The following is a 72,089-nucleotide window of genomic DNA, read 5'->3' on the forward strand; positions in this document are numbered from 1 at the left end:
TGAAATTTAGACAAACGTTACTATATTTTCTATGCACACATATTGCATATCATAATGGTAAACATTATACCCTCACATTTGCAGTTGCAAATCACATTGCAAAGTTTTAACTTTCACTGGTTCTTATATTCCATGTTACTAGATTATTAGTGACATCATTATGTTTCCATTAAGTTATCCCTACTTAATCACACTAGAAACATTAGTCAAAATTTCTTTTGATAAAACCATACCTTCTACAAAATATTGTTATTCACAAAACATCTTTGTTAAAGTCATTCAAGATGCATTTCAATTTCACATGCATCAATGTTCTCAATATTTCAATAATGTAGAAAGGTATTGGTCCTATCCATATTTCGTAAACTATTTCCATGCATTTAGATTAAGCATAAAAAATAAGGCTACATCCAAGAAGCTTTAGAACAAAGTTTCCATGTTGTTTTCCAACAATAGTTGAGGGAATATGACCTCTTTCAAAGATATAGCCATTCACCATAGTTCTAATTCATGCAAAATGACATTTCATTTACACATACACATCTAATAAATAATCATTATGAAACATTGAAGTCAATCACATAGACTTTTATTGGTTAAACAAATTAGTAGTGGAAATGGGTTCAAAATGCCATCCATAATTTTTTTTGTTTAGTGATGACAATGAAGACACCACATTTCCACAACATGAGGATTTTAAATGATGTAATGTCACCACAATATTCACGCACTGGATGAATTTCTAAAAGATGTGATTAACATATTTGTTAGATGTAAGATGTATGCCAGCTAACATCATCATTGAATCATCAATTTGTAAAGTTGTGAAGTTTGAACAAACAAAGCAATCCACAACATATGGTTGCCACTAGTTCTATCATTAAGTTGGTAGAACATACATAATCTATTTCATCTTATGCATTTCATTGCAGTATAATACTATCAAATAATCTTGGCTACCTTCATCCTACCAATTGTTATTTATGTATGTCCATATGCAAAGCCACAATCCCTGACATAAAAATGCATTTCTACTAAATCAATCACTTTAAAGACACTGTTGTATCATGATCTAAGTTCTTTGTAACCTTCAAGAACTCACAATCATGTTTATTCATTATTAGACAAATATCCAGTTTTGTAATCATTGTATTTTCTTGCATATGCATAAAGCTGATTCAAAGCATTACTCGTACAAAAGCACTAATTCACCATCAGTACTTGGGTGTCAATAAATTTATGGTAATAATTTAGAAGCCAATAAAACCCAGTTCAAACAACTTATTTTCACCATTAGAATAATCTACCATGATCACATGTTTACCACTTTAACATAATCTTCAGTTAAGAAATGGATGATGTATATTCCAACATAGTTTATCATCTAATCAATCACAATATATTAACATTGCAATTACCAACAACAATGTCATGCATCACTATGCTAAATAATCAATGCTACCAACCATCACAAACTCAATCAGAATCCATGACAAGACTCCATTGATAATTAGTCATTTTAGTCAAGACCTAGTACTTCACTCATTGTTTATTTTTAACATCCAAAGGGGTTCTTTCAATGTCTTTTAAAACATTTTATTGTCTTCGTCAAGGACAACCCCCACGTTCTACATTCTTTTGTTATCGCACATAGAAATACATGCATTCATTTTTTTCTTATAAGTAGTGCATTGTAACTCTAATAATTTTTATTTAAATGTGCCATTAAGCATTATTAAAAGAATATGTATGCAAATTGGTACTGAATCCACACTATCACTAATCAGAGTGTGAGTATTCAAAATTGTTCATGATTTAGCTACAACAATGTGACATCATTTCTTATTGTCTTTTATTTACATAATGATTTAAATGCCATGAACACAATTATATTTCTTGTTGTCTTTTATTTGCACAATGATTCAAATGCCATGAGCACAATTATTCTTTAAAGCATAGATTAACACTTATCATTATTTAATGTGGATATTAACACCACCATGCATCTCATGTCAAATGCAATCTATTGCATATGTTTCCATGGAATTTTTTGTTAGTATCATATTTTAACTTGTATCCATTAGCATCATACTTATACTCCACGTTCTTACAGAACCCAAAATGGTGCCAATGCTGCGACCTTCACTCAGATACTACTTGTAACATTCCTAGGTAAACCTCATGTAAAAATACATAGGGTTAAAATTTTGTTACAAAATTTACTAGCCTGTAATATTCTCAATCATTTATCCCATTTTCCTTAACTCACAACTAGATAAAATCATTATCATTACATAAAGTAACTTTAATAATGGAATAGTAAGTTACAAATGTAACAACGATTGTTGCATCATATTAATAGAAAGATTCATGTTGTGACCTTGCATCATTATCATTTTTCATTCAATTAGGCTAGTTAATAACATACTTGATGATGTAAGTGTCATCGTCATGCAAGGTAGCAACATCATTAAAATGACATAATAGGCAAACAAATCAATGGACACCGATATACCCTTGAAACATCGAAGGGAAAAATTAAAAAACTTTTATTTTATTAAACGTTTCATGAGGGTGTTCACCCCTCACTCAATGGCTCTAAGGGAGTCCATCTCTTAACCATTGTTAAAAATCTTACAAAGGTATATCATCTTAAATTCAACATAACTAGCTAGAAGCTATTACATTAATCATGATATCATTCACTCCACAATTCCTTGAACACTAGTCTATGTGGCCTGGTTGTTCCCTATAGTAGATCATCATGTAGTTGATATTCCCTCAATCTACATGTACTATTAGTTCATTGTCTACTATAACATTAAATATAATCCACCCTTCTCATAAGTCACAATCCTTTCTTGCAATTGCTACCATCAGTAAACTTTGATATCACGATTATATAAAATATCTATCAAACCAATAATAAATCTTTACTAGTGATGCTTCAAACATATTTTCATGTACATAAATAAAATATATACAAAATATTGGGACATGCCTCTTTTATTGACATAGCACATGAAAAAAGCAAATAAATACCATGACTATCAGATTTTAATTTCAATTACTATTTTTTAATTTATATACAGTAATTAAAATTAAAGTAGTAATTGAAATTAAAATAATTAATGATATCGAAAATTTTAAAATATTTGAAAAATTTTAATGTATGAATTTGGATTTAAAAACCAAAGCAATGATTTTGATAAAATATTTTATATTCTAACATGTAGCTTTTTAGTCTGAGCTATTTTGATGTTATATCTTCTCAAGTTAAATTGAGTAAGAAATTTTTATTTTACACTTAGCATCTACTCTAGTCAAATGTTGGATTTTTATTTCCAAAAAATTCAATATCATAAATGTATTTACTGATCAATTATCTTACTGTCAATGGTTAAATTTGACTCGTATTTACCCCTATTTCACTTTTTTAATTGCCATTTAGTGACATTTTTAAAATATGCATGTCACTAATGACATTTAATTAATTCTTTAAAACGTCAATTTGATGGGTATATTTAAAATTTTACCCATATGTATACTTTATGTTCCAAATATATAGTACTTCCAACTCTTAAGATTAGAAAGCTAATCCACAATATAGTCTAATAAATATTTAAGATAATAAATAATTTTAACATAAAATAAGTGTAATATGCAACTTTGTTGCTTAATACTTGTATCTTATGCAAAAAGTAATTGATAGCAATTATTGAATACTTGAACAAATTTACAAATTTAATAACTAAATACATTTGAATATGAGGAAGGGAAGTAACAAAAGTAATTAATAGACTAGATAACTTTGGACCAAAATAAAGATAGGTGAGTAGATAATTTTAGATGAAACATTAGCCCCAACATCATAGTTTGTTACAAAAGTTAAGAGTTTGTTGAAATGTTCTTGTGCACCTTTTATTCTATCTTTAGGTTATGGGACCAAATAAGGAGGAGAAATTACATTGTCTAATATTTTATATTAAATAATGAATATATGATATAAATAAAATAAATAATTTTTTAAAAAGCTAATTATTGTAAAAAACTATTTCTTTAACTTTAACTCATTCTAATTCAAAATGTCAAAAAAATCAAATTGGTATATGTAAAAATTACAATATCTATTATATTAAAATAAAAAAATTAGTCACACAAAGGATTAAGTGTGATGCAAAAGATTCCTAAATTTTATTTTATTTTTTATATTTTATATTTTTAAGTTATGATTAAAATTGTGAAGACAAAAGACAAAAACTTATTGGTATTATGCATTCAATTTTTCTTTGACTGTTTATTAGTTTGTCTTTGACCAAAAAATTATCTAGATTATCCATAATTTAACATTGGAAATTAATGTTTGTTATTTATTATTATTAATATTTAAATTTATTTATTTGTAAGATGATTGGTTGACGTCTTATTATGGTCTCCTTAGTAACTTATATTTCTCTTAGTTACAATTTTTTGTTTTTAGTTTTATTTCCTTTATTTAACTTTTTTATTTTGTTCTTTTTCAATTTAAAGTGACTTGTTGTATATATATATATATATATATATATATATATATATATATATATATATATCTTAAAGTGTTAATATAAACAATATTAGTCAATCATATTTTTAAATTTTTTGTGATGACATTTAACAATACAACATTTCACTAATTGTTTTATTTTTGTGATGAAATCTGTCTTTACTATTTTTTAGTTAAATTAAGTTATATTTAAGCTAAGTGGCAGGTACTAGCTACTATGTAGCCCTTGTTTATTGTATTATTGACTTAAATATATTTTTTATATTACATCGTGATATATAATTGAATTGTGAAAATATATAATGTAGGTAAGGTTTGTTGATAAAAATGATTGAACGGAGTATATTCAATAATAAAAATCAGCAAGAGAAATTTATGAAGAAAATTAGCAAGCAAAAAATCTGTGTAATATGCAACAATGTTGCTTTTGTTTTTTAAATCTGTCAATTTCCATGTTTAGTAAAAGCTCGAAATGTAATGGCAACAATTTGTTTTGGATAAGGAAATATTAATTGTAGAAAAATCCATAAATTTGGAAAAAAAAATGATAATTTATTTATGAGGACACTTGGCCATTAGAGATTTTTTTTTTAAACCAATTTTTAATTCTCAAAATTTGATTTTAAACCACATAAAATTACTCATCCACCCATCAAAAATTAGAATTTCAAATTTTAAAAATTACTTCAATATGGAAGAGATGTTGTAATGTCTTGTTATGTTATGTAAATATTTTGACTAGGTAAAATAAAAGCAAAAAATAAAAGATAAAATAAAATAATGAAATTGTTATGTTATGTAAATATTTTGACTAGGGAAAATAAAATTAAAATTAAAAAATGAAATTAATAATTTATTATTGGTGGCTTTTGGGCTCCGACAACCTACAATATTTTCCCATGGTATTTGTTATGATGAAGCCTATTTAAAGGCTTGAGGAATTCCATTATAAAATGCAAGAGTAGTGTAATCTATTTCTATATATCAATCTAGTCAAGCACAACACATCCACTTGATGCAAAATATAATCTCTTCAAATGATTTATATTTTTTGTAACATAGTTTTGTTTTTCCAAGGATTCATTTATTTTGATTTGAATTAATATTAATAAATTTATTTGATATATGTAGGTTGTTAGTCACTGTGAAGTTACTAGGTTCTTCAGTGGGAAAGTGTAGTGAAAGGAGAGGAGATGTCACATCTCCATATACTTTTAACATAACCATAGTAAAAAGAAAAAAAATATTACATATTCACCTCAATCCTTATAACAAGGGTGAAGGCATTCAAATATCAACTTGCATGTTTATTCAACCATTAATGTTTATGGCTGGTTTAATGCTATGTGGTACAAAGCATATATTCGTATTTAGATCTAGTACTAAGTCTTTACTGTGCATATTTTGCAATGCAAATGCAAATGTATTTGGAGTATTTTCATTCATTGCGGATTTAATAAAACATTTAATTGATCTGCTACGAGGTGTGGCAAGAGCAGGTCTCGTCGCCATGCACGCTCCAGCTGTCCCTCCTACCTCGTTCCCTTCACTATTTGGATGGTGATCTGGTCATTACTCCAATCCGACGATCGACGATCCATCTAAAATCTTTGTTGGGGTTTTACGGAGGTCTCATCTCATTTCTACTGTCTCAGTCTTTTGCTCTTGGTTTTCTGGGTTCTAAGAAATAGGGTTTCATCCCTGAGCGATTAGGACTATGATATTCCTCCATGGCTTCAACAGGGTTACGATACAGATGGAGCTTCCGCCTATTCGCTGCCCCTACAGGTAGTCATCATTTCATTCATCATAACGCTTAAACTTACTTGTTTGTAGCTGTAATGCTATTTCCTGATGAGTTTCTCCTTTTGGTGGTGTGTGCAGGTCTTCAAGTAAGGTCTCGATGTTTTCAAAGGCTTTCTGAGATGGGTTCCACTGGTTCCTCTGAGTTCTGCACACTCAACTCCTTTATGAGTCCTTGGGTATGTTCACCGTTTTGCTTGCAACATCTATTGTCTGGTTAGAGGCATACATGCTTGTCCTGATGGTCTCCTCGTTTGGGTTTTTCTACTTTGCAACAGAGAATTGCTCTATTACTTTGGTGTGCAGTCAATACCTGCATGAAAGGGCTCTACTCCTGAATACTGGTTGTTGAAATTATATGTTCATACTATATATGTGTAATTTGGGTTTTAAGGATAGACTTGTTATTCCTTCGGGCAATGATTACAGCCTTGGGGTTTATCCAACGTCTTTTTGGGAGTTCATTCGAAAGTCTAAAATTTTATTGAAAACATTCTTAACTTATATGTATTAATAGCTCTGGAATTTTCATCCAGTATTTGTTTTAATGAGCTCATTGACTCTGGAAATCTTTTGTATAACCATGAGTATTTCAAAAAGTCCTTCAGGGTTATCCCGTCTTGATATATATATATATAAGCTATGAGTTAATGATTTTTTGTGGTTATTGTTTATGTTGAATAGGTAACGTCTGTATCTCTCTATTTTTTTTATTTTCACTAAATAAGGCACTATTCGACTCTGTTCATATTTAGCCCCTTTGGAAGTTTTCAACTGTTATATCTGTTTTAGAGATCTTCAATATGAAATCTAGGTTGTTATTTGTGGGCAGAAGGCTTAGAGTTGGGTCCCTTCCTAGCCTACAGTCGTTTCAAGTCCTATGGGTATGGTTATTACGAAACTCCTAAGTTTCGTTGTTATTAAGATGAGATGCAATGTTATACATTCACAGGTTTTCTAACAGTGACTCAACATGCATGCATACATAAATTATGAGATGATAGTGAATTAGGCCTTCGCCAAACTTTCTTTGTAAACAAATATATGGTTTGGTTTATAGCAGTAACAGATTACATTCCTTTGTCAGTAAACTATATATGTATGTACAGATTGTCTTCGTAATCCTTGTTTATTTAGAAAATCCTTTTTCGTTCTAAGTAGTTCATTTCTTTTCTAAGGTTGTTATATAGTTTGCTTTTATACCTAAACTAGCAGCTTTTTCTACTGTAAGTTATGAAAGAAACTACTTCCTGTTTTCAAGGTAAGATTAATCGACATGTTAAATTTCAAGTTTTTCCGTAATCACAGTAATTTTTCCAGAATTTAAACATTTACTCTATTAATTTATAATTAACAGAGGTTCCTCAAAATTGTTTTACTTACCTGAGATTAATAAAGAAAGAAAAAGAGTCCAACTGTAGAAATCACCTTTGTATATAACAAATTTTAATCCTCCCAATCTTGAGACTTGATTTCAGGTATAATTCTCCCTCCCGAGCTTGCCTGCAAGATTAATAACTTCTTGCAAGCTTTCTCAACAATGCATCCACTATCTGGTCACCACCAGACTTAGCTGCTTTTCTGTCTGACCTCTTAGCATGAATCCTCTCTCTTTTCTCCTCTGTTCTCTCAGGTATCCTCCCTACCCTCTTGAGTCCTTTTCCTTGGAGAATTCATAATCAGGGAGGTAGTTAGGGTTAGGAAACTTCCTACCTTAACTTTCTTGATACGAAAAGTTACATGATTTGTTAACACCAAAAAAATAACAGTTTCCTTTATAATTTTCAAATTTAATACTAAATTCAAAATTGTATCCATAAAATTCAGTTTGTTTTTACAACAGTAAATAAAAATAATTACAGTTTTTAGGGGACATCACGTCACCCCCCTAAAATCAAATATTGTCTCGATGTTTTTCTATTGAAAATAGACCCAGAAAAGCTTCTTTCATGAGCTGCTCATCCTCCCAGGTGGCCTCATTCGGTCCATAGTGCTGCCATTGTACTTTAACCTAGGTGATAACTCGTTTCCTCAGCGTTACTTCTCTCTGATCGAGTATAACCGGAGGTTCGACCCAGAATTTCCTTCCTGTTCGACCTGCATAAACAAATAAATTTCGTCAGTTGTTATCTTTATAACTTTCTTATTTGGCTTGTTTAGAGAAAATTCCGTTACCTGAATATCCTACCAACTAATTATATGTTTAGGATCGTAAACATATCTTTTTAGTACGGATACATGGAAAACATTTTGTATTCAAATATGACTGGGCAAGGCTAGTTGGTAAGCCACTGGCCCCACCTGTGCCAAAATTTGGAATGGACCGCAAAAGAGGGGTGCTAATTTAGCACAACCACTCCATTGTAAGGTAATCCTCTTGACGCGTACCCTCACATACACATGATCCCCTACTTGGAATTCTCATAAACTCATTTTTTGATTAGTGAAGTTCTTTTGTCGATCTTGAGCGGCCCTTAAATTTGAACGAACCTTCTTAACCATTTCTTCCATTTCCTGTGACATTTCGGATCCCAGCATTAACTTGTCCTCGGGTCCTCCCCAAATAGATGGTGTGTGGAATTTACGCCCATACAAAACTTCAAACAGGCTCATTTGTAAGGAAGTATGATAGTTGTTGTTGTAAGCAAATTCGAACAGATGCAAGTAATCTTCCCATTTTGAGGGTTGCTTCATCACATAAGTTCGTAGCATGTACTCTACCATTAGATTCACCCGCTCTGTCTGCTCGTCCATCTAATGGGATAGGCGGTGTTGAAGTTTAACTACATTCCTAAACCTTCAAACAAAGCTTTCCAGAAGGCTGATGTAAATTTCACATCCCGATCAGAAATTATAGTCTTTGGTAGCCCATGTAATCTGAAAATATTCTGCATGAATATGTTGGCAATCTGTACTGCCCTGTATGTGGACTGCACTAGTATGAAATGAGCTTATTTTCTTAGTTTGTTCACTACTACCATTATGGAATCATTTTTCTTTTTAGATCTGGGTAACCCTGTGATGAAGTCGAGGGAGATAGTCTCCCATTTCCATTCTGGAATTGGTAATGGATGCAGTAATCCAGCAAGATGTTGGTGTTCTATTTTTACTTGCTGACATTCCAAGCAGCGAGTTAAATATTCTGCTACATTCTTTTTCATACCCGGCCAGTAGTATTCCTTGCGGAGTGCAGTAATTAATTTTTGGTAACCTGGGTGCCCTGCATAGGGGATCTTATGATATTCATCTAAAATCAAATCCTTAATGTTGTTTTGGTTAGGCACATATAATCTCTTTTTATAAATCAACATACCTGCAAGATTTATTTCATATCCTAGCTGATATTCATGGATGTTCGTAATTTGAGCTTGTTGTCCTAAAAACTGGTATTCTGGATCTTGTTTGGCTGCTTCTTTGATTAGTTCATTGAACATGGTTTGCACCTCACTATAAGAAATTTCATAAAGACAATGTACCTTTCGACTTAAGGCATCAGCTACCTGATTCTCCTTTCCTTTCAAGTGTTTGATTTCGAAATCAAAACCACTTAGAAAGTCTACCCACCTGGCTTTCCTGGCATTCAGAGTGGGTTGCTTAAAATAATTAGTGAGGCTGTGATGGTCAGTCATTAGAAGGAATTTCTTACCCATCAAGTAATGCCGCCACATTTTTAGTGCATGAATAACGACTGTTAATTCTAAGTCATAAGTTGAGTATTTCTGTTCATGCTCCTTCAATTTCCTAGATTCATAGGTAATTACCCTACCTTCTTGCATTAAAACACCACCTACCCCTTCCTTACTAGCGTCTGTACACACCACATAGTCCTTTCCTGGATCAACTATGCTTAGAATTGGTGCAGTGGTTAGTAAATGCTTGAGCTATTCAAAGCTCTACTGGCATTCGACTGTCCATTTAAAGATTTTTCCCTTCTTCTGTAGGGAGGTAATAGGATAGGCCACTCTGGAAAATCCTTCAACAAATCATCTGTAATACCCTGCCAATCCCATGAAAGACCTTATATCCGCCACGTCTCTTGGTACTAGCCATTCCATTATGGTCTTTATCTTTTCTGGGTCTACAACAATTCCATCTTTGGTAATGATATGGCCTAAATATTGAATCTTCTCTTTAAAAAAATCACTCTTGCTGAACTTGGTGTACAATTGGTGTTCCCTTAGAGTCTGCAACACTATCCTTAAGTGCTCTTTATGTTCCTCAATATTTCGGGAATAAATCAGTATGTCATCAATAAATATTAATACAAATTTATCCAAGTATTGATGAAATATATTGTTCATTAGACACATAAAAGTTGTGGGGGCATTGGTCAGCCCGAAGGGTAACACCATGAACTCGTAATGTCCATAGCGGGTCCTAAAGGCCATCTTAGCTATGTCTTCCTCCTTGATTCAGATCTGATGGTATCCTGACCATAGATCAATCTTTGAAAACATTGTTGCTCCCTTCACTTGATCAAATAGTTCGTCGATGCGAGGTAAAGGGTACTTGTTCTTAATGGTCATCTTGTTTAGCTGACGATAATCCATACACATCCATAGGGTCCCATCCTTCTTTTTGACAAATAGTATGGGGGCTCCCCAAGGCGAGACACTTGGATGAATATAATTTTTATCCAATAACTCTTGTAATTGCATTTTCAATTTTGTCAGTTCTGGTATACTCATATGATAAGGAGCTCGGGACACCGGGGCTGCTCCTGGTATTAGTTCAATGGTGAAATCTATGTCTCTTTTTGGAGGTAACCCTGGAATTTCTTCAGGAAATACATCTGGAAAATTTTGTATTACAGGGATACTTTCCAAGGACACAGATTTATCCTTTGAGTTCGCATACCCCACCTGAATCGCATAAATCTGGCACCCTTTTCTGATGCATTTTTCTAGTTGAGAGGCGGTTATTGGTTGTAATTTTAATGGTCTCAAAATGCCTTAAATCTCTTATTTGTTTCCCTGCTCATCCATATAACAGATGGCTTTTGTTTTACAGTTTATAAGGGACCAGTGCTTTTCTATCCAGTCCATGCCTATCAGAACATCATATGACCCTAGAGGTAATATGTTTAGATTTGCCACCAAAGGTTGTCCTACTATTTCTAAAGGACAGTTGTTGACTTTAGCCAACACACGTCTGCTTGCCCCTGTTGCTGACTGTACTAACCAAGGATTTTTAAACTTGACAGCATGTAAACCACACTGCTCAACTATTTTAGGACTAACATAACTCAATGTAGCTCCAGGGTAAATTAAAAGAGATATAGCATGATCAAAGATTTTACCTTCGAATTCCACCATACTTGGCTGGTATTTTTCCTGATGATTGTCAAGGGCAGCATTGATCTTTGGAATACTCCAGGCTACATCTCCTATTGTGGATGCCTCCTGAATCTATGAAATCTATTAAGCACCCCTGCGGTTAGGAAAATTCTTAATGTAATGAGGCCCTCCACACCCCTAACATTGTACTGGGGGTCTTGTTGCTACTTCAACTTCAGTTCTTCCTGATTGCTCATTAGATTTGGGTTCACTGGGAGGTCAAAATCTGGACTGGTTTTTCTGCGGATTCCTGTTTATTTGACCTCTGGGAGGTCCTCTGTTGTTAATGTTCTTATTCCCTTTATTACCAATAGAAAACTTATTTCCCTTTTTATCAATCCATTTCTTTCCCAACACTTCTCCTTTCTGTTTACTTTGCTGATATCAAATCTGGGCCTTTCGGATGACCTCATCCATTATTTTCGGATTGTTGAACTCAATACGTTATTTCATGTACAGTGGTAAACTACTGATAAATTGCTACACTTTTGCCTTTTATTCCTGTATATAAGGAACGTATCAGAGTAAGGAGGTAAATTTGGTGATGAGCTCATCCATATTTAGTTGTCTTAAATGTAGCTCATGAAATTCTTTTACTTTCTCATCGTAGAAACGTTCTGTTAGATATATCTCTTTAAAATATCTTTGAAACTTTCCCCATATTATACTTTGTTCATCGACCCCTCGCACAGTCTTTACCTCCTCCCACCATAGGGTAGCTTTCCCTTGCAGCTGGAAAATGGCCAGGCGAGCCTTTAGATTGTGATCATATTCATATAGCTGGAAGTATTTATTCATATTAATGACCTAGGCCTCTGCTGCCTCTTATTGTTCTTCGTCAAAGAGGGGTTGCTTTATCTTCCTGAATTATCCTTGCACCTTTTTCCTTTGTCTCTTTTGTGTTTTATGCTCTGAGGCGTTATCTAACTTTTCCTCTTGATTTTCTTCCCCTCCTTCTGTTTCCTCATACTCTGCCCGATATTCTTTCTCTCCGGTCATGTGCCTGTGTTCTGGGCTAGGCATCGACTGATGCTGGTTTTGCTTATCTGACAGACTTTTCATAATCTTCTCTTGTTCTAACATTAACCTTTCATTGTCAGCTCATAATTAGGCCATCTCACTTTTTAATTCTTGTACAGTCTCCAATATTGTAGGATTAGCATTACGGGGTTCTTCTCCCAACTGCACCCATACTTCTGGGTTGGTTTCTGAGAAAGTTGTAGTTCCTAGGCCTGTCATGTTTCTGTGGGGAGTGCTATCTGTCCTTCTCATGGTAGTTTCTCCTACTTCTTTTGCTGAGATACAAAAATACTATCAGTCGTTAGTTAGTATATATATATATATATATATATATATATATATATATATATATATATATATATATATATATATATATCCAGAGGCCTCAGTTTGGTAACCTTGGCTCTGATACCACTTGTCACATCTTCATATACTTTTAACATAACCATAGTAAAAAAGGAAAAATTATTACATATTCACCTCAATCCTTATAACGAGGGTGAAGGCATTCAAATATCAACTTGCATGTTTATTCAACCATTAATGTTTATGGATGGTTTAATGCTATGCGGTACAAAGCATATATTCATATTTAGATCTGGTACTAAGTCTTTACTGTGCATATTTTTCAATGCAAATGCAAACGTATTCGGAGTATTTTCATTCATTGCGGATTTAATAAAACATTTAATTGCTTTGCTATGAGGTGTGGCGGGAGTAGGTCTCGTCACCATGCGTGCTCCAGCTGTCCCTCCTGCCTCGTTCCCTTTGTTGTTTGGACGATGATCTGCCCATTACTCCAATTCAACGATCAGTGATCCATCTGAAATCTTTGTTGGGGTTTTATGGAGGTCTTGTCTCATTTCTACTGTCTCAGTCTTTTGCTCTTGGTTTTCTAGGTTCTAAGAAATAGGGTTTCGTCCCTGAGCGATTAGGACTATGAAGATTCCTCCATTGCTTTAGCGGGGTTACGAAACAGATGGAGCTTCCGCCTATTCGCTGCCCCTACAGGTATTCATCATTTCATTCATCATAACGCTTGAACTTACTTGTTTGTAGCTGCAATGCTATTTCCTGGTGGGTTTCTCCTTTTGGTGGTGTGCGCAAGTCTTCAAGTGAGGTCTCGAAATTTTCATAGGCTTTCCGAGATGAGTTCCACCGGTTCCTCTGAGTTCTGCACACTCAACTCCTTTACGAGCCTTGGGTATGTTCACCGTTTTGCTTACGGCATCTATTGTCAGGTTAGAGGCATATAGGCTTGTCCTGATGGTCTCCTCATTTGGGTTTTTCTGCTTTGCAATAGAGAGTTGGTTTGTTACTTTGGTGTGCGGTCAATACCTGCACGAAAGGGCTCTACTCCTGAATACTGGCTATTGAAATTATATGTTCATACTGTATATGTGTATTTTGGGTTTTAAGGATAGCCTCATTGTTCCTTCGGGCAACGATTACGGCCTTGGGGTTTATCCAGTGTCTTTTTGGGAGTTCATCCGAAAGTCTATAATGTTATTGACAACATTCTTATCTTATATGTATTAATAGCTCTGGAATTTTCATCCAGTATTTGTTTTAATGAGCTCATTGACTCTGGAAATCTTTTGTATAACCATGAATATTTCAGAAAGTCCTTCAGGGTTATCCCATCTTTCTATATATATATATATATATAAGCTATGACTTAATGATTTGTTCTGGTTATTGTTTATGTTGAATAGGCAACGCCTGTATCTCTCGCTTTATTTTTTTTTTGTTTTCGCTAAATAAGGAAATATTCGGATCTATTCATACTTATCCCCTTTGGAAGTTTTCAATTGTTAATTCTCTGTTTTAGAGATATTCAATACGAAATCTAGGTTGTTATTTGCGGGCAGAAGGCTTAGAGTTGGGTCCCTTCCTAGCTTATAGTCGTTTCAAGTCCTACGGGTCTGGTTATTATCCCGTTTTTTTTTCTTTATTGGCATTTTCTTATTTTACGTTGTTATTAAGATGAGCCGCAATGTTATACATTCACATGTTTTTAACAATGACTCAACATGTATGCATACATAAATTATGAGATGATAGTGAATTAGGCCTCAGCCAAACTTTCTCTATAAACAAATATATGGTTTGGTTTATAGCAGTAACATATTACATTCCTTACTTTGTCAATCAACTATATATGTATCTATAGATTGTCTTCATAATCCTGGTTTATTTAGAAAATCCTTTTTCGTTCTAAGTAGTTTGTTTCTTTTCTAAGGTTGTTCTATAGAAAATCCTTTTTCGTTCTAAGTAGTTTGTTTCTTTTCTAAGGTTGTTCTACAGTCTGTATTTATTCGTGAACTAGCAGCTTTTTCTACCGTAATTTATGAAAGAAACTACATGTTCTATAGTTTGCATTTATGCGTGAACTAGCAGCTTTTTCTACCATAATTTATGAAAGAAATTACTCCCTATGAAAGAAACTACTCCTTGTTTTTAGGGTAAGATTAATGGACATGCTAAATTTCAAGCTTTTCCTGTAATCACAATAATTTTTCTAGAATTTAAACATTTACTCTATTAATTTATAATTAACAGAGGTTCCTCAAAATTGTTTTACTTACCTGAGATTAGTAAAGAAAGAAAAAGAGTCCAACTGTAGAAATCACCTCTGTATATAATAGATTTTAATCCTCCCAACCTTAAGACTTACTTTCAAGTACAAGTCTCCCCTGGACTTGCCTGCAAGATTAATAACTTCTTGATTGCAAGCTTTCTCAACAGTGCATCTGCTAGTCACCACCAGACTTAGCTGCTTTTCCGCCTAACTTCTCAGCACGGATCCTCTCCCTTTTCTGCTTCTCTCAGGTATTCTCCCTACCCTCTTGAGTCATTTTCCTTGGAGAATTCATAATCAGGGAGGTAGTTAGGGTTAGGCAACTGCCTACCTTAACATTCTTGATATGAAAAGTTACAAGATTTGTTAACACCAAAAAAAGAATAGTTTCCTTTATAATTTTCAAATTTAATACTAAATTCAAAACTATATCCATAAAATTCAGTTTTTTTTTACTGCGGTAAATAAAAATAATTATAGTTTTGTGGGGACACCATAGGAGAGGTCTAAGGAGGAGCACTATAAATTGGACTTGTGAGTTTTAATTTGAATTTATTGAGCCAAGAGACTCATTCTACAACCCAGTATGAGGGGATGTGTAAGTTTGTCCGTTTGTCATTCCCCTTTAAAATAAAAAATAAAAGTTAAAAATTATGTCGGCTATAATAAAAAAATGAATATGTTTTAAAATAATTAGAAGTACAAAAAATATGTGAGTAAGATGTTTAAATCTTATAATTTGGTTATTGATAAAGTAATTTAATATGAATTAATATTGACATATACATTCAAATATGTTAATAATAAAAAACCATTTTAAATAAAATGTCTTAATGTACATGTTATGTAAAATATTTTATTGTCAATTGTGTATATATTATATATCATGAAACAATAAGTTTTTATGGTTAAAACGTTTATTTTCCCTTATATATACTCTATTTATAATTTAAAAATACAATTTAAACAATGAAAAATAACACTCTGTATTTTACGTTGTAAATAAGTTTACACGGGAAGAAATTTGATCCCTCTCGGTTCATGTTAGATCTATACTTAAGATGAATCTATGTTGGTTTATTTGTAAAGTCATGTTTATCTATAAAATTTTAATTGTTGCATAAGGCTGAAAGTATGCTTTAAAATCATAGTAATTGAGTTTTAATTTGAATTTATTTCTTTGCAAAGTCATGTTTATTCATTAAAATTTTATGGTCGTGTAAAATTGAAAGTATACTTTAAAATTATAGTAAATAATCTAATAAGATAAAGGTGATTATTCAATAATGAGAGCTAAATCATAATTTTAATTTATTTTTAAATATTAAATAAACCAAAAGAATTACCTCTTGAGTCTCATATAAGAGGTTGGGATTATACAATGAACCTTTCCTGTGAGTCTAATAACTTACACCCACAAGATTCTACTCATAATTTGAATTTATTTATTTTTTAAAATCATGTTTATTCATAAAATTTTAATGGTTGTGTATAGTAAATTATCTAATAAGATAAAGATGATTATTAAATAATGAGATATAAATCATAATTTTAATTAATTAATTATTATTATTTAATTAATCAAAATAATTAGTATCTCTTATGAAATTTTATTTTTCTCCTCAGGATACAAGGAAAGAATTCTCAAGCCTTAGAAAAAGAGAAAGAGAAGTGAGCTCCTTACAATTCATGAATTCAAATACATAAGAAAAAAATAGCTTTCTATTAAAAAAATTAATCTTTTGATATTTTTAAAGTAATATAAGGCATAGACATCGATGGTATTACTTGGTTGAAGCTTAACTTAGGGTCAAGTAATAATTAAAAATTTAATAAGACAAAACACAAAACTTATATTACCAAAAAATTGTTTTATATTCACAACAAAAATTAACAAAATCACTATACATGATATTTAAATGATGGGTAAAAATGATTTAATATTGATCCTGAGGAACGGGATTGATGATTGGAGTGATATTGGAGATCTCTGGAAATGGCTGCCACTGCGGTTCTCTGCTCAGATTCTGTGTCCGCACTCAACAGATCTTTGGGAAGCGCTGCCACTTCCAGACCTTCATCGCTCTCCGCTGCTGCAGGGCTTACCGGAGCCGATGTGTCTTCCTCCATTATTCTCACCACCGGCCTTGCTGAAGTGGCCACGGGCGCCATCTCCACGGGACTCGGCGAACGGATCTGTGTACCTGCAAAAGCCGAGATGGGAAGCAGCGGGATGCACATAATAGACGCAACAGGCTACATAGGACGACATGCAGACAAAACTCGCCTCGATCTCGGCCATCCCTCCCTCTTTCCTGCCAGGGAGTCCACGGCTTCTACAATTTCTGAGAAAGCTCAGCTCCTGGAATCCCTCGAGGCCTCAGGTACATATATAATCCATAGATCATTAGAGCAACATGCAATCGTCTCTAGCGATTTTTTTGCAGGGTTTTTCTTTCCCGGCCTGGTACAGGCTGGCCTCACAGCCCCTCCAAGGGATACAGCTGCCATTCCTGGAGATGAAAATGCAAAAGGCTTGGATAGGATGGGTCTTTTCATCAGATCCAGCGCTGAAAACAACAGAGGCCGACTGCATGAAGCGGATCTGCTTCCGCCTGCTGGGAACAGAGACAAAATTTCCAGATCTGGACTGGATCTATCGGATCCGGTCAACAAGCAAAGGAATCGCCAAGTCCTATGTACCCTGGAACTCTGGCCGAACGGGGATGCACAAATCTTCAGCCACCTGTTACACTGTGCTTTCAAGAACCCTGCCTCGGTAATGGTGATGGGACCTGAACAGGCACTCTTCACCGATCTGATCCCCCAGATCACAGAAGGGGCTATATGGCACGAGGATAACCAGAACACAAAACAGAGGAGAACTGCTCCCATAGCCTCTATGGCGGCAACCTCACCAGATCCACGCTTTCAGATTAGTATAAAACCCCCCTCTGGGAAATCAACCCTAATCTGGGTTCAAGCTTCAAATAGTGTCTCAAATCTGAAGAAAAACATTGCCAACCACACTGGCCTCCCGGAAGGATATCAACATCTTCTCTCTGAGGGCAAATCGTTACAAGATCATAGGGCAATTGGATCTTACAACATCAAGCCAGGATCTAATATTATTGTAAACATGCGGCTACGGGGAGGCGCAGCAGCCAATGGCCCACGAAAACAAACAGAAGAGGGCAGTGGATCTAAAGCAAAACACAGGCCAGATCCACACCAGCAGCACAAAAGTGAAGGAACATCATACAAGCATATTCTACAAGGGGGAAAATCTCCCTCTACAACCCCACTGCAGACTGGAACAGAACCCAACCCATATATCGTGGAACAACTGGACTATACACCTGAACTAACAATAGATACAGCAGAAGCAGAGGAGGTGCACAACATTTATGAAAGACAAGCCCTCATCTGTCGCTTCAACAGTTTCTGGCCAAAATCCATGGACCTTTTTCATTGGATTTTCACAAAATGGTCTCTTAATTATGGCATCATGCTCTGCTCCAAAGGTTTTTTCATAGTAAAACTTCCTTCTGTAGAGGTCAGGGACGCAGTTATACAGCAGGGACCATGGTTTTGGGGATCTTCAGGACTCTTCATTACACCTTGGACCCCAGATTTTGACGCAAACACCTTCATTGTCTCCAGGGTGCCAGTGTGGGTATGACTACACAACCTTCCAGCACATTTTTGGGACCAAAAGACAATCGCCTGCATTGGAAACTCCATCGGCAGATATATTAAAATGGACACCCAGCGAGTGGAAGATGGAATCTACACTTTCGCACGAATCTGTGTGGAGGTTGATCTAAGCAAAGGATTACCGGACCGCATAGTACTGAAGCACAAAGATCGTTGTTGGATGCAAACAATAGATTATGAAAACACACATTCCGATGCAGAATATGCAGGCAGACAGGGCACCTTCAAAATGACTGCCCAGAATTCAAAAAAGACAGCCAAAGAAGGAGGAAATCCGGGAAAAAAAAGGGTGGACATTCCCCCCACCAGACCCTGAGGAAGAGGAAGAAAGTGAGGAGGAATTGCCTAGCCCAAATGAGAACAGCCAAGCAGAACCACAGGAACAAACTCCACAAACAGCCATGGAATCGCAACCGGAAAGTTTTCAGACAAAATGGAACTCAGTGGAACCAAAAGGCAACATAAATCGGACACCTCGGACTCAGACAAGGAAAACCCTCGACCCGGGGAGGAAAACCCATATCAACTTGTTCCCATGCATCCGGTTCAAGGCGAGTGGCGCAAAGTAGAGAAGAAAAAGGGGAGGAAAACTTGATCTCCCCCCCACTAGGCATCTCAGTGCTCTAGGCATGGTTTTCTTTTCAGCAGTTTACTTTCTTCTTTGTACTTGACACTTGTGTCCCCCATTTTTGTCAGGCTTCACAGCCTTGTCTTTGCAATGCTTCGGCATCTACAAAATGTAATTTTCAAAATTAATGGAAATTACGATTTTTTTCTAAGGGAAAAAAAATGATGGGTAAAAATAAAATAAAAATCAAATTTCATGTGAAGGACAATTTTAAAAAGAAATCGTCATAAATTTTTTTATTTACCGTAGGATTTCTAGTCAAATTTATTTGGTGCTTACTGACCATCTGAAAATTATACCACTTGAAAATGATATAATTTACATTAATTTAGTGGTTTAGCACATACTTACAAATTCTTTAATAATGGTTTATTGTTATCCTTTACGGAAGGAAATTTTGTATATGAATTTAATAAATTATTTATATGGGTTATTTTAAATTTTATAAAAAATTCTTAATTTTTATGAAAAATGATAATTTCCTTTCTCTCTGTTTATTAAGTTATTTCTTAATTTTCATAGCTCATCTAGCGCTTAAAAGGTCCGCTGTTTTTTTTCACCCACAACGTGCCATAGTTTGCCAAAAAAATATAACCCAACTTTATACATAAACACATATTTTATTATTAATATATTTAATCTATATCCTTTTTCACCCCAACATACTCTCTCTTGCCAAAACCTATAACCCAACTTTATACATAAACCCATATCTTATAATTAATATATTAAATCTATATATAATCAATTTATATACCATTTTAATATACTCTTAATAACACACTCTTATTTTATATGATATTTTTTAAAATTATTCTATACCAATAACAATTTTGTTATTTCTATTTGATTATTTATCTAATTCATTTGATTCTGTTTCAACATTATTCTTTTATATTCACAATTTTAATATTTCATAAAAGTTATGAGAATAAATAAATTTAAATTAACTCATTTTTTTTCTTTCTATTTTAATATTATTTTTATTAATACTTCCACTCCTATATTACTCTTATTATGATTGTTTTTATAAATTTATATATATATAATAAATTATGGTTATTTCTTTTTAAGCAAGTCTTCATTTAATATTATTTTTATGACCGGTATTTATTTTTTCCTTTTTTATTAATAACTTATGATAGTGTCACAATTAATTTATAATATGAAAGTCTGGATACAGACACGCTACCAACTTAATACACAAATTAAAACAAACTCTTTGAGCAAGTTGCTTATTGTGTAGTTGGCCTTTCAAGGATTCTTCGTCCTTCTATTGCCATCTTAATGCACAAGCCAAACCAAGCTCTGTATTTATGGAAGTTGCTTATTATGTAGGTGGTCTTTCAAGGAGTCCTTGTCTTTTTAGTTATGTGACATTCGGTTTCTCATCTTTTACTTTTTCAATTAGTTTATAGTCTATAGGTATATAAACGATATGTTTTTATAAGTTATAAAGAAAAAAAAATGATTATTTTTGAATTTGTATTTAGTGAAAGTTATGTATTATTCTTTTATTATTATAATGGAGAAAAATGGTTAAAAAATAATATAAAATTTGCTAATAACAAATTATAATATGTTTTAAATCTAAAATAATTTATTTTTAGTGTTTTTTTGGGTTGATTAAGCAATATAAATAGAAAAACTTATCAATAATAAAATAAAATATTTTTGGCCTACGGGGCTTTGGATTGACAGTGAATGGGTGCGCTCTTAAGGCACTCCTTGCGATAGGTCACTGGTTCAAATCCCCCGTGGGTACTTAGGTTAGTCTTAACTAAAAAAAAAAAAAGTTATTTATTTTTTTTCCAGGTTGATTAGATTATACAAATAGAAAATCAAAGATATGTAAGTATAACGAAATTTCAAATTTTTGAAGGAATAAATATGATAGGTTAGCTAATATTTGTAAAGCGTTAATATTACATAGATTAGATTTTGTAAAATCTCAAACGTTAAAAAATTTAATAAATCTAACATACTTTAGTGTCCGAAATAAAACATTTTTAGCAAAAAACAACACAATTTGAATCTGGAAATGTAGTCTTTATTTATATTATTAATTGAAGAAAATAGTACATGCCCTTACAATAATATCAGAGCCCTTGCAAAGGCATGCATGGTTGCTCATCAAGTGAGAGAACAAAGATATTAAAGCAAAACTTCGGACCCCGAATGAATCCACCAGAGAGATTACACCCATGGGTTTTTCGTCCCGGGGATCAAACTGGAACTGGCCACGCCATGTTCTCAACAAACACAATAAGATATGAAAACTCAAGATCATGAAAATGCCTAGCTCCTATCTCTTTTTTATAGGCTTGATGGACTCTTTAGAAACCTTATTTTAATGTTTTCCCTCAAAAAATGAAAGCAAATACCATGGGAAATTACCACGGTAAATACCATGGGAAAATTCCGTCCATTTTGACCATATCAAGAAAAGGGAATATTACAAACCCTCCCGCCCAAAGAGTGTTTTCCCTTAAGCAATCCACAGTAGAAGCATTTGTACATTGATATCAAGATCCCATGCAAACCAGTGTGCTATCCGATGCCTCCATTCTAAATGATCTTGAATGGATCCTTAGATACTTGTATCCCAAACAATTCTCCAGCCAATCCTACCCTCAATAGATCCACCTGGATCCCAATGCCACCTAAGTATTGGAACTTGTGGGTTATGATACCATCTCGGCCCTCTATCATTGTCTAGAGCCCAAGCTGCAATATGCCCTTGGCTAAGAGTATCCTCCTAGGAATCATCCCATCAGTAGAGTTCCAACTCATAATCTCTCGTCAATCCATCTTCTGGGAAGGATCTAATGCATGAATGCATGCACATGGAATAAGTCTACTATGTTGATGATCTATTTCGAGAACTCTGCCCTGCTTGCCCTAATATATAAAGGTGGGTTGGTAGTGTCTCAAGCCCTATCTACGTACTCCTATAGAGATGATCCAAAACTCCCAACTGTACTCCTCTTGCTACCTTGTGAGGGACTTGAAACGTTCCTCTACACTAGACAACTTGGTCGCTGACTTGGCACATACCCCTATGAGCTCCTCACTTTTTCTATTCTCTTGTAAGGTAGTGTCTCAGGCTATCCAGTCTCTCTTCTTCAACATCATAATATCTTCTTTGAAATGCTTTATCTTTTCCCTAAAATCCTCTACTAGAAATTTTGGTGTCGTGCTGAATGTATTTGTATTTGTCTGAATCGGATGCCCAACTATCATAGCTCCAACTTGAGCCATTGATCGACCCTCTAGGAATGGTTCATCTTGAACACTATGTTTGTCATTCTCCCCCTTCTGATCATGCTCAATATCCTCTCTGGCTGTCGAACATAGATGCATTGGTGGACTATTATCTATACTCTACTACTCATATTATTTATGGACATCCTCCTGGAGACCTATGGACTCTGTTTTATAGGAGTATACCTCATCAATACCATTAGGTAAAATTTCCTCATGCACTTCTAAATTCGTGTCATCCTGCAAGTCTCTCTAAATAATATCACACTGTTACTGACCATCCTGAAAATCAATAGACCCAACTATAGAAGACTCCCCATGATATGAAGGAATCTCCTTTGTTTTTTCCTTGTTTCCTCCTTCCTATCACTTAGACATGAATGGTTAAGTGCCCAAGGTCCCTTGCAGATAAAACATAGTCCTCTCCTTCTTAGTTCATTCTTACTGTATATTTTACTACCTTTGTTCTTGCTTCCTCCATCAATTGGTTTAAGCTCCTTCTTAGTTAGCACCCTTCTAAGAAATTTTATGTTTTGCATGACCAACTTCTCTATTAGATCATGGGTGGTTGGTGATACAATTAGTTCCTTTCTCAAAATGGTCAACAATTTGGATCTTAGTATCTTTCAAATGTCGGAATCTCCTTCTAAGAACAAGGACATGACCTTTTACATGCTTGTTTTGACTCATTCTGGATGAGTTGATGTAATGTTGGTTTAAAATTTCTCTAACACCTAAAAGGTTAAGTCGTCACATTCCAGATTCAACATGAATGTGCCAACGTTGAACTTTTCCATGAGTTCTAAGTGTCTGCGCTGCTTCTGAAACGTAGGAAGCATGATATTTTTCAACCCTTGAAGGGTTTCCACTATCAAATGCAATATCTCCCTTATGAGGTCATTATTGTAAGATGGTAGAGGTGATGTTAAAGCTATGGTCCTACTGAGAGAAGAGGAAACTGTGATCCTGGCCTCTTCACAATGATGTTCCAAGAATTTGGGTTGTATTAAAGAAAGCATGGATGGCTTGAGAGTCCAATTGAATTTCTTCCATTCTAGTTGTCCCACCTTGGATAGGCATGTGTCTAATTCCTCCAAGAAGGACATCTCCTAAATTCATACACTATGATGTAGGAGGTTGACGAAAATGAGGTGGTAGTCTGGAATTAGACTACTGGTTAACTTTGTAACCAATCAGCTCTGGGTTGATGGATCTTGTACGTGGGTTTTTCCCGAGGGTCCCGCTCACTTGACCAATCACCATTGGTCCTTCTTTGACTTTTCCCTTTGTCATGCGCTTCAATCCACGCCGTCAATTTCACTCCTTCAGATCCAATGGATATCGTGTTGTTCCCTCGCCAACTAGCCCGGACGATCTCCACCGTCGATGTGACCCGTCCAATCAAATGGCTATCGCACAATCTCATGTGAACTATTGCACGACCGATATCAGGTCGAGAGCACGCGAGAAAAGTGGTTTTCCTATGATACGTGTTACCCACTTATGCTAATCGCGTAAAATTTAGGAATAAATCTTACCACCTTTAGGACGCACGAGATACCACTTCCCACTTATCAAATACTACCACGTGCTTAATTCACAATCTTAATAAAGACGCTTAAGGAAAGTTTAACGCTTAAGCTCAATATTAATCATTAATATTAATCAACTGTGATATTCAATAAAATGTATGAACAAAGAAAAATACCTGAATAGGGTCCAGAATGCCGATACACAACTACAAATGAATTTCTGCACTAGAACAGTGCATCCACACCACACTTCAATCAATTATTCAACAAAATGGAAATTACAGAGTCTTGGCCCTCTCGGCTCGATTACAACAGTTTGTCTGACCTCTATTTCAATCTCAAACCCTATCTCTCACTCAAACTCTCGCTTACTCACTCTATTCTCAATCATCTAATCTCTCTGTCATTACATTCTTTCCTCTTTTATGAATCAAATCCTATCCTAATTGCATTGACAACTCAATCTCTATCATTAAATCCATATTCTCAAGCTCTGATACACACCTATACTAACAACTTATATCCTATTCTAAAAATAATACAATAATTGGAGTAAAGATAATTTTCGAGAGATCCAACCCTCTCTACTAAGAATTGATTTTGACCACTCGGGTCAATGAAATTCATCTCTTGTTAGCCACAACATGTGAACATACAATCACATTATTGGCTAAGTCTAGATGCTCCTGCATCAGACTTCCGGGGAAGAAAGAATTCCTCATCAAACTTTCAGGATTTACTCCATACTTCTGTAATTTTGTTGTTGTTATCCAACTAGCATCCTCCATTGGTTGTCCCTTCCATTTGACTAGATACTAAAAATAAACCTGTCCTCTAGTTCTTTTGGATACTCTTTTCTCCAAAATATCTTCCACCTCTTTCTTGACTGTCTTTGGCATTTGTTCTTCCCAATTTAAAGTTTGAACTTCATCTCCTGCAGGTTCCTTCTGTAGCTCTGACTCTATCTCCTTGTATGGATACAAATCTGCAGCATTGATGATAGGTGATATTCCAATCCCTTCTGGTAATTCAATTTCATAAGCATTAACTGAAAACTTCGTCACAATTCTACATGGTCCTATCTTTTTCATCTTTAATTTATTATAAGTCCCAACAAGAAATATTTCTTTCCTCAAGTATACCATCACTAGATCTCCCACTTGGAATTCTTTTTCTCTCCTCTTCATATCAGCTCTCTGTTTGTATTTGCCATTGCTTTCCTGCAATCTGCCTTTGACATCTTCTTGTAGTCTATGCATCCACTTTGGAAACTCTTCAGCTTTTTCACTTCTTGTCTCCTGTTTACCCAAATTTCTAATTTCATACACACCTCTTGGATTCATTCCAAAAATAATATGAAATGGACTCATCCCAGTACTTCAGTTTGGAGTGTCATTTATAAGCAAACTCAGCTTGAGCAAGTGCTAAATCCCACTGCTTATGATTGTTATACACTAAACTTCTCAATATGTTTCCGAAGCTTTTGTTTACCACTTAGGTCTGTCCATCTGTTTGAGGCTGATATGCTGAACTGAAACTAAGGTTGGCACCTACTTTCTTCCAAAGAGTTCTCCAGAAATGCCCAACAAACTTTGTATCCCTATCAGACATAATACTTACAGGCAATCCATGTAACCTTACAACCTCTGAAAAAAACAGATTAGCAAATATGTGTTGCATCACTAGTCTTTTTACATGCATTGAAATGTGCCATTTTGGAAAATCTATCTACTACAACATAAATGGAATCATTCCCTCTTTTAGTTCTATGTAAACCCAAAACAAATTCCATATTAATTGCATCCCATGGTCGGTCTGGTACTGACAATGGCTGGTACAATCCTGTATTTTGACTTCTCCCTTTAGCATGCTAACAAATTCTGCACTTCTCAACAAATTTCTTAACATCAGTTTGCATCTTTGGCCAATAGTAAAAAGCATTTACCTAAGCAAAGGTTCTGTCTTGTCCAAAATGACTAGATAATCCTCCACTGTGTTTCTCCTTGATTATGTTTTCTTCATAGAACATTTGGGAATGCACAATTTGTTGCCTTTAAATAGTAAACCTCCTTGGATAAGAGAATATAACCACTGACTTCTGTTATGAACTATTGGATTTTTTACAACTGCATAAATATCTTTGAATTATGCATCATCTTTATACATATCAACCATTTCTTCAGATCCTACAACACCAACTCTTAATTCTTGTACAATGAAATTTACCCTGCTCAAAGCATCAACAACTTTGTTCAACTTACCACTTGTGTGTTTTATCACAAAAGTAAAACTCTGTAAAATCTCTACCCACTTGGCATGTTTCTGGTTCAATTTTGGCTGGTTGTTTATGAACTATAATGCATGATTGCCAGAATATAATACAAACTCCTTTGGTAGAAAATAATGTCTCCATTTTTTTAAAGCTAGCACAATAGCATAAAATTATTTATCATAAGAAGAATACTTCCTTTTAGCTTCATTTAGTTTCTCACTAAAGTAGGCCATTGGTCTCTGTTCCTAACTCAAAACTGCTCCAATTACAACTCCACTACCATCAGTTTCAACTTGGAAAACTTTCCCAAAATCAAGTAAAGCTAAAACTGGTTTCTCTGTAATTTTCTTCTTCAACAACTTAAAATTTTGGTTTACTGCTTCTGTCCACTTGAATGGTTGATTAGTCTCTTTGATTATTTCAATAATTTGTGCACAAATCTGACTAAAACTTCTGATAAATTTTCTATAGAAACTTGCAAGACCATGAAAGCTTCTTACCTCAAATATGTTTCTTGGAGTAGGCCACTTCCAAATTGCTTGGACTTTCTCTGGATCCATTTTCAAACCTTCTTTAGAAACTACAAATCCCAAATAGATTAATTCTTCTTTCATGAAACTACATTTCTTCAGATTTATCAGCAATTTCTCTTTCTGCAGAGTTCTTAAAACCAACTTAATAGGATCCATATGTTCTTCTTTGCGTCTACTGAAAACTAGAATATCATCAAGATAAACAATGACAAACTTGCTTGCATATTCCTTCAAGACTTCATTCATTAATCTCATGAATGTGCTAGGTGCATTAGTGAGTCCAAAAGGCATCACTAACCATTCATACAACCCACTATTTGTTTTAAATGCAGTCTTCCATTCATCTCCTTCTCTAATCCTTATTTGATGATATCCACTCTTCAGATCTATTTTAGAAAAATACTTTGACCCACTTAAAAAATCTATCAAATCATCCATGTGTGGTAAAGGAAATCTATACCGGATAGTAATCTTGTTTATGGCTCTGGAATCTATACACATACGCCATTCACCACCTTTCTTTGGACTGAGTACTGTTGGTACATCACATGGACTAAGACTCTCTCTGATTAATCCCTTATCCATCAGTTCCTGTACTTGTCTTCCAACTTCTGCATTTTATTGAGGAGTTAACATGTATGCTTCTTTGTTTGGCAAACATGCTCTACGTATTAGATCAATATGATGGCTAATACTCATGATGGGTGGTAATGCATTTGGAAACTCATCCACAATAATATCAACAAAATCATTCAATAGAGTTTTGATTTCTTCAGATAAATAATCTAAGTTTGTGGAAGTTAAAATTACCTTAGCTCTCCTTGTGACAAAAAAATGCATATTTTCATCCTCCTTGGCTTCTTGTAGCAATTATTTCCCACTCATCAGCATAACACTGTTTTCAGACGCTTCTTTGCCTGCTTCATCTTTCAATGGCAGTAGTGTGTGTTTATTTCCATCCTTCTCCAAAGTGTAAGTATTTATTCTCCCATCATGAATAACTTTTTGATCAAACTGCCAAGGTCTTCCTAGCAACACATGGCATGCATCCATTGGCATTACATCACACAATATCACATCCTTATAAGTACCAATCTGTATCTCTACTTTGCATTGTTCTGTCACAATAAGCTGATGTCCTTTTTGCAACCATGATACTTTGTAAGGAGTAGGGTGTACTGTTTTCACTAGTCCTAACTTGTCCACCATTTCTATAGAAACAAGGTTATCAGTTCTTCCTCTATCAGTTATTACTTTACATCATTTTCCTTTGGACCTGCATGTAGTTCTGAATAAACTCTTTCTCTGAGCTAGTTCTCCTGTCTCTTTCTCTACCTTAAGTAATACCCTTTTCAACAACAAGGATTCTCCTACTTCAGGTGATTCTTCCTTATTTGTAATTTGAGGGTTTTCTTCCCTTGCCTCAGACATATTCACATTCCTCTGATTTGTTACTTTAATATGAGGAAAGTCCCATGATCCATGTCCCCATTTCTCTTCCTCAACCTCTTCCTCTGGGTGCAAATCTTCCTCTACCAACTTCTCCTCTCTGTGGTGGTCTACTACTTGAACCTCCTGCTTCACCCTGAGGGTGCTGAAATCTTGATTTGGTAGTTCCTCTACCTCTTGCTGAACTTTTTCCTCTATTCCTCTAATTTTGCTTCCTCAACATCTTCTCTTCTGCCTTCAAAGCTGCTTGATAGGCATCTTCAATTGTCTTCAGACTCAACAAGCTAATTTCATCCTCTATGTCATATCTCAAGCCATTGATGTACCTGGCTACCTTTTCTACATCATCCTCTGCATGTCCTGCTCTAATGCTCAGCTTATAAAACTCTTCTATGTATTCTTTGATAGTCTTTCCTTTTTGCCTCAAATTTTGTAATTGTCTGAAAATATTTAATTGATAATCTTTTGGCATAAATTTAGCTTTCAATCTACTCACCATTTTATCCCATTCTTTGATCTTGGACTTCCCTTTTCTTGCTCTGGATGTTTCTAATTCATCCCACCAGATAGCTGCATGACCCTTCAATCTGGTAATTGCAAATTTCACCTTCTTTTTATCATCAACCTCCTCAGTGTCAAAATACTTGTCTAATGAACTGATCTAGTCCATCAACTCTTCTACATTGAGATTCCCATCATACAAAGGTATTTCCACCTTTGGTCTTCCACTTGCTTTGACCAATATCCTGATAACTTTGGCAGCTTCACTGTCATCCTCTTCTTCTTCCTCAGAAGATTATTCTGCAGCACTGGCATCTCCTTCATCAGGTGCTCTCCTTTGAGCAGTCTCCATTGTTTCCATCCTTGTATGCAGATTTCAGATCTCATCAAGCAGAACTGCATTTGCTACAGGTCTCCCGCGACCTATACCTCCTTCTCTCCTCGGTGGCATGTTTACTGTAGCAAAACTTAATCTCTGTGCTCCGATACCAAAATGACGTAGGAGGTTGACGAAAATGAGGTGGTAGTCTGGAATTAGACAACTGGTTAACTTTGTAACCAATCAGTTGCGCATTGACGGATCTTGTACATGGATTTTTCCCAAGGGTCCTGCTTACTTGACCAATCATCATTGGTCCTTCTTTGACTTTTCCCTTTGTCAGGCACTTCAATCCATGCCGTCGATTTCACTCCTTCAGATCCAATGGATATAGCGTCGTCCGCTCACCAAATAGCATGGACGATCTCCACCGTTGATGTGACCCATCTAATCAAACGGCTATCGCGCAATCTCGCATAAATTCTTGTACGACCGATATCAAGTCGAGAGCGCGCAAGAAAAGTGGTTTTCCTATGCTACATGTCACCCACTTATGCTAATCGCGTGAAATTTAGGAATATCGCTTACCTTTAGGGCGCGTGAGATACCACTTCCCACTTATCGAATACTACCACGTGCTTAATTCACAATCTTAATAAAGACACTTAAGGAAATTTTAAAGCTTTAGCTCAATATTAATCAATAATATTAATCAACTGTGATATTCAATAAAATGTATGAACAAAGAAAAATACCTGAATAGGGTCCAGAACACTGATACACAGCTACAAATGAATTTCTACACCAAAACAGTGCATCCACACCACACTTCAATCAATTATTCAATAAAATGGAAATTACAGAGTCTTGGCCCTCTCGACTCGATTACAACAGTTTGTCTGACCTCTGTTTCAATCTCAAACCCTATCTCTCACTCAAACTCTCACTTACTCACTCTATTCTTGATCATCTAATCTCTTTGTCATTACATTCTTTCATCTTTTATGAATCAAATCCTATCCTAACTGCATTGACAACTTAGTCTCTATCATTAAATCCCTATTCTCAAGCTCTGATACACACCTATACTAACAACTTATCTCCTATTCTAAAAATAATATAATATTCTAATTATTACAATAGTTGGAGTAAAGATAATTTTCGAGAGATCCAACCCTCTCTACTAAGAATTGATTTTGACCACTCAGGTCAATGAAATTCATCTCTTGTTAGCCACAACATGTGAACATACAATCACATTGTTGGCTAAGTCCGGACGCTCCTACATCACACTACAACTTGAATCCAAGTGCAAAGAGACAATTCCCCACTTCTTCTTCTCCTTGTAGGTCTCTTGGTTGCTTGTGTTGAAGGATAACATGGACGCCTTTTGAGAAGGGTCCACTATTCTATTTTCCTAAGGACTCAATGCAAGTTTTTGTTGCCATCTCTCAATGTATTTTAAGGGCTTATCAAAATCCATCTTACCATAAAAAATTAAACTCTAATTCTCTCGTTTTTTAATATATAATCAACCCCATTTTTATATCTTCAAAGAAAACCCCTTTTACAAACCCTTATATCCCCCAACTCTTTTTTCTTTTATTTTTTTTATTAAAAAACCCAAGGACTGATAAGATATACTTCAAATTTACATTTACTATACATGAATAGGTGTAGTTCTAGTTCACAATCAACACTAGCAAGGACAATCCAATAGTTCGAACCAGGGACAAGAGGACAATCGACCCCGTTCTTTCCTTTAGCTCCAACTCTTTGGCCTTTGTTTATGCTCCATGATCCAATTTTGTTCAATTGCACATTCAACCAAACTTACTTTATTTTGGAAGCCCCAATATATATAGACAGTCCCCAACTATCTGAATAGAACGTAAAATCCTCAACTCAACCTTCAGAACTTATAATGTTCTCCTTGTACAAAAATTGATCCTGGGCACTTAGGAATTCAACACTTTGTATTCTTGGTTTATTTCAAAGGCTTGACCATTTGGTATCTCTAGTAAGTAGAATCATAGTACCTTCTTCAATATTCAGCTCAAAAATCAGTACATAACAGTGATATTCATGGACACGATATGGTAAGATGCACAAAAAAAACCAACTTCCTTTGCACTTGAATATTCAACAATGATACACAACAGATTTTGTCCTACATGAAGAAATGGTACTCAGCCTACGATGTTGTAAAAATCTCAGCCACTAGAGTACAAGAAACAGAACAACAAGAGAATATGCCTAGATTTGTGAGGAAACTCTTCCCACATGCACAACCAAACTCGTTCTTATCTTTTACACATAGACTCATTCACCAAGATGATTGCAGACTCATCCTTTACTAGCTGAGTAGAGCTCGGCCTTGGAAGAAAGTAAACTATGGTAGCATGCACAATAAAGCAGCGGGAAAACTCATCCCTGAATCCACAATATTTCTTCACAGGGGTAGAAAATTAATGTGGCAAAGGTCGAGAAATCCCTTTCAACAATATATTACAACTTCTTCAAAGCAGCTTGATCCTCACATATGTAGCAATGCAACAGTGCACCTACCAACCTACATAAATTCATGCCCTTAAATGGATGAGTTTGGCACACTTCTGAAAGTGAGATTTGTCCCTTTATTCCAGCCAAGTCGCGGTTCTTCAAAGAAATATTTGGTCCTCTTAACTCATGGCCAAGTCGCGGTTCTTCAAAGAAATATTTGGTCCTCTTAACTCATGGATTCACACTCCATATGGTTCAAATTTGACTTTGGCCTCCATTTCAGAGATTTTGACCTTCCAACAGTTGTGCACCGAATTTATCTATTGTGATTTATATAACTACAAATTGAATCCTCGAATAAGCATAGGAATTTCTTCATGAACACGGATCCTCTAAATAAAATTTCTTAACTTAACTAACACACCCACAATAAAAGAATGTCTTAGTCTGCTAGTGTGCACAAGGTTTCCAGACACTTTGGCCTGCCAAGTGCATATACCCATGTCCAAAAAGAGAGATGACCTTGGCCGTTTTAATAGAAATGATTTGCCATGAATAATTTTGATCCCATGGGTACAAGACCAAATCGATTTATCTCCACTAGTAATTTGGTTGTAGATTTGTCTTGAGATGACAATTCCATGCCTGGAGATGTTCGATCTCTTTTAAAGGATTTTGAGATACGTGGCCCCTCAATAAACCTTTAAACCCTTGGATAACAAACCTTTGAATAAAAATAATAATATTTGCCTTTTTATGAAAAATTTAACTGTCGGACTCCCATTTGAATTAATGGCTCAATGTTTTATTCTATGCTCATGACCCTTAAAAATAATATACCATGCCTTCATATAATGCAATGGTTGGTCTTCCAACTTCAAATTAACAGTTGTATGGTTGTTTGGCCCACGTACTTGGACTTAATGTATCGACATGAGTATGGTTTTCCAATACATGTGTTCCCTTCGTGCGAGGATCCACTATCTTAGAACTTGTTGTGACTGGTTTCTTGGCCCTCTGATGCCTACGCGAAGTCCCCCATGGCCTGCAACTTTCACTGTTGATTTCAAAATATTCCACATCTGCTCATTCCTTAAAGCTTTTTGTGATGGAAACTTAACTAGTCCCACGACTATAAACAATTCCCGTGAGAGGGGTTCAACTTCTTAATTTGATGCCCATATAATTCCCCACAACTGTGACCTGTAGGATACCAAGAGGCGGGGAGAACCCTGATTTCTTAATTTGATGCCTCCGAAAACCAAGGCTGACCCTTAGTGTTATATACATGAGATCAAATCTCCCCAGGTAAGGGCTCAATCTCTGTTGAATATTAAGATCTCAGCCTTCTGAACTTGAATATGAATGGGAATATCTACAGATTTGGGACAACATATCCAATCTAATAAAGCCCTGCAAAATAATAAACTCTCGAACTCATTGCAAGACACTTCCAAAAATAATTAACTAAAAGGTAGGAGGCCAAATAGGGTGATATTGAGTACCACCGAAGATGGAAAAATGCCAACTAGGGTGAGGATAAGTCCCACTGAAGCTCCCTACATGAAACCCTTGAATTATCCCACAAATAACTTGTAATTTTTCGGTAAAACCCCTTAGGATGGAAGGATGCACAACTCTAATACCATAGTATGATCCCAAACGTTAAAATTTGTAATAGATCTAGCATACTTTAGTGTTCTAAATAAAAATATTTCAGCAAGAAACAAGAACAAAAATAGGATCTGGATATGCAACCTTTATTTATATTATTAATTGAAGAAAATAATGCATGCCATTACAATAATGTTGGAGCCCCTACAATGGCATGCACAACCGGTCATCAAATGAGAGAACAAATACAATGAAGCACAATTGTGGACCCCATATGGATCCACTAGAGATATTACACCCATAGGGTTTTCATCGTAGGGATCAAACTAGAACTAGCAACACCAAGTTCTCAACAAACAAAATAAAATAGATAAACTCACGATGATCCAAATTCCTAGCTCCTACCCTTTTATAGGCTTGATGGGCTCTCTAGAAACCTTATTTTAGTGTTTCCCCTCAAAAAATGAAGGCAAATACCAGGGGCAGATACCATGGTAAATTACCATAACAAATACCATGGGTAGATTCCATCCATTTTGACCATATAAAAAAAAGGGAATATTACAATTTTTTAATAATTCAAAAGATTTATTATATAAAAATGTGAAATGTGATTCAAATCTTAATTTATTTTATTTATAGGATCATATTAAAAAAGATAAAATGAATATCAATTAATGTTTAGTTTTTAAAAGATAAAATAGTTACATATAATAAAGAGTAACCTAAAAATATATGATGGGACATAGTTGTATAGACTTTACCAGTATTTCTTGTTAATCTAGACCTATCAAAACTGTAGTGAGTAACAATATTTTAAACTATGGTCCAAAACTATGCCCTTAAGTATGCATAGGGAACTAGGGTTAAGCTTAGAACCCCATCCGCTTTAAGGTTTCCTTTGCTAGATGGACCCCCTCATTAGCTAGGAGGTTCTCCTTCTTGTTGTTGTGCCTAAGGACGTGAATAAATGATTTGGTGTGAGCTTCTTAGCATATGATAGATCATTTTTACAATACCTTGGAGTATCATGTTGTTAATTTTAAGGGCCAAGTTGTTCTTTGTTGTAGATAATTGCATTCTTAAATTTTTTCAACATTATCATATTATATTCACCCCTTAACATTATATCATTATTATAAATTATGTAGAGATAACATTGACATTAATAAAGTAGCGAAACAATAAAGAACAATATAAGAAAATCATGCAAAATAGAGACACCAAGATTTAGGTTAGAGACCAGGGAAAAACCACACAAGGGGGAAAACCCAACCAAATTATTCTTCTTAGATATTCATCAAACGTTCAGCTGAGATGCAAAGTACAAATATCATGAGACATCTTCTTCAATTACATTAGGCCACAGAGGGCCGATCTAGTAGCAGACCATATCAAATTGCCATAAGAGCACAATATACATCACTATCATTGTCATACTTCATTGTTGATGTCATAAAGGTTATGCCATCACTGTCATATCATCCTCATAAATACAAACCATACATCACTATCATAATACTGCCATCCATAGCTGCCATCACTATTATGAAAACATTGTCATACACCAAAGATTCTTGTCATGTTAAGGTTATTATATCAAGGTCACTGTCAAGATCACTATCATATAGATCTAGGCTACTAATATAGGGTTACTTTCAAACATCACATTGTTATCAAGAGTATTCTAATCACTTGTCATATCAAGGTCACTGTCACACATTAAATTCATTGTTAACTAGGTTATTGCCACTATTTTTCATCGAGGTCACCGTTATGTAACAAGGTCACTGTATATATCTAAATCAATAGGGTCACAATCATAGTCATACATGGTTACTTCCATATCAAGGTTACTTTTCATTTCAAGGTTACTTCCATATCAATGATCACTACCTTGGCAAAGATACTATCATATCAATATTACTTGTCATGCATTGGGTTCATTGTCGTATATATATTGACACCACTATAATATATATTGAGGTCACTACAATATATATTTAGGTCATTTCCGTAACAAAGGTCACATCCATACTAAGTATGAATTCGATCCAGAGATAATACATGCAAATCACTGAAAATTTGTGTGCCATAGAACATGATGCAAGCCATAGAAACACTGTAATAACAAATGTGAGCCACAGAGTATTGTGCGAGCCACTGTAATAGAAGAGTGAGCCACAGAGTGAATACTAGCCACAAGAATACATATGAAAGTCATTGCAATAGAAGAGTGAGATACAGAGAAGAGTGTGAGCCACCATAATAAAAGAGTGAGCCATAAATTAGTAATGCGATCCTCTGTAATGAAAGAGAAAGCCACATAAGTGAATACGAGCCATAAAAATACATATGCAAGTCACATATTAGTAATGTGAGCCATGGTGACAGCTAGCCATAGATATTACAAGTGTGCCATAGGGACTAGTGAGCCACAGAGTCAGTGCGGGCCACAGAGAATATCGAACTACAATGAGATGTGAGCTGCAAATATGTGTGAGCCTCAGATAGAATGCAAGCTACAGATAAAATCTGAATCTCATAAATTTGTGATCTAAATTTCACATTTGGAAATGGATCAATCCTCCTTTATATACATTCAAGCCTTCAAAGGTCAAGAAAAATTTAAAGTTTAGGAGGGAAATACTTTACATTCAAATTTTTCCATTTTAATATTTAAATATATTTTCCAAATGCTTTTATGATTACTTTCCCAAGTTCCAAATATATAAACAGTAATAATATTTCTTTTGACCAATTCAAATTTTTATTTTGGGGAAATATGGGACTTTTTGGGTTAGTTGGGTTTCTATGGGGAAATTCATCCTATAGTTGCCCCCAAATTTCAACACTCCCTCTTAGTTAGGGATGAATTTCCATCTGTATCATAAGTATCATCTTAAATGTACAAGTTTGTTGCATCATGTCTCATCTCGTCTCATCTCATCTCATCTCATCTCAAAGAAGAAGAATAATCCACAATTGACAGTAAGGGAGATCGATTTACCACGAGGGTAAAGATCCTCCAAACGCTTTTAGTCTCTAGGTCAAGTTCCATGAACTTCATCCCAGTTGAATAATGATGTATCAATTTAAAGAAGAAGAATCATCATAGGGAAGATTAATCCGCCACCTTATATCCAATGAAAATAGGTAGGATACCACTTACCATGAGTGTCAAGGATCACACACATCCTATGTTTGGTTGTCTTCCCACCTTGATCCTTAAGAATCAAGTGTTATATCACATGCATCCCATCACTTGGGGGAGATGCACACTTACCACAAGTGGTAAGTATTAGACACGTCCCAAGTATCCTCACCCATTGACCAAATGGGTGGCAATCACAACAAGCCCAACTTATGGGTATGATGCATATTGGGGTATATAGGGTCAAGTTGACAATAGAGGGAGATACACACTTACCATTTATGGTAAGGATTATACACATCCCTAGCCCAACAATAGGGGAGATACACACTTACCATTTCTGGTAAATATCAGACACATCCTATTGTCCATGAGTTCCCTCAACCCTAGGATATCTCTGCTCCATTCCTCTCCTAGAGCTCAACAGGGGGGGATATCATATCTTAGTGTTCTCGATCAACCATGAACACTTCCCGGAAGGGTCACATCCACCAGTACAAGCTCTTTGAATACCAATAACCTCCCTTTCTACAAATTATTGGTAAGTATATCAACTATCTACTCATTAATAGAAATGTGAGGGAGCCTTACAACTCTTATTTGCACCATATCCTAGATATAGTGATATTTGACCTTAATGTGCTTGGATCTATCATGGAACATGAGATTCTAGGAAAGTTAGATCTCACTCTTCTTGTCACAGTAAATCATAGTCGTATCTAATACCTACTTAAACAACTCTCCAAAGAGCTTCCTCAAGCATATTGCCTCACAGTTAGCCATTCTAGAAACAATTTACTCATCCTCGGTCGTACGAATGGAAACATACTTATGCTTCCTTCTCATCCAAGATATCATGGAAAACCCCAGGCTAAAACAATACTCGGATGTGCTCTTCTTGTCAACAAAATTTCTGGTCCAATAAGTATTAGTGTATCCATGAAGTCTCACATCACTGATAGTGTATCTCAATCCAATATTGATATTCCAATGCATGTATCTCGACACATGCTTGGAAACAGCCCAATATACATGTTCAGGCTCTATCTGGCTCAGAGTGCATGCTACAAAGAAAGGATCCATTTGGCTTCATGTTCATCACAAGATCCATCAAATATGTATCTGAAGAGGAGTTTCTCTCAACTACTTCAATGCCATCCATCATGCTAAGTCACAATAATTTTATTTAAATGCACCATCAGGCAATATTACAATAATACACATCCAAACATTGGTAGTTAATCCACACTATTACTAGTCGCAATGTGATTATTCAAAATTGTTCATGATTAGCTACAACAATGCATCATAATTTCTTATTTTCTTTTATTTTCATAAAGATTCAAATGCCATGAACACAGTTATTCTTTTAAGAAACCATTGACACTTATCATTCTTTAATGTGGTTCTTAACACCATCATGCATCTCATGTCAAATGCAGTCTACTGCATACATTGCCATGGAATTGTTTGTTAGTATTATACCTTAACTTGTATCCGTTAGCATCAAACCTCTACTTCACGTTCTTACATAACCCAAAAAGGTGCCAGTGTTGCAACCTTCACCCTAATAACACTTGTAACATCCCCTGGAAAACCTCATGTAAAAATACATAGGATTAATGTTTTTTACGAAATTTACTGGCCTATAATATTCCCAGTTATTTGTTCCATATTCCTTAACTAACCATTAGATAAAATTAAATAATTATTACATAAAGTAACTTTAGGAATAGAATAGTAAGTTAAATAACATAAAAACCATTGTTGCAACATATTAATAGAAATATTCCTCTTGTGACCTTGCATCATTATCATTATTAATTCAATTAGGTTAGTTAATAGCATACATGATGTAAGTGTCATCACCATTCAAGATAGCAACATCATTAAACTGATATAACATGAAAACACATCAATGGACACCGATACTATGGAAACCCAGAAGGGAAAAACCAACAAACATTTATTTTATTAAACGTTTCATGAAGAGGTTCACCCCTCACTCAATGGCTCTAAGGGAGTCCATCCCTTAACCAATGTTAAAACTCTTACAAAGAAATATCACCTTTAAATAAACATAACTAGCTAGAGTATATTACATTAATCATTATATCATTCACCCCACAATTTCTTGAACACTGGTCTTTGTGGTTTGGTTGTTCCATGCAGTAGATCATCATGTAGTTGACATTCCCTCAATTTGCATGGACCATTAGTTCATTTCTTTCCATAACATTAAATATAATCCACCCTTCTCATAAGTCACAATCATTTCCTACAATTTCTACAATTAGTAAACTCTAATATCATGATTATATAAAATATTTATCAAACCATTAATAAATATTTACCATAGATGCTTCAAACATATTTTCATGTGCATAAATAAAATGTATACAAAGTATTTAGACATGCCTCTTTTATTGACACCGCACATGAAAAAAGAACAAAACTACCAAACATGATCTATTTATCTTTACATGTGTTTGGTTATGACACATGTTAATCCATCCAAATCTCACATGCATAAAGTAAAATACTTAAATATTACTAGGGCATACTTATTTATCCCTACTTCACATGTATCGTGAGAAAGGGAAATAGTTATATTCTACTTCTGCTCACAAGAACACAGTAATAATTAAGAGAACCTCCATGGTTATCACCCTCTCTTCGCACATGAAGAGGGAAACCTTTCCAAAGATACACACCTCACTAACTATTATTTCCTTGCACAAAACACATTATTTTCTAAAAGAACAACCATTGCAACTACCTATATTTTTAAAAGACACTTGCACATTAGCTATGATCTTTTGCATGTAGATTTATATTCTAATTCCAAAATAAATTAACCTTTTCCAAAGGAAGGTAACACCATAGCTATTATTATTCTGCATATGAACATATGTTCTTTCTCAAGAAATCTAACACAACATCTATTGCTTCTATGCATATAAACACTTTTTATTTTCTAAGAACACTAACACAATATCTGATCTTTTTTATGTATATATAAACACATATTCTCTTCAAGAAACACTAACATGATAGCTATTGTTTTGTGCAAATTAAAACATATTATTTTCCAATAAACTTAACAAAATAACTAGATTATCAATGTTTGTATAAACACATATTATTTTTCAAGAAACTAGTACAATAATCACATATTCATTTCAAAGAAAACATGGCTACTTATCTTTTGTGCACATGATTCTCATACAATATTTTTTTCAAGAACATAACATGGTTTCTCTATCTTTTATGTGAAAGGTTCTCATGCATTCCTTTCAAGAAAATCTCATAGTAACCCCATCTTTTATGCATAAAAAGCATGAAAACCTTTTTAAGACAATAACAAGGTTGACTTAAGTTTTATGCACATAAACCATGCAATTCACACAATTAATCTAACCATGCAATCTTTTCAAGAATTCACGCATAGATAAGTTATCCTTTTAATGGAAAGAATTGATTGGTGGTGCTATTAGAAACACCTTTAATGGACATATTCTTTTAGTGTGGCTCCTTTTATGGGCACAAGCTTCAATGCAATGATTCCTATCCATTGTTGCATTATGTTCTGTGCTACCCTCGAATGTATTTTTTTGCAGAAATCGTCTTATTTATAGAATATTTTAAGAAACATTTTCAGACTGGATTGTTTTAGATAGAATCCATTACACCACTCTAAACGCATCTTTACCCTCATCTTTACAAACATTAACGCACTGCTGCAAACTTGAAAACGAGTCAAGCATATCACTTAACATTGCAAAGTGAAATATATAACGTGAAGAGGGAGAACACCCATAGTAATCTATAATCATTGAAGGCCACAACCCTCATGGAATGAAACCCTTACCAATCTCTCACCTGCCTGCACCATATGTGGATCATTTTCTTTGTTTGATTCAGATTAGTTATCAACTAATTCGCAACGGTTCTTGATGGACAACCATTTTGTCAAGCATGGTAATTAAATAATAATATTTGTAAATGCCAACATATATATGGATATTATATATTTTCCCCTTAAATATAACACTGTCCTCGGTGATCATCTCTTCTTCTTTTCGTCATGATTACCTATTTTCCCAGTTTTTATCTCTTACTGGAACTTTGCATTTCATATAGATTGCTTTTATCTTTCACAATCTGCTTTTTAGATCATCTTTCAATCATGACATCTATCTCAGAAAAACCAAAAGGGGATCCTTCCCCTTCCAAATTAAGGATTTTATTAGAGTTTGGAGATTTCTATGGTGAGGATTTTGATTATGAAATTTCAGAACTTCCACAATATTCATTTTGAGTTTTTGACGTTTCAAGTCAATACCATGACCCATCATCAGGAAAAACCTGATGATTTTATTTTAGAAAATACCAATAAGTAAAACCAATAATGTTTTATAAATATACATAAACATTTACAGCTACAAGCATATTCAATTTTTACCTTCAATAATTTAGCCATCGTTTGAATTTATTACAAACAAAACAAAGTCTTTATGCCAACTTATTGTTACTTGTCAATTACTCTTAGAAATCGTTGCCACTTCACATAATAATTTCATTATGGGTGGTTTATCAGTTGTGGCAAGCACTCTATGAGTGTTTTAACAACCCAATAGCAAGTGCCTTGGGTGGTTTAACAACCTCCATGGTAAGCGCCCCGTAGCGTATGACCAAGAAATCCAACATAATCTCTCCCCTCTCACCATCTTGGCTAAAAATTTTACCTTACTGAGATCATCTATCTCTAGGGAGAGGAAATATGGGTAGGGCCTCCCCCCTTGCCCTCCTTGGGCCTTTCCAAACTCTCCTATAACTGTCTGGGATGTGAAATTATATTTTAACACATTTTCTCACTGTAATTTGCATAACTGACCATATGCACGTTAACATTAAAGAAAAGGAAAAATTATGTACAGCATGTATTCATACTTGACATTCAACATGGGCCCCATAGTCTATAAAAGTAATTTTGATAGGAAATCATAACTATCATCTCATGTCATACAGGTGGTATTCATTTCAAATTTTCCATATAACATCAACATGAAATTTAGACAAACATTAATATATTTTCTATGCACACATATTGCATATCATAACAGTAAACATTATACCCTCACATTTGCAGTTGCAAATCACATTGCAATGTTTTAACTTTCATTGGTTCTTATATTCCATGTTATTGGAATATTAGTGACATCATTATGTTGCCATTAAGTTATCTCTACTTAATCACACTAGCAACATTAGTCACAACTGTTTTTTATAAAAACATACCTTCTACAAAATATTTTTATTCACAAAACATCTTTATTAAATGCATTCAATATGCATTTCACTTTCACATGCATCAATGTTCTCAATATTTCAATAATATAGAAAGGTATTGGTCCTATCCATATTTCATATACTATTTCCATGCATTCATATTAATCATAAAAATAAGGCTACATCCAAGGAGCTTTAGAACAAAGTTTCCATGTTGTTTTCCAACAACAGTTAAGGGAATATGACCTCTTTCAAAGATATAGCCATTCACCATAGTTCTAATTCATGCAAAATGACATTTCATTTACACATATGTATCTAATAAATAATCATTATGCAACATTGAAGTCAATCGCATAGACTTTTATAGGCTAAACAAATTAGTAATGGAAATAGGTTCAAAATGCCATCCATATTTTTTTTGTTTAGTGATGACAATAAAGACACCACATTTCCACAACATGAGGAACTTAAATGATGTAATGTCACCACAATATTCACATGCACAGGATGAATTTCTAAAAGATTTTATTAACATATTTGTTAGATATAAGAAGTATACCATCTAACATCATCATTGAATCATCAATTTGTAAAGTTGTGAAGTTTGAACAAACAAAGCAATCAACAACATATGATTGCCACTAGTTCTATCATTAATTTGGTAGAACATACATAATCTATTTCATATTATGAATTTAATTGCATTATAATACTATCAAATAATCTTGGCTACCTTCATCATACCAATTATTATTTATATATGTTCATATGCAAAGCCACAATCTGTGACATAACAATGCATTTCTACTAAATCAATCACTTTAAAGACATTATTATATCATGATCTAAGTTCTTTGTAACCTTCAAGAACTTACAGTCATGTTTATGCATTGTTAGACAAATATCTAGTTCCGTAATCATTGTATTTTCTTGCATACACATAAAGCTTATACAAAGCATTACTCATACAAAAGCACTAATTCACCATTTGTTAGACAAATATCCAGTTCCGTAATCATTGTATTTTCTTTCATATGCATAAAGCTTATACAAAGCATTATTCATACAAAAGCACTAATTCACCATTAGTAAGTGTGTCAATAAAAATTATGCTAATAATTTAGAAGCCAATCAAACCCAATTCAAACAACTTATTTTCACCATTATAATAATCTACCATGATCACTTGTTTACCACATTAACAATAATCTTCAGTTAAGAATCGGATGATGCATATTCCAACATAGTTTGTCATCTAATCAACCACAATATATTAACATTGCAATTACTAACAACGATGTCATGCAGCAATATGCTAAATAATCAATGCTACCAACCATCACAAACTCAATCAAAATCTGTGACAAGACTCAATCGATAATTAGTCATTATAGTCAAGACCTAGTACTTGACTCATTGTTTATATTTAACATCCAAAGGGGTTCTTTCATTGTCTTTTAAAACATTTTATTGTCTTCTTCAAGGACAACCCCCACATTCCACATTCTTTTGTTATCGTACACAACAATACATGCATTCATTTTTTTCTTATAAGTAGTGCATTGTAACTCTAATATTTTTTCTTTAAATGTGCCATTAATCATTATTAAAAGAATATGTATGCAATTTGGTACTTAATCCACACTATCACTAATCATAGTGTGAGTATTCAAAATCATTCATGGTTTAGCTACAACAATGCGACATCATTTCGTATTGTCTTTTATTTGCATAATGATTCAAATGCCATGAGCACAATTATATTTCTTACTGTCTTTTATTTGCGTAATGATTCAAATGCCATGAGCACAATTATTCTTTAAAGCATACATTAACACTTATCATTATTTAATGTGGATATTAACACCACCATGCATCTCATGTCAAATGCAATCTATTTCATATGTTGACATGGAATTTATCGTTAGTATCATATTTTAACTTGTATCCATTGGAATCATACTTCTACTTCACGTTATTACAGAACCCAAAAAGGCGTCAATGTTACAACCTTCACTCAGATACTACTTGTAACATCCCTTGGTAAACCACATGCATGTAATATTCTTAACCATTTATTCCATTTTCCTTCACTGACCACTAGATAAAATCATCATCATTAAATAAAGTGGCTTTAGGAATGGAATAGTAAGGTACAAACGTAACAACAATTGTTGCATCATATTCATAGAAAGATTCACGTTGTGACCTTGCATCATTATCATTGTTCATTCAATTAGGCTAGTTAATAACATACTTGATGATGTAAGTGTCATCATCATGCAAGGTAGCAACATCATTAAAATGACATAATAGGCAAACACATCAATGAACACCGATATACTATTGAAGCATCAAATGGGAAAATTAACAAACTTTTATTTTATTAAATGTTTCATGAGGGTTTTCACCCCTCACTCAATGGCTCTAAGGGATTCCATCTCTTAACCATTGTTAAAAATCTTACAAAGAAATATCATCTTAAATTTAGCATAACTAGCTAGAAGCTATTACATTAATCATGATATCATTCACCTCACAATTCCTTGAACATTGGTCTTTGTGGCTTGGCTATTCCCTGTAGTAGATCATCATGTAGTTGAAATTCCATCAATCTACATGGACTATTAGTTCATTGACTGCTATAACGTTAAATATAATCCATACTTCTCATAAGTCACAATCCTTTCTTGCAATTGCTACCATCAGTAAACTCTGATATCATGATTATATAAAATATTTATTAAACCAATAATAGATCTTTACTAGTGATGCTTCAAACATATTTTCATGTACATAAATAAAATCTATACAAAATATTGAGACATACATCTTTTATCGACATCGCACATGCAAAAAGCACATAAGTACCAAACATGGTTTATTTATCTTTATATGTGTTTGGTTATGACTATCATATTTTAATTTATATATAGTAATTGAAATTAAAATAATTAATGATATTGAAAATTTTAAAATATTTGAAAAATTTTAATGTATGAATTTGATTTAAAAACCAAAGCAATTATTTTGATGAAATATTTTATATTCTAGCATGTAGCTTTTTAGTGTGGGCTATTTTGATGTTACATCTTCTCAAGTTAAATTGAGTAAGAAATTTGTATATTACACTTAGCATCTACTCTACTCAAATGTTGAATTTTTATTTCCAAAAACTTCAATATCGTAAATGTATTTACTGATCACTAATCTTATCGTCAATGGTTAAATTTGACTTGTATTTACCCCTATTTCACTTTTTTAATTTCCATTTATCTTATGCAAAAAGTAATTGATAGCAATTATTGAGTACTTGCCAAATTTATAAATTTAATAACTAAAGACATTTGAATATGAGGAAGGGAAGTAACAAAAGTAATTAATGGACTAGATAACTTTGGACCAAAATAAAGATAGGTGAGTAGATAATTTTAGATGAAACATTAGCCCCAACATCATCGTTTGTTACAAAAGTTAAGAGTTTGTTGAAATGTTCTTGCACACCTTTTATTCCATCTTTAGGTTATGGGACCAAATAAGGAGAAATTACATTGTCTAATATTTTATATTAAATAATGTATATATGATATAAATAAAATAAATAAATTTTTTTAAAACTAATTATTGTAAAAAACGATTTATTTAAATTTAAATTTATACTCATTCTAATTCAAAAGAAAATAAATAATCTATGGTATAATTTATATGTCAAAAAAAAAAATTGAATATATTGAGCTTTGTCTCGGAGTATTCACATTAGAAACTATATTTGTCAACGTTTCAAATCCCAACACGGATCCATCCTCGGGACCAATCTGAATGAAGATATAAGAAGAGCTATGTGATAGGATAAATAGGATAAATAGTTAAAGAAATAGTTTTGATTGAAGGTCGGCTGATAATTTCTAATTTTTATTTGTATTTTTAATTTTATATTTTAATTTTAATTTTATCATAATCATTAATAAATTGTTTCTTATTTCTTTTTCTTTTTCTTTTTATTTTTAACAAATTTCATATTTCTTGAATAATTAATTAATTAGAGGTTTTAAAAAATAAAAAATTGTTTTAATTTTATATAAATTTATATAATGGATTTAGTATTAGCTGATTTAATTAATTAGTTCCTAAAAAAATAAAAATATTCTAAATAATCAATAATAATAGTCATTATTATTAACATAAATAAATTATTATTAATAATAATTTTAATGGTTTAATAATTGATACTAGTTAATTAATTGAATCAATAATGATTATTAATATCCTAAATTAATATCATAAATTTCATATTAATAATCTTTATAATCTTTATTTTTATTATTTTTATGATAATTATTATTATAAATATTCAATAATAATTATTCTTAAGAATTACAATTTCATTTTAATTTTATTAAGTATAAGATTAGATAGTTTGTTTGTTTATTTAGTTTTATAAACTATATTAGATTAGATAGTTTTTATTATATTCTTATTATATAAATATAAATTAGATATTATTAATAGTATATATATATATATATATATATATATATATATATATATATATAATATTTTTATTATTATTAAAAATAATCTTCATGATAATGATTATTATAAAACCTAATAGTCATATCTATTTTAATTTTATCTTTGTGTATTAATAATATCGTTATAAGATTAGGTATTTATAAGGGTAGGAGAGGAAAAACAACTACCTCATTACCTAGGATGTTTTGGTGGTTATAACTCTCTAATTAACGGAAGCCAACTTCTACTGATCTCAATACCGTTGTCCCTATTGAGATTTTGTGGATGTTTTATAATCTCAAAGGCCTCCCTAATCTTCCTTCTTTGATACTGTTCTTCCCTTGCGATAATTGAGGTGCTTTCCAAACAAACTTGATGTTTTGTTTTCGAGGAATGCTCTGCAAGGGCTGAAGTACGAAATCTTCCGTTCTTAATATCAACTCCATGTTCTTTCAGTCTTTTCTGTAAAGAGCGACCTGTTTCGCCAATGTAATTTTTTCCACATGAACAATCAATTTTATAAACCCCTTTGAGTTGATGTTTATCAATGTCATCCTTGACAGACTTCATACATTGATTAATTGTTCCGGGTGCTGAGAACTGTGTGACTATGTCGTTCTTTCTTAGGATTTTGGAAATCTTATCTCTCACCCCATGAATATATGGTAGGAAGACTCTACCACCCTGGTTTAGGTCTTGGGCCCTAGGTATCTGAGATAACACCCTCCTTTTTGCTCTCTCTATGGCTTTCTTAATTTCTTTTTCTTTGTAGCCTATACTCTTAAATACTGAAGATAAATGTTCCTTCTCTTCCCTAAGATGTTCAGAGTCAGAAATTCGAAAGGCCCTAATGGCAAGAGTGTTAAGCACACCAAAATTTTGGGACGAATGATGGTAGGAGTTAGCGTGGAGGTAGCTTTCTGTGTGAGTGGATTTCCTAAAAACTTTATGTCCTAAAGAGCCGTCCATTTTTCTAATGATAAGTACATCTAAGAATGGGATACTATTGTTTTCTTCTATCTCCATAGTAAATTTTATCTTGGGAGAGATAGAGTTCAGGTGCATGAAAAACTTATCAAGCTCTTCCCTACCGTGGGTCCATTTTAGGTTGATATCATCAACGAAATGTTTCCACCAAGCTGGCCTCAAAGGGTATGATTCAAGGGCCTTCTTTTCAAAGTACTCCATGTATAAGTTGACCATAATTGGCGATAGGGATGATCCCATTTCCACCCCAAAAGTTTTCTCATAATATCCTCCTTGGAATGTGAAAACGGTTAACCGTAAGCAAATCTCAGCAAGTTTTGCAGTTTCTGGTTCCGTAACCTCCTTTATAACCTGAATAGCTTCATCCAAAGGAATCTTGGTGAATAATGAAGCCACGTCAAAACTTACCAAGATGTCATCATGGTTTACCTTTTCATTCTTGATAAGATTCACAAAAACATGGGAGTCCCTGATAAAAGAATTAGTATTCCCAACCAGGGGTCTAAGGATTCTAGCAACATAATTTGCGAGTTCATAGGTTGGGGAGCCAATAGTATTGACTATTGGTCCAAGAGGAACCCCTTTCTTACGAATCTTAGGCAACCCATAAATTCTCAAGATGGTCTCACAGGAAGGAGTTAATATCTTCTTTAATTTTTCCTCAAGGCTGGAGTCTGAAATTGCCTTCTTGACCTCTCTCATAATTTTAGGAATTGGATTGGTGCTAAGCCTCTTATAACTGCCACAACTGAGGTGTTCATTCATTTTGCAAATGTAGTCTTCTTTATCCAGGATCACCGCTGCCCCTCCCTTGTCTGCCTTAAGAACTACAATTTTGTCATTATTTCGTAGGGACCTAAAGGCAATTTGTTCTTCCTTACTTAAATTACTCTTGGGAATTCTAGCTTTCCTCATTATGAGAGAAAATTCTTGTCTCAATGCTTCCTTATCTTCCATAGAGAGGTTGTTTATTCCATCCTCTATGCTACAAATGATCCTCTCAACTGGAATGCTCTTTGGAGCCACTGCGAACCCTAAACCTTTGTTGAGGACACTAATAATTTCTGGGTCTAATTCCTGGGAAGACAAATTGACCACCTTTCTCTTGGGAAGGATTCCCAAGGATAAGTTGGAACCTAAGTTATCCAATCCTAATGTGCTTACAGAATTCAGCGAATTGTAGTTACTGCTTAATGAACTGCTTCCACAGTTGTTGCTTAATGAACTGCTTCCACAATTGTTGCGAACTACTGAACTATCGTTGTCCTCAATGGCCTATCCTACGTCTTGGCTCCTATCTGTTTCACTTAGTTTTCCAGCATCATTATTAGTTCCTAGATCCCCAAAAATTTTATCATTTGATACGTTGCTGCCTAATGTTAAATTAATCCCTACGGTTTTTAATTTTCCTATGGTTTTTAATTCTCTTGAGGCGCTGGGGATGGCTTCCTTAGTTCTTTCATGCTCATAATCAAAATTGTTTGAACTGCTGCCAGTTGACACATGACTGGGGTTGTCTATATCCGCAAAATTCATCCTATCCGCGTCCCCTAACCTACCTACTTTGTTGTTGTTTGGAATGTCAGTGTCCTCTAGCCTACTAGTTTTTCTGCTGTTTTGGGTGTCAGCGTTAATTGTTTTGTTTGTGCTTTACCATTTGTTGGAGTTGGGAACAGTCTCCACCGTCCAACAATGCCTGTTCGAGTTGCTCAGAGTTGAAGCTTCGATGGGTCTGTCGTTTCCCATTCTGTTGTTGCCCTGAATGTCAACGTTAACAACTAAATTACGCTCTCTCATGTTTCTATTGCACTCAACCTCATTGCACTCGTCCTCCTTGGGTTTACTCCACGCTATCACCTTCACTGCGTTTTCTCTCAACACATTTTCTAACCTATTCTGTTCTTTGGCTGGATTATCAACCATTTCTAACCTATTTTCCTTGTTGCTGCCTCGAACAACAATTCTATTAGATTTTTCTGCGTTTTCACCTTTTCTGGAATTGGGGTCACCCTCCTCACGTTCACATTCTGTGGATTTATCCCATGCCTTACGGTTTTCTCTAATGAAGCTTGGTTTAAAGCTGGTTGCCTTTTGTCCTGTTGTTGTGCAGTGTTCAGACCTCCACGAACTGGTTTCTATTGACCTATGACTTGAATCCTTGCCTGATCTATTTATTAATCTGAAGAGATTATTTTGTTGTCTTGATTGAGCAATGCAGCGTTCATTTTGAGCTTTTAGAGCTGCCTTGGCATCCACTACCGACCAGAGATCTCTGCTAATGCTGCTATCCAATTTCAGATGTGAAGAAAATGCAGCCGTCCAAGATTATCAAGGGAAAGCCCTAACTTTTAAATTTATGCACGTACCAGAGCTATGCTTAATTTTAAAAATTCCTTATCATTAAATTTGTTATGTAATCTATGATTAATCTGTGCAAAAGAGGGAATTAGGTTATTATCACAACAACTTTTAAGAAATTGGAGATCTGTAGCTCTTCTTGCTATCTTCATTCTGAAATTTTCGAGTAAAATAGTTTCACTCCATGTATCCCCTCTGTACAGGGAAATGATTCTGGATTTTAGGCATCTGTGGTTCATTTCTTTTGAGCTTTGTCTCGGAGTATCCACAGTAGAAACCATATTTGTCAACGTTTCAAATCCCAACAGGGATCCATCATCAGGACCAATCTGAATGATGATATAAGAAGAGATATGTGATAGGATAAATAGGATAAATAGTTAAAGAAATCGTTTTGATTGAAAGTCGGCTGATAATTTCTAATTTATATTTATATTTTTAATTTTATATTTTAATTGTAATTTTATCATAATCATTAATAAATTGTTTCTTATTTATTTTTATTTTTATTTTTAACAGATTTCATATTAGTTGAATAATTAATTAATTGGAGGTTTTTTTTTTTTTTTTTTAAATAATAAATTTTTTAATTTTAATTTTATATAAATTTATATAATGGATTTAATATTATATGATTTGATTAATTAGTTCCTAAAAAAACAAAATTATTCTAAATAATCAATAATAATAGTCATTATTATTAACATAAGTAAATTATTATTATTATTAATTTTAATTGTTTAATAATTGATACTAGTTAATTAATTAAATTAATAATCATTATTAATATCCTAAATTAATATCATAAATTTCGTATTAATAATCTTTATTTTTATTACTTTTATGATAATTATTATTATAAATATTCAATAATAATTATTCTTAAGAATTACAATTTCATTTTAATTTTATTAAGTATAAGATTAGATAGTTTGTTTGTTTGGTTAGTTTTATAAACTATATTAGATTAGATAGTTTTTATTATATTCTTATTATATAAATATAAATTAGATATTATTAAGAGTTAAAAAAAAAGGTTGATTATTAATAGTTTTATTATAAATAATTTTATTATTGTTATTATTATAAGCAAATTAATATTATTATTATTAAAAATAATATTCATATCTAAATGATAATGATTATTATAAAAATCTAATAGTCATATCTATTTTAATTTTATTCTTGTATATTAATAATATAATTATAATTATATAGTTATAAGATTAGATATTTTTATAAGGGTAGGAGAGGAAAAACAACTACGTGATTACCTGGGATGTTTTGGTGGTTCTAACTCTCTAACATTGACAAATATGGTTTCTACTGAGACAAAGCTCAAAAGAAATGAACCATAGATGCCTAAAATCTAGATACAATATATATTATATTAAAATAAAAAAGTTAGTCACACAAAGGATTAAGTCTGACTGCAAAAGATTCCTAAATTTTTTTTGTTATGATTAAAATTGTGAAGACAAAAGAGAAAATCTTATTATACCTGCCATAGGCATGGTATTAAGCATTCAATTTTGCTTTCACTGTTTATTAGTTTGTCTTTAACCAAAAAATTATCCAGATTATCCATAGTTTAACATTGGGAATTAACGTTTGTTATTTATTATTATTATTATTATTTAAATTTATTTATTTGTAAGATAATTGGTTGAGGTCTTATTATGGGTTCCTTAGTAACTTCTGTTTCTCTTAGTTACAATTTTTTTGTTTTTGTTTTATTTCCTTTATTTAACTTTTTTATTTAATTTTTTCTTTTTTTTACTATTTTTATTTTTTGTCCATATTTTCAATTTAAAATGACTATATATATATATATATATATATATATATAAGTGTATATGTGTTAATATAAACAATATTAGTCAATCATATTTTTAATTTTTTTGTGCTGACATTTAACTATATATATATATATATATATATATATATATAGTTAAATGTATATGTGTTAATATAAACAGTATTAGTCAATTATATTTTTAATTTTTTTGTGATGACATTTAACAATACAACATAATAATTGTTTCATTTTTGTGATGAACCATTGTCTTTATTATTTTTTAGTTTAATTAAGTTACATTTAAGCTACGTGACAAGTACTAGCTACTATGTAGACCTTGTTGATTGCATTATTGACTTACATATTTTTTTTATATTGCATCATGATATATAATTGAATTGTGAAAATATATAATATAGGTAAGGTTTATTGATAAAAATGATTGAACCAAGTCCATTCAATAAAAATCAGCAAGAGAAATTTATGAAGAAAATTAACAAAATTTATGAAGAAAATTAACAAGGAAAAAATCAGTGTAATATGTGGCGTTGCTGCTTTTTTGTTTTGTAGATCGATCAATTTCCATGGTTAGTAAAAGCCCGAAATGTAATGGCAACAATTTTTTTTGAAAAGAAAATATTAATTATAGAAAAATCCATAAATTTGGAAAAGAAAAACTATAATTAATTTATAAGGACACTTGGCAATTAGAGATTTTTATTTTTTTATTTTTTATATTTTTAAACAATTTTTAATTCTGAAAATTTTGATTTTAAACCACATAAAATTACTCATCCACCAATAAAAAAATTAGAATTTCAAATTAAAAAAAAAAAAAAAAAATCAATATGGAAGAGATGTTGTAATGTTTTATTATGTTATGTAAATATTTTGACTAGGTAAAATAAAAATAAAAAATAAAATAAAAAAAAGGCTACATAGTAGTTAGTACCACCCGCTTAGCTTAGATATAGCTTAATGAAACAAAAAAATAATAAAGACAAATATTTCATGACAAAAATAAAGCAAGTAATAGAATATTATATTGTTGCATGCCATCATCAAAAATTAAGAAATATGATTAACTAATATTGTTTATATTAAAATACATATATTTATATGTGTGTGTTTTATTTTTATTAATATATATAATTGTCTATAATTAAATTTATTAAGATGTGTTTTTAATATAATAATAAGTCACCTTAAATTGAAAATATTGTGAAAACATTACAATTCATGAAAAAAAATCGAAAAATTAAATAAATATGAAATAAAACTAAAAACAAAAAATTAGTAACTATTAGAAATGGAAGTTACTAAACAACCTTAAACTATGGATAAACGCCATAAATTTTTGGTCAAAGACAAACTAATACCCAGTCAAAGGCAAAATTGAATGTGTTATACCATGCCTGTGGTAAGTATAATAATGAAATTGTTATGTTATGGAAATATTTTGACTAGGTAAAATAAAAATAAAATAAAATAATGAAATTAATAATTTATTATTGGTGGTTTTTGGACTCCAACAACCTACAATATTTTCCCATGGTATTTGTTATGATGAAACCTATTTAAAGGCTTCAGGAATTCCATTATAAAATGCAAGAGTAGTGTAATATATTTCTATATATCAATCTAGTCAAGCACAACACATCCACTTGATTCAAAATATAATCTTTTCAAATGATTTATATTTTTTGTAACATAGTTTTATTTTTCCAACTATTCATTTATTTTGATTTGAATTAATATTAATAAATTTTATTTAATATATGTAGGTTGTTAGTGACTATGAAGTTACTAGGTTCTTCGATGGGAAAGTGTAGCAAAAGGAGAGGAGAGGTCTAAGGAGGAGCACTATAAATTGGACTTGTGAGTTTTAATTTGAATTTATTGAGCTGAGAGGCTCATTCTACAACCTAGTATGAGGGGCTGTGTAAGTCATTCCCTTAAAAAAAAAAAAAAAGTTAAAAAATTGTTGGCTATAATAAAAAATGAATATGTTTTAAAATAATTAGAAGCAAAAAAATGTGAGAGTAAGGAGTTTAAATCTTATAATTTGGTTATTGATATGAATTAATATTGATATATACTTACAAATATGTTAATAATTAAAAACCATTTTAAATAAAATTTCTCGATGTACATGTTAGGTAAAATATTTTATTGTCAATTGTGTATATGTTATATATCAAGAAAAATTAAGTTTTATGGTTAAAATGTTTATTTTGTCATATATATACTCTATTTATAATTTAAAAATACAATTTAAACAATGAAAAATAACACTCTGTATTTTACACTGTAAAGAAGTTTGCAGGGAAAGAAATTTGATTCCTCTGGGCTCATTTTAGATCTATACTTAAAATGGATCTATACTAGTTTATTTGTAAAGTTATGTTTATTTATAAAATTTTAATTGTTGGATAAGGCTGAAAGTATGATTTAAAATCATAGTAATTGAGTTTTAATTTGAATTTATTAATTTGTGAAGTCATGTTTATTCATAAAAATTTAATGGTAGTGTAAAATTGAAAGTATACTTTAAAATTATAGTAAATAATATAATAAGATAAAGGTGATTATTCAATAATGAGAGCTAAATCATAATTTTAATTTATTTTTAATTATTTAATTATTCAAAATAATTACCTCTTGAGTCTCATATAAGAGGTTGGGATTATACAATGAATCTTCCCCGTGTGTCTCATAACTTACCCCCACAAGGTTCTATTCATAATTTGAATTTATTTATTTTTTAAAGTCATGTTTATTCATAAAAATTTAATGGTTGAGTATAGTAAATTATCTAATAAGATAAAGATGATTATTCAATAATGAGATCTAAATCATATTTTTAATTAATTTATTATTATTATTTAATTAATCAAAATAATTAGCCTGCCTTATGGAATTCTATTTTTCTCCCCAGATACACGGGAGAGAATTCTCAAGCCTTAGAAAAAGAGAAAGATAAGTGAGCTCCTTACAATTCATGAAATCAAATACAAAAGAAAAAAATAGCTTTCTATTACAAAAAATAGAATGTTGATATTTTTAAAGTAATATAAGGCATAGACATCGATGGTATTACTTGGTTGAAGCTTAACTTATGGTCAAGTAATAATTAAAAATTTAATAAGACAAAACACAAAACTTATATTACCAAAAAAATGTTTTTATATTCACAACAAAAAAATTAACAAAATCACTATACATGATATTTAAATGATGGGTAAAAATAAAATCAAAATCAAATTTCAAGTGAAGAACAGTTTAAAAAAAAAAACTATCATAAAATGTTTTATTGATGGTAGGATTTCTCGTCTAATTTATACCATGCTTACCGACCATCTAGAATATGGTTTGTATAACAAATTATATGCAATGTGTAAACACTTAATCATGAGATGAAAATTATATAATTTACATTAATTTAGTGGTTTAGCACATACTTACAAATTCTTTAATAATGGCTTAATGTTATCATTTACCCAAGGAAATTTTGCATATGAATTTTCATAGCTCGAACTAGCGCTTAAAAATGTGAGCTGTTTTTTTCACCCACAACTCACCTTGGTTTGCCAAAAAATGTAACTCAACTTTATGTATAAACACGTATCTTATTATTAATATATTTAATCTATATTCTTTTTCACCCACTAAATACCCTCTTTTGACAAAAAAAAAAAATGTAACCCAACTTCGTACATAAACCCATATCATATAATTAATATATTAAATCTATATATAATCAATTTACATACCATTTTAATATACTCTTAATAACAAACTCTTATTGTATATGATATATACTCTTAATAACAAACTCTTATTGTATATGATATTTTTTTATGTGAAATTATTCCATGCTAGTAACAATTTTGTTATTTCTATTTGAGCATTTATCTAATTCATTTGATTGTGCTTCAACATTATTCTTTTATATTCACAATTTTAATATTTCATAAAAGTTTTGAAAATAAATAAATTTAAATTATCTCATTTTCTCTTTCTATTTAAATTTTTTTTTTAATACTTCCACTCCTATATTACTCTTATTAGGATTGTTTTTATAAATTTATATATATTTAGTAAATTATAATTATTTCTTTTTAAGCCAGTCTTCATTTAATATTATTTTTATGACGGGTATTTGTTTTTTCCTTTTTTATTAATAACTTATGATAGTGATACAATTAATTTATATTATGAAAGTTTGAATAAAGACAGGGTACCAACTTAATACACAAATTAAAACAAACTGTCTTTGAGCAAGTTGCTTATTGTGTAGTTGGCCTTTCAAGGAGTCTTTGTCTTTCTATTGCCATCTTAATGCACAAGTCAAACCAAGCTCTGTAGTTATGGAAGTTGCTTATTATGTAGGTGGTCTTTCAAGGAGTCCTTGTCTTTTTAGTTATGTGACAGTCGGTTTCTCTTACTTTTTCAATTAGTTTATAATTTATAGATATATAAATGATATGTTTTTATAAGCGAGAAAATCATTATTTTTTAATTTGTATTTAGTTAAAGTTATTTATTATTCTTTTATTTATTATATGTTTTTATAAGGCAGAAAATGATTATTTTGAATTTGTATTTAGTTAAAGTTATGTATTATTTTTTTTATTTAGTGTAATTGAGAAAAAATATTAAAAAAAATTAAAGTTAGCTAATAACAAATTATAATATTTTTAAATCTAAAATATATATTTTTTAAAATCTAAAATAATTTATTTTTAGTTTTTTTGGTTGATTAGGCAATACAAATAAAAAAAAATTGTCAATAATAAAATAAAATACTTCTAAATTTATTTATTTTTTCTAGGTTGATTAGACAATACAAATAGAAAACCAAAGATATGTAAGTACAACGAAATTTCAATTTTTTGAATTGAGTATAAAATAAATATGATATGTTAGCTAATATTTGTAAACAGTTAGGATTATATGGATTAAATTTTGTAAGATCCCAAACGTTAAATTTTTTAATAAATCATACTTTAGTGTCTTAAATAAAAAGTTTTTAGCAAAAAACAACACAATCTCCATTTGGAAATGTAGTCTTTATGTATATTATTAATTGAAGAAAATAGTACATGCCCTTACAATAATATCAGAGCCCTTGCAATGGCATGCACAGTTGCTCATCAAGTGAGAGAACAAAGATACTGAAGCACAACTGCGGACCACGGATGAATTCACCAGAAAGATTACACCCACGGGTTTTTCATCCTAGGGATCAAACTCAAATTGGTCACACCAAGTTCTCAACAAACACAATAAGATAGGAAAATGTAGGATGATCCAAATGCCTAGCTCCTATCCCTTTTTTAGGTTTGATGGACTCTTTAGAAACCTTATTTGAATGTTTTCCCTCAAAAAATGAAAGAAAATACCACGGGAAATTATGACGGTAAATACCATGGGAAAATTCCATCCATTTTGACCATATCAAGAAAAGGGAATATTACGAATCCTCCCTGCCCAAAGAGTGTTTTCCCTCAAGCAATCCATAGTAGAAGCATTTGTACATTGATACCAAAATCCCCTACAAACCAGTGTGTTATCGCATGCCTCCATTCTAAATGATCCTAAATGGATCCTTCGATACCTATATCCCAAACCATTCTCCGAACAATCCTGCCCTCAATAGATACACCTAGATCCCAATGCCACCTATGTATTGGGAATTGTGGGTTATGATACTATCTCAACCCTCTATCAATGTTTGTTCCTACGAGCCCAAGCTGCAATATGCCCTTGGCTCAGAGTATCCTCCTAGGAATCATCACATCAATAGAGTTCCAACTCACAATCTCTCGTCAATCCATCTTGTGGGACGGATCTAATGCATGAATACATGCACATGGAATAAGTCTACTATGTTGATGTTGCCTAGTGCTCAACTCATGCTTCTCCACTTGGTCACTCAACACAATCCATTTAGAGAACTCTGCCCTGCTCGCCCTAATATATAAAGGTGGTTTGGTAGTGTCGCAAGCCCTATCTATGTACTCCTGTAGAGAGATGCTCCAGAACTCCCAACTGTACTCATCTTGCTATCTTGTGGGGGAATTTGAAACGTTCCTCTACACTAGACAACTTAGTCGCTAACTTGGCACATACTCCTATGATCTCCTCAAATTTTCTATTCTCTTGTAAGGTAATGTCTCATGCTATCCAGACGCTCTGCTTCAACATCATAAGATCTTCCTTGAATTCTTGATCTTTTCCCTAAAGTCCTCTACTGGAAATTTGGGTGCCCTGTTGAATGTCTTTGTATTTGTCTGAACCGGATGCCCAACTATCACAATTCCAACTTGAGCCCTTGACCGATCCTCTGGGAATGGTTCATCCTGAACACTATGTCTTTCATGCTCCCCCTTGTGATCATGCTCAACATCCTCTCTGGCTGCTGAACATAGATGCATTGGTGGACTACTATCTATACTCTACTACTCATATTCTTTATGGACATTCTCCTCGAGACCTATGGACTCTGTCATATAGGAATATACCTCATCAATACCATTAGGTAGAATTTCCTCATGCACTTCTAAATTCTTGTCATTGTACAAGTCTCTCTAAATAATATCACACTTTTACTGACCATCCTGAAAATCAATAGACCAAGCTATACAAGACTCCCCATGATTTGAAGAAATCTCTTTTTTTTTTTTTTTCCTTTTTTCCTCCTTCCTATCACTTAGACATGAATGGTTAAGTGCCCAATGTCCCTTGTAGATAAAACACAGTCCTCTCCTTCATAGTTCATTCTTGTTGTATATTTTACTACCTTTGTTCTTACTTCCTCCATCAATTGGTTTAAGCTCCTTATTAGTCAACAACCTTCTAAGAAATTTTATGTTTTACATGACCAACTTCTCTACTAGATCATAGGTGGTTGGTGATACAATTAGTTCCTTTCTCCAAATGGTCAACAGTTTGGATCTTAGTATCTTTCACATGTCAGAATCTCCTTCTAAGAACAAGGACATGACCTTTTGCATGCTTGTTTTGACTCATTCTGGATGAGTTGATGTAATGTTGGTTTAAAAGTTCTCGAACACCTGAAAGATTAAGTCGTCACATTCCAGATTCAACATGCATATGCCAACATTGAACTCTGCCATGAGTTCTAAGATTTTACGCTCCTTCTCGAAGGTAGGAAGCATGATGTTTTTCAACCCTTGAAGGGTTTCCACTATTAACTGCAATATCTCCCTCATGAGATCATTATTGTAAGGTGCTAGAGGTGATGTTAAAGCGCTATGGTTCCACTGAGATAAGAGGAAACTGTGAGCTTGGCCTCTTCACAAGGATGTTCCAAGAATTTGGGTCGTATTAGAGCAAGCATGGATGGCTTGAGAGTCCAATTGAATTTCTTCCATTCTGGTTGTCCCACCTTGGATAGACATGTGTCTAATTCCTCCAACTTAAGAAGGAAATCTCATAAATTCATACACTACAACTCGAATCCAAGTGCAAAGAGCCAGTTCCCCACTTCTTCTTCTCATTGTAAGTATCTTGATTGCTTGTGTTGAAGGATAACATGGACTTCTTTTGAGAAGGGTCCACTATTTTGTTTTCCTAAAGGACTCAATGCAAGTTGTTTCCATCTATCAATGTATTTTAAGGTCTTCTCAAAATCCATCTTACCATAAAAAATTAAACTCTACTTCTCTAGTTTTTTTAATATATAATCAACCCCATTTTTATATCTTCAAATAAAACCCCTTTTACAAACCCTTATATCTCCGAGCTCTTTTTTCTTTTTTCTTTTTTTTTTAATTACAGAACCCTAAGGACTGATAAGATATACTTCAAATTTACACTGACATGAATAGGTGTAGTTCTGGTTCACAATCACTCCAGCAAGGAAAATCCAATAGTTCGAACCAACGACAAGAGTAAAATCGACCCCCTTATTTCCTTCAGCTCCAACTCTTTGGCCTTTGTTGATGCTCCATGATCCATTTTTTTTGCATCCTCGGTAATTATTCTAGCTCTTCAAACTATTGTTCAATTTCACATTCAACCAAACTTGCCCCAATATATATCGACACTCCCCAACTATCCGAATGGAACGTAAAATCCTCAACTCAACCTTCAGAAATTATAATGTTCTCCTTGCACCAAAAATTGATCCTGGACACTTAGGACTATCCGAATGGAACGTAAAATCCTCAACTCAACCTTCAGAAATTATAATGTTCTCCTTGCACCAAAAATTGATCCTGGACACTTAGGAATTCGACACTTATGTATTCGAGGTTTATATCAAAGGCTTGACCATTGGTATCTCTAATAAGTATAATGATAGTATCCTCTTCAACATTCAACTCAAAAATTAGTACATAATAGTGATATTCATGGACACGATATGGTAACATGCACAACAAAGCCAACTTTTTTTGCACTTGAATATTCAGCAATGATACGCAACAGATTTTGTCATACCTAAAGAAATGGTACTCAGCCTACGATGTTGTAAAAAGCTCAGCCACTTGAGTACACGAAACATGACCAGCAAGAGAATATGCACAGATTTGTGAGGAAACCCTTCCCACATGCACAACCAAACTCATTCACCAAGATGATTCCAGACTCATCCTTTACTAGGCGAGTAGAGTTCGGTCTTGGAAGAAAGTAAACTATGGTAGAATGCACAATAAACCAGAGGGAAAAATCATCCCTTAATCCACACTCTTTCTTCACAGAGGTAGAAAATTAATGTGGAAAAGGCTGAGAAATCCCTTTCGGCAATATATTACATTTTCTTCAAAGCAGCTCGATCCTCAATAGTGAAACTAGCAACCTACATAAATTCATGCCCTTGAATGGATGAGTTTGGCACACTTCCGGAAGTGAGATTTGTCCCTTTCTTCCAGCCAAGTCGCGGTTCTTCAAAGCAATCTTTGGTCTTCTTAACTCATGGATTCACACTCCATAATAAGAGAATAAAAGTTCTTGACTTAACTAACACACCCACAATAAGAGAATGTCTTAGTCTGCTAGTGCGCATAGGGTTTCCAGACATTTCGGTCTGCCAAGTGCATATACCCCCTCCAAAAGGAGAGATGACCTTGGCCAGGGTTTTAGTAGAAATGATTTGCCATAAATAATTTTGATCCCATGGGTACAAGAACAAATCGATTTATCTCCACTACTAATTTGGTCGTAGATTTGTCTTGAGATGTTCGATCTCTTTTAAAGGATTTTGAGATACGTGGCCCCTCAATAAAACTTTAAACCCTTGGATAACAAACCTTTGAATAATAATAATAATATTTTCCTCTTTTATGAAAAATTTAACCCTCGGGTTCCCATTTCAATTAATGTCTAATATTTATTCTATGCTAACGACCCTTAAAAATAATACACCATAATACACCATGCCTTCATATAATGCAATAGTTGGTCTTCCAACTCCAACATAATAGTTGTATGGTTGTTTGGCCCATGTACTTGGACTTAATTTATTGACATGGGTATGGTTTTCCAATACCTGTGTTCCCTTCGTGCGAGTCTCCATGATCTTGGAACTTGTTGTGACTAGTTTTTTGGCCCTCTGATGCCCACGATTGTAAACAATGCCCTGAAACGAGACTGTGATATCCAATCATCCGAGAGGGGATCAACTTCTTAATTCAATGCCCATATAATGCCCCGCAACTATGATCTATAGGATACAAAATGGCGGGGAGAAGCTTGATTTCTTGATTCGATGCCTCTGACAGCCAAGGTTGACCCTTAGTGTTATATCCATGAGATCAGATCTCCCCTCATAAGGGCTCAGTCTCTGTAGAAAATTTAGATCTCAACATTCTGAACTTGAATATCAATGGGCAGATCGGCGAATCTGGTACAACACATCCAATCTCATAAAGCCTTGCAAAATAACAAACTCTTGAATTCGTTGCAAGACATTTCCAAAAATAATTAAGTGAAAGGTAGGAGACCAACTAGGGTGATATTGAGTACCATCGAAGATGGAAAAATGCCAACTAGGGTGAGGATAATTCCCACTAAATATCCCCACATGAAACCCTTGAACAATCCCATAAATAACTTGGAATTTTTCAATAAAACCCCTTAGGCTGGCAGAATGCACAACTCTAATACCACTATAAGATCTCAAACATTAACAAATTTAATAAATCTAGCACACTTTAGCATCCTAAATAAAAATCTTTCAACAAGAAACAAGAGCACAAACGAGATCTAGAAATGCAACCTTTAGTATATTATTAATTGAAGAAAATAATGCATGCCCTTACATTCATATCAGAGCCCATGTAATGACATTCACAACTTCTCATCAAATGAGAGAGAAAATACATTGAAGCACAATTGTGGACCCCAAATGGATCCATGAGAGAGATTACACCCACAAGGTTTTCATCCTGGGGATCAAACTGGAACTTGCCATGTCAAGTTCTCAACAAACACAATAAGATAGAAAAACTCAGGATGATCCAAATGTCACTAGCTCCTATCCCCTTTTATAGGCCTGATGGACTCTCTATAAACCTTATTTTAATGTTTCCCCTCAAAAAATGAAGGCAAATACCATCGGTAGGTACCGTGGGCAATTACCATGATAAATACCATGGGAAAATTCTATCCATTTTGACCATATCAAGAAAAGGGAATATTAGATTTTTTTAATAATCCAAAAGATTTATTATATAAAAATGTGAAATGTGATTCAAATATTAATTTAATTTTATTAATAGAATGATATTAAAGAAGATAAAAAAATATCATTTAATGTTTAATTTTTAAAAGATAAAATAGTTTCATATAATAAAGAGTAACTTAAAAATCTATGATGGGACATAGTTGTATAGCGTTTACAAGTATTTCTTGTTAATAAAGACCTATCAACACTGTAGTAAGTAACAATATTTTAAACTATGATCCATAAATATGCCCTAAAGTATGCATAGGGAACTAGGGATAAGATTAGAACTTGTTGTAGCAGCTCCAACACCCTCCAAAATTTTGGCCTGCATCCAATTTCAGAGCCTTCCTTGGTTTTTTTATTTGATGTTTTCAAACACTCGAGCTCATCCCATGAGCTCATGTTGAGTCTTTGCACCCTCCTCGCTTGACTGTTCACCAAGCATCTTTGAGCATGTTGGTCACAATGTCATGCTTGTGGTCATGTTCTGGCTATGTTGAAGGGTTGTCTTCGTGTGTACAAGTTGTGTTCGTTATGTAAGCATCTGTCGCACTCACACACGAAGTTGTATGCAATGTCGCGCAAGTGTCGTCGCGGTCGTTCAATGATCTATCTCAAGTGTCACACTTGTTGCTCGCACTCGTTGGTCAGTCACACTGAACATGTTGTCTTGTTGGTTCGAGGTGTCTTATTATTGTGTCGTGTTGAGAGTGTGTTTGCAAGGTCATGCATGCACAAGTTCACTCGCTCACACACTTAGTAATTTTGTTGAAACTCTGTCGACCAAACCACCCTCCTACAATCGGACTTCCGCTGTGCTGCACTACCCAGTCTCAGCCCTTAGTGATCATGTATTGTTGCCCAGAATTCTGCAAAGCTTGACTCTGCCTCCCAGGTAGTCATCACTGCACAATCCTGGAATCAACCCAACTGACTGTCACCTAGAGCAGCGTAGAAGTTGCTCAACAAGCCATCTCAATTTGTGTTTCCCATAAGCAAATCTATCAAGCTTCCCACAGCATGCCCGCCTCTGCTGACTAAATAAATTGTGCAGACATGAAGGACAAGCACCTGATTCCTTTCACTGCATTGTCCCTGAAATTTGTGTAGTTTTGACAGCCAGTCCCCCTACTAGTCGACCAGCTGCTCCTCGTGAAAACTGCGTAGTTTTATTGGGCTGTAGTCTAGCTACCCGACACCCCGCTCAGCCCAGAAACTGCGCAGAAATGTCCTGCAGACCAGCCTCCCAGTTCTGTGTATTTTTGGCTAGCAAGCTCCCACAACTCGCTACCAGCCTCCCCGGAGAATTTGCACATTTTTCCCTGCCAGTGTCCTCCTTGTTGCCTACACTACCTCCCTAGAAAAGTTGTGTAGTTCTGCCTTCCAACCAAGCCAAATCCCCTAGATGGTCACTACTATTCCGTACTTCTCATCTCAACCTCCTAGTGACCTCTGCGCAATTTTCCTTGACAGTGCCTCAGAGCCAGCATCCCGACATGAAATGTTCTCTGCACAGTTTCAGAGCCTTGTCCTCTCTCCTGGTCATCTGCACCCGAAAACGAAAGATGATGCATCATGGTAGAATAGGATATCTCTAGATTTGATGTCGTCTCGTCAAAAGTGATTGCATATGAAGGTACATGGATGAGACATGGCGCGACGATGAATGGGATGAACAAGGAGCACATGCTAGGAGACTTGTTCACGAATGGATGAACACATGAAGCATGCCACGTGTAAGTGAAGGGGATACATGCACATGCAACAGCAAGTGAACACCAAGACCATTGAAGACTCCACACACCTTGTCATGCAGAGGTGAAGTTGTGATACACCAAAAGCACACTAATCACTCAACAGCACTGTGGCTTGACATGGACACAATCATTAACATGAACATACTAGCATTGTCGTGTCGAGTCATGCCATGAGTCATCTCGGCCACATCACTACTGTGGACCATACTATTGAAATCAATGTAATGTAACGTGGAGGTCCAAGAGACCCACCTATAAAGTTGAAGAGTCATGTAAGTCAAACAGTCATGAGGGAAGTCGAACAGTCACAAGGGTGAGTTTCACCCTTAGCTATATATAACCCTCATTTGTACATGTAAAGGGATTTTTCACCTTGGCTCCTCCCACATAGCCTTGAGAGTCTGTATTCTTTTCTTTGAGGAGCGAGCAGTGGCTCCAATGCCCCGCTATAGGGGTTAGTGATGTAATGGTGTACTGATGTTTCTTGGAACTTTCGCTTAATTTATAAGCCTGTTAATAGGCCAACACATTTTCACACATGTATTGTATTCGTTTGTAAGACTATTCTTTGGATGCTTGTAATGTGTGTTGCTTTAAATTGTATTAAGATAGTTGAACTATTTTGGTTGTTTTACTACATATATTATTGGAAATGTGTTGTATCAGTTGTCAATGTTGTCTCGCCCATGTGGACTATTCCGTCGGACACTCAACAGACTCATTTTCATAAACTTGTTATAACGACCATCGCACTCGCGTGGACTATTCCACTGGGTGTTGTACGTGATATCTTCTCACCTTGTGTTTGTGACTGCCACATCCTTGTGGAATACTCCACCGGAAGTTGTGCATGTCCTATTATGTTGTGTGTCTCTAACAGAGTTGGGACTATTCCCTTTCGACTTGAGACTCACTCTCACCCTCTCCGGCTATAGTGAAAGAACCTTGAAACAAGTGACACTAAGCACTCAAGGAGCTCCATCAAGCCTTCGATAAGTGTAACCATCAAGATGCCTATGAAATAATCTCTCGTTTAATATTGAAACCCGGTGAATCAGTTGAGGACTTTGCTACCCACTTCCTTCACCTCTATCACAAAATTCCTAAATGGTTTGTGGACCTTGACTTCATGAGCCAAGAGTTGAAATGCTTGGTTCATGTTTCTCGACAGAGTGAACCTCTTGATTTCCCTTCTCCCTCGACTCTTGTGGACCATGAGGCCCTTCAATTTGTAGAGGAGGATCTCAACACCCTGTTTGTTCCTTGTCCTCCTCCCTTTCCAGTCTCAAAGCAGGTGCCCCCTCATAGTGGTCGCAAAGCTAAGAAATCTACGCAGCAGGTACCCCCTTGTAGTGGTCGAAAAGCTAAGAAATTTGCACAACATGTTCCCAAGTCATCTTCTCAGCTGTCTCCCGTTCCAACAGAGGAAATTCCAAAATGGCTTAGAAAGCTTATGGCAAAGACTCATTCCTCCATTCCGCAAGAGGACATCACTGTTCATAACCCAAGTCTCAGTCTAATCTCTGTCTCTGCTATCCTCCATCATCTACAAGCCATGACTCCTTGTACCATGACTCACTTGATCAATTTGCTTCACAAGCTAGCTGTGCACATTCTATTGATTCTCAAGTTGTTGGCTCAAGTTGTGGTCATGTGCAAGGCAGTCTCATTATATAGGTAGAGAAGTAGGAAGGTGAAGACACAATCAATTCCTCTTCTATCTTTCAAAATGGTTCACATCAAGACATTGAGCTTCCATTCTTGATCGATTCTCAATCCGCTAATCTTGGTGAAACATCATGCAAAATTAACTCTTTCAATCAACCTCTAGCCTTGGGCTGTCATCGCTCCCATGCTTCCATATGTTGTGATGAACACCCAAGCACATCATGCAATCTATTGTTCTCTCATGTACACTCTAACTTAGATATGGAATGCACACCGGTCAAAGCAGACGTCTATATTGAAACTTCCTTTGCACCTCACTTGCTCGTGTGTCCTAGCATTCACAGCACATCTACATGCGGCACAGATACTCCATGTTCTCTTGTTTCTTCATCTGAGGAGTTATTTCCTCGATCGATACCAGGCATTGAGGTTTTCCATGATGAGAACAGTCTCAATGCACAGGACTCTTCCCACTCGTCATCATGTTGTGTGTTGTGTGAAGACAACTCGTCAAGTCAGCTTGCTGAAGCTAGAAAATTTGATGAGGCCTGTGATAGAGATGGTTGCCATCCTAAGAGAAGTTTTGAAATCAGCAACAACAACCATCCTCAAGCCATGCATGATCTGGTTCACATCTCAAAATGCAAATTTTCAATTCTAGAAAGTTCCGAGACGTGCCAAGGGGTCTAGGAACTTCAACATCTGTTGATGGTTATGTCAAGACCTCGTGACTCTAGTAGGACCCTAAAATCGAATCAAATCTGGTTTATCACACACAATCCATCTATCTGCATGGTTTCACTTGACATTGATCCCCGTGTAAAAAATATTTAATGTTCTAGGTGTGATATTTCAAATTTTTAAATTTTCACTAATGACCAAATCCATGAGTCTGTTACAGTGTGTCCATCTTCATGCACTTCTCTTACATCCAATTCGGGTTGGGAGTGTTTGTCTCTCATGCAATCATGGAACTGTGAAGTTGATCATCTCAAAGACTATCTTTTTCTGGAATCATACTTATCATATGTTCTCTCTCATGATCAACTCCTTGGTCTTCTTGCGAATCTTTCACTTCAAATTTTCCCACTCATCACACTAGAAATATCCCTATGCGATGACAAGCGCACAAGCTATCACACGAATCAAGTTCCTCTCATTTCACCATACACCAATTTGCTTCACACAGTCATAGTGTTGGCATCCTTCCTACACTCTTGTGATGACCATGATGCCTGCGTGATGTTTCACCAGTTGCAGGTGGGTGTTCTGTCATATCTAGTGCACAACGAACTTGGTTCCATCATTCAGAGCATTCTCAACATTGTTAAAAAATATTCTTCGTTCATGTTAAACATGGAATCTGGCATCTCCACCAACTCGTCTGATCTTTCTTCTATCTTGGGTGACTGTCATGTAGTTTATCATTTTCCCAATAGTAAATCCAATGACAATTGCTTTGTGCACTATGTTCTTCACTGTGTAACATCTTTCTCCTCAGACTTCCATCAAGCAGGTGAGGCACTTCGGCCTACACTGATGGCTATGGCAGGTCCTCACTGTCTTGACATGATCAATGAGAATGATGAAATCTATCTATCCATACCAGATTCCCAAAGTGATCCCCTCTTCAAATCAGGAATCCATCTTCTCAAAGATCACGAGTCTTTAAAAATATCCATCACAAATTTTATGATCCAATTGTTGAATGGTTGGAACAATCTTACTTGGCGAGTCATGTTGCAGGTAACAAGCTTCAGTCCTTCCTCACACTCGCTAAGAAACTTGGTGTAGAAGAACACACACTTGCAAGAGGCCTCTGAGGTTTGTTGAAAAACGGTAGTCACCGAAGAGGTAGGCATGTGTGTTGGGTGGTTGTGACACATCTTTCTGCCCACATGCAAGACCTTCTCTCTCGTGTGCAAGTTTGTCAAGTTTTTGTATTTTCTATTGCACACTATTTTTTATCTGTTTTAATCACTTGTATCTTTGTGGTTGCAGGTCAGGTATGCCTATGGTGGCTTCACTAGAAATTTCATTTCACGTAACCCCAATTGTTTTGGCATAGGAGTAGGAGTAGTGTTTTCTTTCTTGCTTTTCTTTGCTTTCTAGTTTGCATGTTTGTTTGCTTGCTGACTTGGTTTGTTTGTTTGCTTGCTCGCTTTTCTTGCTTGTTGTCTTTTCGCTTTACTTTGCTATTTTTCTTCGATTTGTTTTGTTTTCTTAATATCATGATATTTTTGGTTTTGGAAATAAGTGTTGCCCTCTAATGAGTTTTGGATTTTGAATTAGCATGTGGCTGAGCTCCAAGGAGTCTTGTGACACTACAACACTTGGCCAAACCTGTGTCTGTCTTCTCTGTGCTTGGTTGTAATATTTGGGCAATGAAGTCTTGATGGAAAATATGAGTTTTCTACAAGGGAAGCTCTGGTCCAACCATGGACCTGTGTCCACACTAGGAAACCCCATCCCTATACTCAGTCTTCTTCTTTGTGTGTTCAAGCTCATCCAACTATTAGAAACGGAGAAGGGGAAAATCTAAACGAGAAAACCTATATCAAAGGTATTTCATGCTTCTCTAAAGGAACAACCTCTTCTTCTCTCAATAATTCGGGATTCCTCTTCCGCCCCAAAAATAAATAAGTTCCTATGCACAACCCTCTTTTAAAAAATACAAAGGCGAAAGAAGAGAAAGGCTTCCTACGCAGAGAGGTGAATCATGCAACTCCACCGGGGTACTGGCCAGGCTCACTGGAAGTGGAGCAATGTGTGTGTTCCTGCGTGACTCTGTCAGGGTATTGTCTAGGCCCACTGGCAATGGAGCAACACCAGAGATGAAAACTTATACTTTGAAAAGTTTAAACTCGCGAGCCAAACTACCCTTTCTGATCTTGACACATTGTGATAAAGTTGAAACTTCTTGTTATGTTTGACTGAGTTAGAAAAAGGTGAACCATGTCTGTCCATGGGGTAAGTGGGGAAGCCGAAGTAACTTGCACAGGGATTTAATACTCCCTAATAGACTAAGGCCCTGTGTTATCAATGGACAAAAACAAAGAAGTTGGTATTGAACCAGTGTGTTGTAAAATTTTGGCCTACATCTAATTTCAGAGCCTTCCTTGGTTTTTTCTTTGATATTTGAAAACTCTTGAGCTCATCCCATGATCTCGTGTCAAGTCTTTGCACCCTCCTCAGTTGACCGTTCACCGGACATCTTTTAGCATGTTGTTCACAATGTCATGCTTACGGCCATGTTTTGGCTATGCTGAAGGTATGTCTTCGTGTGTACAAGTTGTGTTTGCTATGTAAGCATTTTTCGCACTCACACATGAAGTTGTATGTAATGTCATGCAAGTGTTGTTGCGGTCATTCAATGATCTATCTCAAGTGTCACACTTTTCGCTCACACTCGTTGGTCAGTCACACTGAACATGTTGTCTTGCTGGTTCGAGGTGTCTTGTCATCGAATCATGTTAAGTGTGTGTTCGCAAGGTCATGCATGCACAAGTTTACTCAATCACACACTTAGTCTTGAAACTCTATTGACTGGACCACCCTCCAATAGTCGGACCTCCGCTGAGCTGCACTGCATAGTCTCAGCCCTCAGTGATCATGTACTGCTGCCCAGAATTGCACAGAGCTTGAGGCTGCCTCCCAAGCAGTCTGCACTACGCAATCCTAAAATCAACCCGACTGACTGTCACCTAGAATATTGTAGAAGTTTCTCAACAAACCATCTCAATTTGCACTGCCCACAAGAAAATATATCAAGCTTCCCACTGGTCAACCGGAGAGTTTGACTGGGTAGTGACCCCAGGCTTCAATCCTCCAAAAAATTATGCAGAAGTTGCCAAGATGCCCGTCTTTGCGGACTGAAGAAATTGCACAGACATGAAGGACAAGCACCCACTGCATGTCACTGCACTGTCCCCGAAATTTGCGCAGTTCTGTCAGACAATTCCCCTATTAGCCGGCATGTTGCTCCTCCTGAAAACTGCATAGTTTTCTTGAGTTGTCCTCTAGCTACCCGACACCCTGATCAGCCCAAAAACTGCACAGAAATGTCTTGCAGGCCAGCCTCCAAGTTCTGTGTAGTTTTGGCTAGCAAGCTCCCATAGCCCCCTGCTAGCCGCCCTGGAGAATCTGCAAAGTTTTCACTACCAATGTCCTCCTTGCTGCGTGCACTTCTTCCCTGGAAAATTTGCACAGTTCTTCCCTCCAACCGAGCTAGATCCCCCATATGTTCACTACTATTTCGGACTTCTCATCTCAGCCTGCTAGTGACCTCTGTGAAATTTTCCTTGACAGTGCCCCGGAGCCTGCATCCCGACCTAAAATGTTCTCTGCACAGTTTCAGAGCCTTGTCCTCTCTCCCAGTCAACTGCACCCAAAAACGAAAGATGATGCATCATGGTAGACTAGGAGATTTCTAGATTTCATGTCGTCTCGTCATGAGTGATTCCAGATACAAGTACATGGATGAGACATGGTGTGGCGACGAACGAGATGAACAAGGATTTCATGCTAGGATAATTTTTCACAAACGGATGAACACATGAAGCATGCCAAGTGCCAGCGAAGGGGATACTTGAACGTCAAACATCGAGCAAACACCAAGACCATCGAAGACTCCACACACCTTTCCATGCAGAGGTGGAGCTATGATACACCAAGAGCACACTCATCACTCAGTAGCATTGCAACTCAATATGGACACCACCATCAACATGAACATAACATCATTGTCATGTCATGAGTCATCTTGGCCACATCACTATTGTGGGCCATATTGTTGTAATCAATGTAATGTAACGTGGAAGTCCAAGAGACCCATGTACAAAGTTGAAGAGTCAAGTAAGTCAAACAGTCATGAAGGAAGTCGAATAATCAGAAGGGTCAGTTTCACCCTTCGCTATATATACCCCTCATTTGTACATGCAAAGGGACTTTTCCCCTTGGCTCCTCCCACATAGCCTTGAGATTTTGTAGTATTTTCTTTGAGAAGCGAGCAGTTGATCCAATGCCCTGCTATCAAGGTTATTGATGTAATGGTGTACCGATGTTTCTTGGATTTTTTTCTTAATTCAGAAGCCTGTTAATAGGGCAACACCTTTTCACACTTGTATTGTATTCGTTTGTAAGACTATTCTTTGGGATCTTGTAATGCATGTTCCTTTAACATGTATTAAGACAGTTGAACTATTTCAATTGTTTTAGTACATATGCTATTGGAAATGTGTTGTATCAGTTGTTAACATTGTCTCGCCCATGTGGACTATTCCTGCGGACAATCGACAGGCTCATTTTTGTAAACTTGTTATAACAACCGTAACACTTGTGTGGACTATTCCGCTGGTTGTTGTACATGATATATTCTCACCTTGTATTTGTGACTGTTGCATTTGTGTGGAATACCCCGCCAGAAGCTGCGCATGTCCTACTGTGTTGTGTGTCTCTAATAGAGTTGGGATTATCCCCTTTCGAATTGAGACTTACTCTCACCATCTCCCTCTACAGTGAAAGAACATTGACACAAGTGACACTAAGCACTCGCTAGGCACGCAAACCTCACTATTTGAAGACAATGAATACCACTCTCATGTGTTGACAAGCAATATCTAAGGCATATGTTTAGGATAATGAAAATGAGGCCATCATACCAGATGGGACTCCTACACAAAATGGTGTGAGGTCTAGTTGGGACTTCATACCTGGGAGATCCCCTGAATGTTGAAGGATCTAGCACCATCAACAAAACCTCATCCACTTTAAGGTTTCCTTTTGCTAGATGGGCCCCGTCATTATCTAGGAGGCTCACCTTCTTGTTGTTCTGCTTAAGGACATGAATACATGATTTGGAATGACCTTCCTAGCATATGCTGGATCATTTTTACAATAGCTTGGAGTATGATGTTGTTAATTTTAAGGGATCATTTGTTCTTTGCTATAGATAATTGCATTCTTCAACATTTTCAACATTTTCACATTATTTTCACCCCATAACATTATATCATTATTAGCAATTATGTAGAGAGAAAATTGACATCAACAAAGTAGTGGAGCAATAAAGAACAATACAAGAAAAGCATGCAAAATAAAGACACCAATATTTAGGCTAGAGGTTAGGGAAAAACCCCACAAGGGGGAAACCCAACCAAATTCTTCTTCTTAGATATTCATTGAACTTTATGTTGAGATACAAAGTACAAATATCATGAGACATCATCTTCAATTACATTAGGCCACCGAG

Source organism: Pinus tabuliformis, chromosome X, assembly GCF_031772625.1.
Source record: "Pinus tabuliformis cultivar Carrire ecotype Pingquan chromosome X, CPIR1, whole genome shotgun sequence".
Classification (NCBI taxonomy): domain Eukaryota; kingdom Viridiplantae; phylum Streptophyta; class Pinopsida; order Pinales; family Pinaceae; genus Pinus; species Pinus tabuliformis.